Source organism: Helianthus annuus, chromosome 12, assembly GCF_002127325.2.
Source record: "Helianthus annuus cultivar XRQ/B chromosome 12, HanXRQr2.0-SUNRISE, whole genome shotgun sequence".
In the NCBI taxonomy this organism is placed as follows: domain Eukaryota; kingdom Viridiplantae; phylum Streptophyta; class Magnoliopsida; order Asterales; family Asteraceae; genus Helianthus; species Helianthus annuus.
In genome coordinates, this window is record NC_035444.2 from 136,812,731 (window position 1) to 136,884,819 (window position 72,089).

Here is a 72,089-nt window from a genome sequence, read left to right on the forward strand (position 1 = left end):
AAGAAGATAGTCAGGCTATAAACAAAGGTGTGCCAATCTGACCACCATCACTGCTGCTGCTGCTGCAGCAAGCATATATGAGTGTACAAATTATTTCCTCCATTTTTATTTCGTTTGGAAGTAATTGTTCTTGTTTATACTGGTAGTTTTCTTGTAAAGCAACTGGATACATACATTATTTCACAATGTTACCGTGAATCAATGTTTTAAATACCGGCCGGTTATACCGGATACTGGACACAGGCCCGGTATGATAAAGGCTCGTAAAACCCAAATACGGCATGTCTTATCTACCGGTGGTAAATCCGGTTTTACCAGTTTATAAACCGTTGAACCAGCTTGCATTATCTTAAAATTTGATTTTATAATTTTAATAAAATACGATATTAAGATAATATTGACTTTACATAATTCTGATAATTCACCTAGTGCTTCTATTCCAATATTTTATCACTGTTGAAATTGTTACGCACCTCGTCCAATGTAATATTGTTTATAAGTAATCGAAATGCTCTTAAAATGCTTAATATTTTACACGAAAATAGTTTTTAGATAAAACCATGATTAGTTACGTAAATCCTAATTGACATTGTATTATTTTTTTAGATAAATTCGTATTTTATGGAATTGTAGGGTTAACTAGTAACCTGGTTGAACAGCTCGGTACAACCTGATTCAATTGAACTGTTTCAGATCTCAACACGATATGATTTGAAAACCGATTTTAAAACATTACGGGGAATAGATACTTGTTTGGTTTGCGTAACATCATATACGCTAATCATAAGGTAACTAACTTTTGCCAAGGCTTTTAATACTGGATCTGACTGGCCAGCGGGACCGGAACCGGGCACATAAGACTATCACCATTGGTGACTTTCTCCCAACCTTGGTTGCCAAAATAAATTAAAGTAAAAGAAAAAATCTATTTTTCTCCACAACTTGGTTAACAAAGCAACCCAAGGTTGCAAGGTTGCAAGAGGTTGCGCATGCTTTTTTTGCCACTTGTCAAAATTAGATTGGTTCCATCTTCTAATTTTCTTTTTTTTATTTTATTTTCTAACTATCAATTCCCCCAATAATTTAATTACTCAAATAGCTTTTAATATTTAAACTTAATAACAAAACTAAATACACCGTATTTCCTAAAATAAATTTGTGAACATTACGATATAAATTTTATAAAAAACGGAGTTCATTTGAAAAAATATATTTTCCAGTATATATTGATTGTTTAACTTTTTAACTTTTTAGTATTTTCCAGATCATTTGAAAAAATATATTTTCCAGTATATCACACTTCTTTTTTTTTTTTTTTTTTTTGTGAACATGCAGATATAAAATTTATTAAAATTGATAAATTATTTTGATTGTTTTTTATCTAACACTATCTTATTTGCCGTATGTCAACATTCTATTGTTTTGTTAGATTTTTTTGGTAAAATTTCTTTTTTATTTTTAATAATTTTTTATATTTAAAATAATAAAGTTTAAATATATAAACATTTATTAGTTATAATAAATTTTATAGAATAAGTTATAAACTAAGTCATATTTATTTAACAAAAAAATGGTTTAGGTTGGGTTGTTAATGAGTGTGAAAGGTTGGATTGGGTTGGGGTGTGTAGGTGTAAGAGAGAGAAATTAATTTTTTATTAAAAGTTGGGTTGGATTGGGTTGTGAATGGGGATAGTCTAACAACTCCAATTGAGTCTATTTGAACCGGTATAACCAATGTTTTAAAAACCGGTAAATACCGGCCGGTTTTACTGGTATTACCGTTTGCAGGTGTAAATCCGGTACGAAACACCCCGGTAATTAAGTGAAACGGAATAAGGTTTGTACCAACGGTGAAATCCGGTATACCGGTTTGAAACGTAATACCGGTACCGGCCCAGGGTTATTTTAGTTTGGGTTGTTACTTATTTTTATTATATATGTTACTTATCTTACGTAATTTTTATATATTATGATTATTCGTAACTAAAAGTTCTTATTTAATATTCTATGAAACTGTCACACCCCCAAAATCCACCTGCGGAGTATCACCGCTTGGGAGCGTGACTGACCAGGATCAAGCCACCAATCATATTGAACATGTAATTAATATTAAGTAAAATAAATGTTTTCCATCCATCCAATACGATAGGTGTTCATAACATAACCATAGTTTCAAAGTGTAGCGGAAGCATAGTAAATAATCCAACAATAGTTAATAGTTTTAAATGTCATAATAGTCCAACGTAGAAACCACGATCCTTGTCCACAACGACCCGCTTCTCCAGTGCAAGCTCCAAGTACCTAACGATCTGCAAGGCATGTAACAGAATGATCAACAAACTAGTTGAGCGAGTTCACAGAAAGTAAATGCGTAATAGTAAGTTTCGTTTGTAACAGGTGGCTCTACTGGGCCGTTAGTACGTTCTATTGGTGGGGGCTTCCCATGTTGTATAACCACTAGACTATTCGTATCTATAAGTATCCTTCACAACCGAGGATAGTGATCAGTATAAGTATCCTTCACAACCGAGGATAGTGATCAGTATAAGTATCCTTCACATCCGAGGATAGTGATCAGTATAAGTATCCTTCACAACCGAGGATAGTGATCAGTATAAGTATCCTTCACATCCGAGGATAGTAATATGGTAGTCTAGTCATAGTGTCAGTAGTGTATCTATTCAACCTTATCCTTTCAATCCCATTCCCAACACCCCGGGAATCCCATGCCTTGGTAAGAGTGTGAACTCACCTTGGTTTGCTCGGTATGCTAGGTTATGCACTCACAAGTAATTAATCACGTCCTATTGTATGCACGTATAACAAATCAGTTCATGTTCGCAATGATACGCATGCAATCTAATGTCACATAGTGCTTGATAGCCAATATCATGCATCAATCATGTATCACATAACAGTCAGTTTGCATATCGGCACAACACGTATCATTTCACATTTAATCATCAGCTAGTGTACACGAATACCAATGTTAACATTCATCACCAAGCATGGCATGCCAAATAAATCAAGCATACATTCAAAGTATGTTTATAACCATATATCTTTCGATCCACCCTTAACTTTCGGACCACAGTTATCACAGTTATCTTTCGGACCAAATGTTATGCTTCGAACCTAATGTCATCTTTCGACCAACTGTCAACTTTCGGTCAACCTAATTATGTTTCGGTCAATGCTATCCTTCGGTCAACACTACTATGGCTCGAAGGACAAGTATCTTTCGGTCTCAACAACTATGTTTCGACTAACAAGTATCTTTCGGTCACAACAGCTATGTTTCGAGTAGCAAGTATCTTTCGGTCACAACAGTTTTCATTCATAGACAGTTACCACAAAACCCTAATCCATCTTATCATGTTATCGATTAACAAGCACATTTCATCAGTTACGTTACACAGAAGGCACAAGACCATCTACGACAGTTACTATCATTCCCAGAAATCGTTTAACGGTTACAGAATCAATCATCAACCAATCCGAATCATCATCTATGTGTCATGTAAACATAATCATCATTCGGTTCAACTATCTAACATATATACGTATATCATCCCGTCGATTAGCATAACGTATCACATAATCGAACACTATTGACATGTTAATCTGTTTTCGAATCCTGATCAAATTAATATCATTCAACCCATTCAATACTATGCATTCGATCCTATCAATCCAGATCAACATGTATTTCGCATGCAGTTACATAATAGATTAACCAAGTATGTCGAAATCAAGAACAAAACACGTAAATCACAAATCAATATAGACACTAACCGAAAATCTGGATTACGGAATGAAATCCTTCGAACAGAAAATGGGTCTGCTATGCCGTCACACACACACAAGGGAACTAGGGTTTTTGGAAGTAACTATCGGTTTACATGTATTCACGTATATAAACGTATCACAGGAATGGGCCAAGCCCATTAGAAAGACTGGGCCGAAAGATGTCGAAGGATATGTTTCGTGATCCTTCGGGCCGAAAGATGTCGAAGGATCCTATCTTTGCTCGAAGGGTATGTTTCGAGATCCTTCGAACCTAAGGTTATCTTTCGTGATCCTTCGATCTGTATGTCATGTTTCGTGATCTGGACTAAGTGTTTTAATAATAATTCTAATATTATTTTCTACCACAGCGTTTAATCACATATAGGCAAAACGACAATACGTTTCATTAAAACACAACGCGTACAATTTCAAGTCCACAATCCAAACAACTAAACAGTCAAAGTCAACGCGCATCTAATGCGAAAGTGAAAGTCAGAAACTCGAGTTGTCACATTATCCCCAACTTAAAAGAAATTTCGTCCCGAAATTTGGTACGCACTCACTGAGGAAGCTAGGTAAGTTACATCGTTCACTGGTTTTCCTGGCGAAAACAGTTATTCTCTAGTTGATGAGGATGGTGATAATAGTGAATTTCATCCTTTATACGATCGTGAACTTGATGTATTCAACACTCAAATGCCTTAAACATATCGTACACTTTCATTTAAAAGAGCTTGTTGAAAAATTGAATGATTTTCGATTGTCTTTTGGATTATTTTTTACTAGGTTAGTTACCCGTGTGATACACGGGCTGAACTAATATATTATATGAAAATAGATGTTTTAAATAAATCTACATAAATCATTGATTAAATAATATAAAATTGTAATTAGAATTGATAAAAACTGTAATAGTAATTTATAACTATCTAAATACATCTTTGTAATATTCAAGTCAAACAATGTAAATTATATATAAAAAACTCTATAAATAATAAAAATATAAATGAATAAGTGAACGAAATTTCACACAATGCCAAGGCATCATACAAAAATAATGTCTGCAAAATAGATAATTCAAATGTAGCTTATCATAAATTGAAAGTAATGCCCGAAAATGGAATATCATGCGATGTATAAAACTATTAACTAAGAAACCCTTGACTTTAGTAGCATATGTACATCATAGAGGTGTTGTCACTGTCTCCTTGGTTTCTTAATAAAAAAAAATGGTATCCTACAACTATACTAACACATACATAGGTAAGGTTTTGTGGTGCATCGATCAGGCAAATGATTCAAGATGTCTTGCGATAGAATCAACCGCCCCACGGTCTTGGTGACATCTACAAATGGAAAAGAAAAAAATAGAATTAATAAAACACAAAATAAGAAAATAATAGAATGCATTTAAAGTAGTTATCATCAGCCATAATATCAGTATCATGGTGATAAAATTATAATTAGAATAGAGATAAATACAATAAAAAGTACTTGATGAGGTCTTTGAAGACTGCATAGGGCGACAACGACGAAATGTAACAAACCTTTGAGCTTTACGATCTTTCATAACATCAAGAAACTCTTCATATTTCTCCTTCTTGTCACTAAAAGTGCTTTCACAGGTTGGAGTCTCCTCGAGCTTTGTTATAAAAAAGACGATATGCATAAGTTAAACAATTCGACTTATAAAAATAAAACCACAAATATATCTTAAAAACTAAATCAAGGTGGTTATATATCTCATCAAGTTCCATATATCCAAATATCTCGTACTTATATTCAAGTGTAACCAAGATATTGTTAATAATTTTTTTTTAATTTAACATGTAAAATACAAATATAATCAATGACACTTAGGGGCCATTTGGCAACATCTGAATGGTTAAGTGCTGAACCAGTAAGAGGTCTGAACCATTAAAAGCCTATATAATGCTTAACCGTTTAGAGGCAAATGTCTGACCAATTCAGATTAGAGGTCTTAACCATTCAGGTGTTGTTTGTTTTTGCAGACATAAATTGTCTGCAAGCTGATGTCATCTGTTTTTATATCTACAACTGAAGATATGGTTTGAAGATCTGCAAGCTGAAAATATAAGACTGTTTGTTTTATAACCTGATAATGTCTACACATTCAACATCCAGCATATCCATGATCCAACTCACATCAACTCAACCCCTGCTTCTTCCTCTCGATGACTGATCGGAGCCGGTTAATCGGCCGGCCACACCCTCACAACTCTCCTTCTCACGAACACCCTCCCACACTCCGACACCCTGAAGAACAAGGAGAGAGAGAGACTGATGAGAGAGAAATCGGGAAAGGAGGAGAGAAATCGGCAGAGCCGGAGCCGTCTCCGACGGTGGCGTAAGGACCAGAGAAAGAGAAAGAACCGGCAGAGCCGGAGCCGTCTCCGACGGCGGCGGTCTGTATTTCTTCCGACGAGGTTTCCGGAGCCGTCTCCGACGGCGGCGGTCTGATGATGATGATGATTTTCTGTGGTGGATGATGAGGACATTGGAGGTGGTCCGGGAACTGAGAAGAAGAAGAGGGGGGTGGAAGGAGAGGGAGCTGGAGATGTGTTGAAGGAGTTGTGTGAAGACAATTGAAGCAAGGGTTCATAGCTTTTATTTTAAGATAAAATAAGCCATTTTCATATTTTTTAAAAAAAAAAAAAACAAACAGTCTTCAAGCCCTTATGTCTGCCCGCCTGCAGACATATAAACAAAAACAAACACCCCCTCAGACTCTGTATAAATCTTAACCATTCAGAGGCAAATGTCTGAACCATTCAGACATCTGCTCGTGAAACAAACAGTATGAACCATTAAGTGCTGAACCAGTAAGAGGTCTGAACCATTAAGAGCCTCATTAAGAGGTAAACAAACAACCCCTTAGTCAGATTCAAAACCTAAAAAAGTAAAACACAATTCAATTTAATTGCTTAACAGTAGCAGCCAACAACAGTTATCATTTTGCATCCTAAAACATCCCCTAACAGCAACAACACGATTCAAACAACACAACTTTAGAACCCCAAGTATTCAATTCATAAGTTCAATAGATGGGAAATCGTACGCAACACACAATTTAACTACCTTCAGATATGAATATTTTGAGCACAACTACAAATTATAATTGATAAGTAAAAAAGGAGTACAATGTTCTATTTAAATTTTAATAACTTGTAGGTCAATGACATACCCAGGTTATAGAAACACGATTAAAAAGAAACCACATTAAGGAAGTCAACAACTTAAGAATAAAATTTTAAAAGCTAGGAATCAAGAAACAAAACATATATGATAAGCCTTGGATGTAAGACAATAAAGTATACCCAAATCAATTTGTTCAAAAATAAGCAAAACTCATATCAAAAACCCTAAAACCCCAAAACTTGCTCAATTCATCATCGTCACGAACAAAGTAGTTTGATATCATCCTCAGTTCATCATCCCCATTCAATCCTCATCTGCTCCACCGTGTGTCAAAGAAAAAACCCTAATTTCTTCATCTGCAACATGCCAATCGTGAAGAAGTCATTGATTCACATCTCATAATCATCACACAAAAACATATACCAAATATGGTGATTTATAGCAAAATCCTAACAATACCTTGATAGCATCCACCGAGCACAGCATTCTCCAAGCACAACATTCTCCGCCAACATTGAAGGGGTATGGTCCCAGATCTCGCGTCAGCATCGACTGCGAGTGACCATTACCCTTATCAAAACCCCCACTAGCTAACAACCTACCTGTGTCCATGCGGGGACGCACCGACACAGTGGTTGAATCCAATCTACCCAATGATGGAGGAGAACTTACCAGTAATATGAGAACGGTATAGTGATGCGGCATGGCACCGCATCTGGTGTATGAAAACGGAAGCGTCCACAGCGATGCGGCCTAGCACCGCATCCAGTGAACACTTCTATCAATACAAGGGAGCTGGATAACAGTAACAGTCACCACGGACGACGATGCGGCTTGGCACCGCATCTCGCGTATTTCTTGATCAAAGACTGAGAAGCCGGAACGTCTACAGTTACCGCAAACAGCGATGCGGCCCGCACCGCATCCTGTACACTCAGCAAGTGGGACTGACACCACAGAGCAAGTAGCACCAATGGCAGCCGCCTGTCAGGTCTACGTAAGCGACAGACTGACGTGGCATCACCTCCACAACCGACATGCCTGACACACCTGCAAAGGTGTAGCATGCCGTCAGTCTATCCATCCACCTCCTCTTTCACTCCTCGGCTATAAATACCAACCCCAAACCAGGTTTGAGATATCTCTTCACAACTCTCTCACTACTACTACTATTATACTTTGCTTCCCAAGCAGACTACTGATTCTCACGCCGGAGAGTGGTAACAAGGAGCACCCCCCACCCCATCCTCCTTGTTACGAGTGACGGTTTGTTTCCTTGTGCAGGAGATCAACCCACCGGTGATCCAGCCAGCAATCCTCGGGAGGAAGGGATTAACCCTTCTTGACGAGACCAGTGAGTTAACCCAACCCGGTTAACCATTATTTCATCATTGGCGCCCACCGCCACTCTTAGCACCTTTTCAACCATCCTTCTCCCTCTCAAAAGATCATGACTAATCACCAAAACAACACTACCGGGGATAATCTACTCCCCACCAACCCAGGGAATGCGGGGACTGCTCCCCCAGACCTAAATCCGGGCCACATTGGCACATCAACGCAAAGGGGTCCATCCCTAACGTTCGGGCACGACCTATCACAGTACGCATCTGTGATCCCTCCGGACATGGACCCTCACACCTGGTATGACCAGCAGGCCGCCCTGCTGGCCGCAACATATAACCGAGCTTGCGCTGAAGCGCAAATACAAGTCGGGCCTACCCCGGTACCACACACACCTGCGGGTCGTATTATACAATATGACGGCAGGGCACCCTCACGTACAGCATCCAGAAGCAGGCGTGAGGATCGCGGATCCTCTTACTGTGAGGTCCGTACAATAAATGAGGACGATTCCTCATATGGGTCCCGCACCAGAGGCCCAATACAAAGCCGCCTGGGCCCCGAAAGCGATAACAGGCGGCAATCCACAGGTCACCGCAGTTCCGGCATCCAAAGCCAGCTGGGACCGCTGCCCCAGTATGAAGGTTATGGCCGTACCGACCCGGACGACCATACATATTGCGGGGATTCGCATGACACCAGCAGCAGACCGGGAGGACGCAACTATATTCCTCCCACTCATCTCCGCAACACATACCTCAGGGCTGCAAAGCGCCCTGAGAACCAACCCTACAGGCCGAAAGCTGCGCCGAAAACTCAAAATTCGCTCCGCGAATTGCCCACGCCCATGTCACCACAACAAAATTCCCATTTAATGTTGGGAAATATAACGGTTCATCCGACCCGGACGACCACATGAACGTTTTCATGGGTGCGGGATGCAACGGCCAGTGGGATGAACCCACTTGGTGTAAGTTTTTCCCCCAGACCCTCACAGGCCTGTTCAGGGCTTGGTTCGATTCTTTGCCAGTGGGATCACTGGGCTCATTCGAGGACTTGCATGCAAAGTTCCTCGCTCATTTCAGCCAGCAACGACGTCACGAACGTTATTCGATGGACGTTATGAATATCTGGCGCAGGGAGGACGAATCTCTCGAAGCATTCGTCGTCCGATACAATAAAGAGTGCCTGGAGATAGGTGACGTGGCAGACAAATGGCACGGAACCACTTCATCAAGGCCGTCAAGGACAAGCAGATGGTTATGACCATCTCTGGCAAGGAGGGCTTGCCTAAAAAATGGGAAGATGTCATGGTCGCAGTCAAGACATACGCCCAGACGCAGCGGTCCCTTGAGCCGCATATGGCAAAGGCACAGCCCCAAGCCGAAACCTCCCACCAGGGGTCCAAGCGTAACAATAAACGCAATCGAGACGTTGGAAATCGCGACAGCATTTCCAAACCATACTTCCCGTGGACCAACCCGTTTGACCCAAGGAACCATAACGCCCAACAGGACAAACGGGCGTCAAAGAAAGATTCTCGAGACCGCAACTGGACCGAGATCACTGTGTCGCCAAGCGAAGTCCTTCTTACGGACGCACATCTACCGGCCCAACCAATGAAGTTTAAGAAAAATCAAGATCTCATTCTCTATTGTGAGTATCACAAGGACTCGGGCCACACAACAAACAACTGCATCAGTCTCCGGCTGGAGATTGAGCGAGCCTTAAAAGAGGGCAAACTGCAACATCTTTTGCCAGGTGGGCAGAAACCCACCAAGCGCATCACCCCTTATGGCGAAGGCACCTCCTCAGGGAAGAGGACCATGTATGTGGCCTCGACCCACATGATTAACGTAGGTAAAGGAAGGCCGCACAAAGCGGCGAGAAGGCCGGACAATAACTGGAAAGACGAGCAAGTCGTCTTTCCAAAAGTCTGAGGCGGACGGCGCGACAGGCGCGCTATCGTTATTACAGGCCAACTGCCTCATTACTGCACCGAGCGTCTATTCATCGACCCGGGCAGTACTTCTGATATAATCTATGAGCAATGCTTCAACCAGTTCGATCAGGAGGAAAAGAATCGGTTGCAAGCAGTGGAATTACCCGTTGGCCGGGTTCGCAGGGGAAACTGTCTTTCCCCTAAGGCAGATCACTTTTCCTGTGCGTCTCACCAGCGGAAGGCACACAAGAACAAAAGAGGTAAACTTTATGGTTTTACCTCATACCTCCAGATATGACGTGCTCCTTGGGAGAGAATCCCAAGGTGATTTCAATATGATTACGTCCGTACCCCACTCTGCTGTCGGTTTCCCAACCGAAACAGGGGTCGCGATAATCTACGCACGCAGAGACGTCATGATGTCGGACGAAATACGTCCGACCAAGATAGCAAGGCCTACCCCCAACAACCAACCAGAAAAATGGGTTCTCAACGCGAGATACGCAGAACAAAAAGTTACGTTGGGCCACACCTTGTCCCCTAACACCAAAGCGCACCTGAAGCAGCTTCTCTTCAGGAACCAAAACATTTTCGCGTGGACACCCGCAGACATGACAGGGGTCCCGCGTGAAATCGCGGAATATTGCTTAAATACCATGCCAGGTATTAAGCCGGTGATCCAAGGCCAACGCCACCTTGGATCCGCTAAAAACTAGGCGATGCATGAGCAGGTGGAAGAACTGCTCTCCGCAGGCATCCTGCGGGAAGTTAAATACCAGACTTGGTTATCCAACTCAGTTATGGTAGAGAAACCATCCAGGGGCTGGCGCATGTGCGTCGATTACAAAGACCTCAACAAAGCCTGTCCCAAGGATTGTTACGCACTTTCGGAAATCGACGAAAAAGTCGATAACCTCGCACCTTTCAGATGGAAGTGTTTCCTCGATTGTTATAAAGGCTACCACCAAGTACAGATGGCAATCGAGGATGAAGACAAAACGGCATTCCGCACTCCCACCGGGAAATACTGTTATACAAAAATGCCGTTTGAGTTGCGCAACGCGGGCGCAACCTATCAAAAACTGATGAACGACACTTTCCGCGGGCAAATAAGCAAAAGTGTCGAAATCTACATGGACGATCTAGTCGTCATGAGCATGGAGGAAGATACCATGCTCACTGATATTTAACGAACATTCCAAACTCTGCGAAGCGTTAACATAAAGCTCAATCCAGGGAAATGCTCGTTTGAAACGGAAGAAGGCAAATTCCTTGGATTCATCGTAACCAAAGATGGATTCAAGGTAAACCCGGAAAAGGTTCAGGCGATCGAGCGCATGCCATCGCCTTCAACGATGAAAGAAATGCAACGGCTGGCCGGCAGGCTAGCCACACTAAATAGATTCTTAGCCAACCATGTAGCTAAGTCATATCCTTTCATCAACACCCTGCAGAACTATTTAAAGAAAGAACAATTCCAGTGGACCGTAGAGGCCGAAAATGCTTTCCGGGAAATTAAGGAGTGTTTGATACAACTCACAACTCTAACCGCACCACGCAAGGATGAACCACTCATATTATACCTATCTGCCGCAGACAACGCGGTAGGTGCGGTACTGATAGTGGAGCGGGAGGGGATTCAAACACCCATCTATTACATCAGCAAGATGCTCAACAACCCAGAGACAAGATATTCAATAATGAAGAAATTGGTATTAGCACTATTACACGCTTCAAGACGGTTGCGACGCTACTTCGCAAACCATGTCATCACGATGCTAACCAATTACAGGATCGACCCGATCCTATCCAAACCTGACATTCTGGGAGATTAGCGAAATGGGCAATCGAGCTGGGCGCGCACACGCTGAACTATAAATCGCGCCCCGCGATTAAAGGCCAAGTCTTAGCTGATTTCGTCGCCGAAGTACCGGCCAATCGCATCCAAGAATGCGAAGAAGCACAAAATCCTACACCAGCACCATCTTCCTCGGAAACTTGGGCACTTTTTACTGATGGTGCCTCCAACGAGGAAGGTGCAGGCGCAGGTCTGCGACTCGTCAGCCCTAATGGCCAAGAACTTACATATGCAATCCGCCTCGATTTCAAAAGCACAAATAACGAGGCAGAATATGAGGCTCTGCTGGCAGGACTACGTTTAGTAGTCAAACTCGGCGTACAACATTTGGAAGCACACGTCGACTCTTTGTTAGTTGCAGGGCAGATACGCGGCGACTATGCCGCAATGGGGGATATCATGATCCTCTACCTTGAGCAAGCCCTGCAACTAAAATCAAAATTCACTTCATTCAATATCCGACATATCAACAGAAGTGAAAACAAGTCCGTAGATGCACTATCAAAACTTGCATCCACCAGCTTCCAACACCTGGCAAAGGAGATACGCATCGAAATTCTGCAGAACCCTTCGGTACCCCTACGCCAGGTCAATGTCATCCAGTACGGTACAACCTCCTGGATGACACCAATTATTGCATACTTACAATCAGGTGTGACTCCCGAAAGGAAGACAGAGGCACGCAAGCTACAATACAAAGCGTGCCATTACCAAATGAGAGACGGTATCTTATACCGTAAATCATACCTAGGGCCACTCCTACGATGCGTCAACCCCCAAGACGCCACATACCTAATCAGAAAAATACACGAGGGAATGTGTGGCATACACGCAGGACCACGCATGGTAGTGGCCAAAATCATGAATGCCGGGTACTACTGGCCCGGCATGCACCTGGACGCCGTCAAAGAGTTGCGCAAATGTATTAACTGTCAACGACATGCTCCAAAAACTTTGCGCCCCAAGAACAACTTGGTCCCGATCACCACCGCATAGCCCTTTCAGAAATGGGCAATCGACGTGGTCGGACCCTTCCCAGACGCACCAGGGGCGGTCAAATTTATCATAGTAGTGGTTGATTACTTCACAAAATGGGTAGAGGCGAAACCGCTCGCCTCAACCACTGCTATGATAACAAGGAAATTCATTTGGGAACACATCATCTGCCGTTTCGGTCTACTAATGTGCATCGTTACCGATAACGGCACCAACTTTGCTGCCGACGAATTTCAAAAATGGCTAGAAGAACTACACATTGAACACATATTCTTATATGTGGCGCATCCGCAAGGGAATGGCCAGGTTGAAAGTATCAACAAAAGTCTAGTCGAAGGCATCAAAGCAAGGTTGGGAACAGCCAGGCGTGGCTGGGTCGATGAACTCCCAAGCATCTTATGGGCTCATCGCACAAGCCCAAAAACGAGCAATGGGGAGACACCTTTCAGCCTAGTCTATGGCTCAGAAGCGGTGATCCCCGTGGAAGTAGGCCTCCCTTCACCCAGAATGTTGGCTATTGAAAAAATAGACAATAGTATGGAACGCAGGATTGACTTAGACCTCTTGGAAGAAAGACGTGAAAACGCTGCCATCAACGAGGCTAAGTACAAATCCAAACTTGAAAAGTACTACAACTCACGCGTCCGCGTTTGTACTTTCAACCCGGGAGACTACGTCCTCCGCGACAACGAAGCATCTAACGCTGAACGCCCAGGAAAACTTGCCCCCAAGTGGGAAGGACCCTACCTCATCAATGAGGTCTTGGGCAAAGGCGCGTATAAGTTACAAATGTTAGAAGGTGAACCTATCGCATGTACATGGAATGCACAACAGCTTCGACGCTGTTACATGTAAGCCATGTTTTTACATTTTCAGGTAACCTATCGGGCCGCAGGCCATTTGCAAATAAATAAATGAGCAATTTAATGCAACATTGTTTGTTACTACTATTACAAATGCATGTTCCACTTTGTGGTATCCGCAAAAACAGATTGGCAAAATCTTCATTCGCGATACCCACACAAAGTGCTAACCACACACAAATATTGCAATAGGCCAGCAAAGGCAAGACATTAAGTGTCTATCCGGCTAAATGCACAAGTTTTTACAAAACTTACGCAATTCCTAAAAACCTAACGAGGCACGTAATGGAATTGACACACTCATACGACAACAGTATAGAGTATACTCAACCCCATTCACAATGGGTAGAGTCCCGCATACACACATTCAAACATGCAAGAAGTAAAGACACTTGTACAAATTGAACAACAAACTTTATATTCAAAAAATTCAGGCACCCACACGGTGCACAATGGATTTACATAAAGTTCCAACATATACGAGGAAAACAAAAGGGGGCACACAGGCCAACCTAAGTCCTATTTTGTACCACTGGTACCCGCGCCATCTTGGCCGCCACCAGCAGTATTTTCCTCTTCCGCATCGGCATATAGCATCCGCAACCGGTCTAGATAATCCGCGGCCTCCAAGCATTCATCAAGCTTCTCCACACAAGAGAGAGACGTATCATAAAAAGATGCAACGGCCGCCTCAAGAAGCGCTTCGGTGTCCACGTCACGAAACCCGGACCGTTCTTCAGTATAACCGCCTTTAGACATGACGTTTATATGACCGATACAACGGCTATAACCAGCTTTAAAACCAGCATCGCGGGCACGCTGCTTGACCAAGTCTAAACCAGTTGCGGTTTCAGGGGCATCCATGATAGACTGAACAATCTGCAACACAAGAATAATAAGGTCATCACGTGCTAAACATTTGATACAAAGGCACGAAATACTTACATGTGCAATACCGCGACTCCGCATCCACTTGCGGTCAGCCTCAAGCTGGTTAAACGAAGAGGTCAGAGCATCTCTGCCTCGACAGCCTCATTAGCCCGCTTTTCAGCAACAGTCACGCGGGCCGTGAGGTCTGCAACCTTGACCTCGCGAGTCTGAACCTCAGCCTTTCAAAAGCAAGAAACACTTTGCACGAAATTGGTAAACATTCTCAAAAGGCAGAAGGAAAGATATAATAAGAAAGATAAATCATACCTGGAGGCTCACAACAGTCTGGTTTAAGCGAGTGCAGTCAGCATTCACTTCATCAAGGGCATTAGCAAAATGAGCCCCCGCTTTCTTGTCCTCTTCAAGAGCCTTAGCGGTCCGGGCCTCATCCTCCTTAGCCCTGCCTACAGCTGCCTCAGCCACAGCCTTCTCTTTGGCCAAAGCAGCGTTTGCCGCCCTGAGATTGGCCAACTCCTGGCGCGCACGAAACAGATTTTCATTCTGTTTAGCCCAAGATTCTTTCCATGTCTTGCGCTCATTGGAAAGTTTTTCATTCCAACTCTTGCATTCATCAGAAAGTAACTTAGCAAGAGTACGAACCTGTTTAAGCTCAGCAGTTGCAGCCCACTCTGCGGTCTGTTTCTGCTTCTCAAAAGCAGCCCTACCTTTCAAGCTGCTTCGCACCCGCACGAGCAGCCTTCACCAACTCTTCTGCTTCGGCCCGCAAGCGAGCAGCTTCCTCCTCCCTGCGGCCTAGCACCTTGTAATCTTCCAGAATAGCATTCGCCACTATGGAACTTCCCACTAACATGGTGGAAAGTTGGTTGATGCGCAGTTCACGGGGTGCGGAACGGGCACGGTCAGTTTCAAATGGGGTGCCCAAACCACCCAGAATCTCCTTGCAGGCAGAAGGATCATTAGAAATATCATCCCCCTGCATAACAGTCCAGGGGGTAGATGATAACTCGTGCTCCGATCCGGGGTGTAAGTGCGGTAATAATACTCCAATTCAGATTCCCCAGGCTGAATAGGAGGCCCATCATAACCCGCACCACCGGAAGAAGAACCAGTAACCTTCTCACCAGCAGGAGATTTCTGCGACTCAGCATCCGATTTCTGCTTTCCAGCATCCGAAAACCGTAGATCCAAATTATCACCATCATTTGGAGAGATCAGATTGTTGGAAGAATCAACGGTATCGAAAATCTGGGTCGCGACCTTCTCCACGGTCCTCTCCGCCTGCACGGTTGGATCAGGAACCACCTTAACAAAAGGTGTCGCAGGTTCCTTTGGTACCCCCGCACCCGCAGCTGTGGTATGCGAGGGAGACAAGGGAGCATCAAAGAAGCGGCAGAGAATTAGGGTTTCTTGAAATAGGAGAATGGAAGATCAAATGGGGTTGATTGTTGACGATCGTTGGCTGGAGAAGGGTTTTACGGCTGAAGGTAGAAGAAGGGTTGGGAGGATTATTTTATTAGAGATTAGAGATTTTCTTTAGATATATGTACACCGAGAAGAAAAAAAACGAATATATATATATATATATATATAAATTACACGTGTACAAAAGTCTGATGTGGCATCATATGAATCCATCAAATAGGAAAAAATAAAAGAAGGAAGGTTAAAATCAAGCCAAGTGTATAGGGATTTTCATTTATAAGTATAGAGATTATGAATTTAGTTTTGGATCATCTTTTAATATGCAATCGTGCATTTTTGGATTAACTTTTGAGTTGATGTTGTAATTTATGAAATTATAGAGTTAGCTAGTCAACCCGGTTGAACCGCTCGGTACAACCTGGTTCAACCGATTGAACCATTTTTTAGCCTAATCCGGTTTAATTTAAAAACCGGTTTTTAAAACATTGGGTATAACCATTTGAACAGCGAACCAGACTTGGTGTTTGAACCGGATTTCAAGTTTGTTTTATTTTTTTCTTTCTGAAATCTCATTTGGTGATCTGTTTAATACTTCATCATCCATATTTTCTTTATTTAGGTGTTCACAATTTATTAACATCATAAATCCACAACAAGAAATGAAGTGCTTCCATATTTTGTTTCAAATTATATACATACACACACTAGTGTGAGATCCGCACAATGTAGCGGCAACGACAATTTGCAAAGCTGTATTCGTCTTCTGTTAATTTATCAATTATATCGTGATATATAATATAATAGTTATGTTAGTGGAATTACATGCGCATTTAGTTGGTATTGGGATTGTTCTGGTTAATCACATGTGTTTTTACAAATTCTTACAACGGGTAATGTACTTTTTGAAAGTGATACGGACATCTAGTTTATATTTCATTTTAAGATTTTAATAATGTAGCTAATAATGTACTTATCTATCCTATTGGTATTCCAATCAAGTTATGTTATTGATAACTAAAAAAGTTATTTAGTTATAAAATTAACAATAACATTTAAACTGCAAGAATCAATTAAATTATTTATTCATTATTTCTAAAATAAGATCTAACTCTAAATTATACCTAGAAATATAAAGTCGGATTAGCATATAAGGGTGTCTGTGCGATGCAGCGAGAAACAAAACACCTTAAGTCTGTTAACGAGCTGAGCCAAGCCAAGGCTAACTCGAGCTCGACTCGAACTCCATACCAAGCTAGCTAGGGTCAGCTAGAAATTAAAGTTGAGCTAAGATCTTAAACTTTAGCCTGACTTGATTCAAAATCAAGTTGGCTCGCTCGACTAAGCTTGTAGATCCCTATGAACCTACACTGATTGAAATCTTTAAGTCATCTCGAAAATCCACACGTGAGACAGATCTGGTCTGAATCACCAAGACACGGCGGTGGCGGACGAGGTGGTGAGCGTGGGCGGATGCGATGGAGGCGATGTGGTGTGTGGCGGTGCGCCAGAGGCGGCGAGTGTCGCAGTGATGGTGGACGGCGACGGTGGTCACAGGTGGTGGCGGCCGGCTAGTGCGGTTGCGACTGTCACAACCCGCATCTTTGAAGTCAAAGTCAAAGGAAGAAAAGGTTGCTAATTCGATCTGTCATTCCTTGCTATTACTTGTACTTTCGAACCTCGCTAATCGATAGTTTAATTATGTTTACTTTAGTTGTATTATGTGGAGTAAATGCATTAATCGTAGTTTAATCGCTAGTCTATTTAACGCTAATCTCATCGCAATCGCATCGCAACTTGAATCGCATGTTCTGGATATTGTTTTACGTGTGTGTGCTATTATGTGTTACTTGTGCATGTTTATTATATGTTTAAGGTGATTAATCGCAAACGCAATCGCAACTCTATCGCAACGTGATCTCATCGCAAACTAGAAATGCAAGGTTACTTATGTCGGTGTATGTTAGTTATGTTAATTGTGTAACTATTATTTAATCTATCGCATCACTTAATCGACACTCGCTTAAACGCATCGCAACGCTCAACGCACGAAATGAAACGTCGAGAACTAACTCACTCGAGCTATCCGATCGAAAGACCATTCGATCGAATGGTCATCCGTCCGGATGACCATCCGATCGGTTGGTTATCCGATCGAACCACTCATACCGCCTCACTCTCCTCTTCACCTATAAATACTCACCTGTCACATCACTGTTCATGTGATGTGACTGCTCTCCTCCGACCAGCATGCTCTTGGCCTATTTTCTCTCGATTTCTTGCGATTCTTGTAAGTTTTCTCCTCAAATCTTGTACTTCTTTGATCTTTATGCACTTTTCCATCAATTTCACCATCAAACCCCAACTTTTCACCATGAAATCTGTGGATTTGGGCTGTTCTAGGATGATGTCATCATGGTGTTCATGAACTTCAAAGTGTGACCTCATTCCACCAAGAACAACTCAGATCTAAGGGATTTCGACACGTTTAAACACTGATTTCGTCCTAATGTAAACATTTTCCAACTGATTTTCACTTTTCTTCAATGTCCTTAACTTTTCATTCAAAAAATCGATAGAATCTGACCTCGTTCAGGCCTTCTACTCATTCTCTAGTGAAGTGCCGGTCTGAGAACAGGTTTCTATCCAAGAGACAAACGATCACGGGTTGAACATGAACAACCGTCAAGAACAATTAAGTGATCGGATGGGGTGATTCCCATCTGATCTGTTGGTGCATATGTCTGTTGACTTCGTCTTGTATCGAGTCTTGTAATAGAAATGGTAGATCTAGGACACGTAGTATGAGGAAACTGGGAAATAGGATGAAAAAGTCATTTCACACGAAATAGCAGTTTCGTGCGAAATAGTAGTTTCGTGCGAAATATCAAATGCCTATTTCGTGCGAAATACCCTCTCCTATAAATAGGTGTTGTGCCATTTCATTTGTAACTTTGTGATTTTGGAGCCGAGGTGCTGCCAAATTGTCTCCAGCCATTGTAACGTCGTTTAATCAATACAAGAGACTGTTTAAGTGTATAACAAGCTGAACGAAGATCAAATCTTTGAATTCCGCCTCTGATTTGATCCGAGAACTCTTCTGAACGACTCGTTTGGTCGTGCAAACGATCCTAAAAGTGGTATCAGAGCTCAGGAGGAAGAGTTCTTACCGATTTAGCTTGTTTTCACTGAAAATTCTGACTTCTACTCATTCTTTCATGTTTTTTACTGAATTTTTCAAAATTGAACGGGTTTTTACGGTCCAAATTACATGATTTTTTGATATGTTATGCAAAAACACCTGATCTACAACCCTACAAAGTTTTAGATCCTAATTCCAAGCCGTTTGAGAGAAATCTGAGTTTTTCGGTCCGAAATCGCGTGACGTCAGATCTATTTCGCACGAAATACAACCTGGTCGTGTTATTTCGCACGAAATAAACATAATTTCGTTTGAATGTGCCTATTTCATTTGAGAAATCCTTAATTTCGTGCGAAATACACCTATTTCGCTTGAAAAGTCTTTAATTTCGTGCGAAATACACATATTTCGTTTGAAAAATCCTCTATTTCGCACGAAATACACCAATTTCGTTTGAAAAGTCCTCTATTTCGTATGAAGGTGGTTTATTTCTTGTGAAAGTCATTATTTCGCTTGAAAAGATCGTCATTTCATTTGAAACAGTCTGTCAACATGTTCACGTGAATTAAGATGTGTTAGGCCCATTGATTTCTCTGGTATACAAGTCTCGGTTCAATAAGGTTTCATAAATTTTGAATAAAGGTTGTGAGTCTATCAAAGTCCAATTAAAGTTGTCATGTGCTTCGACTGAATACAAACTGAACGACCCAATCGATATTAAGATCAAAGTTTATCGGTCCTAACAATAATTAATTGTCTGTCCACTAATTGTTTGGCCCAATCACAGTTTTTATATCACAATCGAATTGTCGGCCTCATAAATTGATGACCCATGTGAACATATTAAAGATCATTTTAGCGGTCCAATTAAAATCCAAATTTCAAAACAGTTGTCGGCCATTGTTTGAATGTAAGAGAAAAGCATTAATTGATTGCATGTTCAGTCCATCGGTCCAATCATCAATTGATATTCATGTGATCAGATTTCTTGTGATGCAATTGATTACCCAATCATATCATCTTGATACTTGAAGTTGTTGGCCAGTTTTATTGTTATTAATTACATATTGGTAGCCTTATCAATTCACATAAAACATGTCATCGGCCCAAGAGTCAAAGATATCGGCCCAATCATATTCATTTAACAATTGAAACAGGTTTGGTTAGTGGGTCGCTAAATTTGTGGATCAAGATTGGATTTTGTGAGTTTGTCACATTTGGGCCACAAGTTATAACATCTATATTTGGGTCTCTAGTGTGAAATTGGTATAATTTTTGGGCTACAAACGTTTCGTGGGATTCGTGGAGGTTAAAATTTGTGGACTTTGAACTAAAAACCTTGAAAGTGTGGTTAAAATTTGTGGACTTTGAACTAAAAACCTTGAAAGTGTGGTTAAAATGTTTGACGAAGTGGAAAACGATAACCTTGAAAGTTTAAATAATTGGTTTGATGGGATTTGGTATATCAGGAAACAAAATGAAAATAAAATTTTTGGATTAAAAAAGTTGAATGTTTCCTGTGTAAGAAAGATGAAACAGTGAATGAGTTGGAAAATCGGTATGAAAGCTTGCTTGATGGATCTCGGATAAAAATGATGAACGTGTTTTGGATCATAATTGTTGACAGAAGATGATGATGATGTCCAATGATGTCCAATGATGTAACAACAATGATGTAACAATTGATGTTGACTGATGATGATAAAGTAATTAGATGATAAGAGTTTGGTATTTCTGATGATGTATGAATTTTTGTGCAGATCCCAAAACCTTTAACAACTTTCAGAAAGATCAAAATATAGAGAATCTTTAAACAAACAAAGAACACGATGAAGAATGCGAAGAACGCGATGAAGATCTGCAACAAAAATTCAGAATTTCTTGAATGTTTGATATCAAATTGAGCCTAGAAACGGGTTCTAATGGCTCTGATACCAATTGTAAGTCCCGAAAACAGATCAAACAATATATCAAACGATCACCAAGGATGGGCGGAATCCAAACTTGATGATATTCAAGAAATCAAAAGAACACCGAATCACTTTCAAACTTTGCACACGATTCTATTACTATGAAAATAGCAAAAACGTCTGGTACAAAGTTCTTTCACCTCTCTCTAGCTCTCTCTCTCTCTCTCTAGCAATTCTAACAATGGAGGCTTATGGAGGCTTCAAGGTGTTCAAGAGCTTAACCCTAGAAATGATTTAAGGTTTCTTAAATACCCTAGGGTAAGCCCATTCCCCACATGGGCTCCCCTTGGGCTTGCCTGGCCCTAATGGCCTTAGGCATGCCCAAATGACCTATTAAAGGTCCTAAACCTAATATAAACTAACCCAATTAATCAGAGTTCGCTACCGTAGCCCGTTGCGTATATTTGATGCGTCAGTCTTACACTTCTAGGGCCTAACAAGAACTCATATCATCAACTAGTTATTCAGTGTAATTGTAGCCTTCTCTTGGGTCTTCCTCCTCTTGGTCAGAACATGGGACATACTCTGGATCTTTTTTTTTCTTCCTCTTCCTTCATAGTTGTAGCATCCATATCGATTACCTCTCTCATTTTGCTGAAAGCTCCAACCCACATGAGAGGGTTCACATGTGACTCTAGCTTCTTTGACAGCTCTCCCACTTCATAGATTGAAGTAGCCTTCATGTAAATCGGCGAATTCTGATAGGGCTTAGAGAACCTATCATTAAGTGGTGTAACTGGCTTAGAAGGCACAAATGGTGTGGCGTAGGAGGGTGAGGCTTATACGACGAATACCCATATCCCATAGGCATAAAATTCGGCTCTAGAGCCTTAGGATTTAGTGGATCGATAGGCTCTAGAGGTGGTATGACAAATAACATCTCTTAGATGTCATTCCTCAGGTCTTAAGACTTCTCTCAAGATCTATTATCCTCCTTATCACATGCATGTGATAATCACCAAGTTATCTTTGCATATTTTTAGTTCATTTCTCATGTAGGTTAGATCATGACCATACACTTGCACTTTAGGATTAGGAGGGTACGGTTCATCAAGGTTCTTCCTAGGCCTTCTCCTACCATGTTTATGTGGCACATCATAGAGTTCCTGAGCTTTCTACTGTAACCAGGAAACAAAACAGAATATTCTAATAAAAAACTGCTTGTAAGCCTTAAACCAGACTAGGGTTTACGGTTCATATGCAATAGTCAATTTCCATGTTAAACTACTTCTTGAAGAAAATACGTCAACTACCAATCAACTGACTGGTTTACGAGTTGTAAACCAGAACAACGTCATGGACCGTATATGCTCAGTTTTAGATATAATGATTTAGGGCTTTCAGTTTCTGCTAAAAACAGTGTTGTTATGAAGTAAAACTTTTTTTTCTGAAAATCTACAGATCACAATTGACAGAAAGAAGATAATAAAGTACGAACAGAAGATAAAGTATACCTTCAAGTCTTCAATACTCACCATCTTTTGTGAATGTCTGAACTCTCGAATACAAGTGTGTAGAATGATAGAATTAGGGTTTCAAACTTTCAATATATAGACTACAGTATGAATGAGGCGGTTTCATGACTTACAGGCTGTGAACTAAGGTTAGCACACGTGCCATATTTGACTCAGTTTTCGAAGCGGGATCAATTTCCCTAGTTAGGATCCGTAAGGGATTGCTTACGGGTCGTAAGCCCTGAAATGCAGTATGCTTTCAAATTTGATGATCAGAATACGAATTCTTAGAGTTCAATGATTGTCGAACCCTCGGGTTGCCTCCCAGAAGCACTAAGTTTACGCATCTTCAGCTTAACGTAAACCTGCAATTTCAATCGTCGAGTATAGGAAGGAGCTCAAACTTCTCATCCTCGTTTAAGTTAATAGGGCTTCAATAGAGCACTTTAACATATGCCCATTGAATTCAAGTGTTTCTCCTTCTTCATTTATCAGATAGACGCCTCCGTAACTTCAGTAATCTCTAATTTTGGCTCGGAAATCCTCCATTTCACTCAGGAACTTGTAAAACACCAGAAACAAACATTTAATCCATTCCACGCAATGATTACAACAAACAACTATCAAAATGTGGGTTTTAACACTATAATAACATGTAGTCTTTAGACACATCAGTTAACAATGAATGCATGATATAATGGAGACTTTTCAATGAGGTCAATGATATTATGGATCCTTCTCCTTTATAAGATAAGTGTCACACCCCAATCGATGGCGGAATCATCGGGGCGCGACACTGAGCGAAACAGATTGTCCAGAAGTTTCCATAACAACTATTCATAAAATCCAGTTAAAGATACGTCCCATACCGTATCCTGAATAAACAAATATATTATTACAGATAACAACCAAACAAGTAGTTCTGTTCCGACAACTCAGATTCAAATATTATTACAGCAATTGTTTATCTGCTTCTAGACCCCTATTCTGTTGGCTTTCTGGCTGTAATGCCAGAGGACAACATCTACAGACAACTATGCCCCAGACGCTTGTTCTTGGCAGACAACCATTTGTTGGGGGCTTCTAGGAACTTATTCCTGCCTCACTTTCCTAGCACATAAGCATCCTAAATACCTGTCACATACGTTAAAATAAAGTCAATACATATAATGTAAAGGTGAGCATACAAGTTTGATAATAGCATATAGAGTTTGGATAGTTTACGCATAACCAGCACGTACACAGAGGGAAACGAAGCATGTTAATTATCGACATGGACCTATCGATACCAATGACTGCGGGGTGACCGTCCAAGACGGTTCGCAATACATGATTACCACCGTAATCCATGCAAGTAATTGTCCTTAACAACCCCCGTGTGAACGGGTGCTGAGTCCAAACTATAGTACTACGTCGTTAAGGCAGGTAGACATCATTCCACGTGTAAACACAATCAACAGGCATTCATTAAGTCACGTAATACATGCATATTGGTTAGCGTTCAAATAGTTTGAGTAGTGTGATCGTTTGTGTTTTGATATAAGCAACGTATGTAACACCCAAAAGTGCTAAAAGCAAAAAGGGATCGGGTATACTCACATTGATTGGTTGTGGATTGAAGGGAGCGCTGGGAGTAGGGTTAGCCTGAATAGTTCGATAGCATAACAATGAGTAACGTGGAAACGTAAACAAGTGCGGATGGATCGAATAGGCTGGTCGATCGAACGGCAGGTTCGATCGAACGGGCTGTTCGATCGGCTGGTATGTCTGTTGAACAGTCCTGTTCGATCGGCCGGTAGGCTCAATCGGCTGGGCCATTCGAGTGGATTGTTTATTCCTCTGGTGTGTTTGTGTATGATGGTTTGAACTTTTGAAGTTTTCGTTGTAGTATATGAGAACACTAAAATGTCCTTACCTTTCAGGTCGATCGATCGAACGGTCCGTTCGATCGGCCGGCTTAACCGATCGGCTGGGAACTTTAGAAGTGATTCTCAACAGGATGTCACTCGATCGAACAGACTGTTCGATCGGCTGGCATTCCCTACTACGAACGAGTTGTAAAATCAATTGAGTGTTGAAGCATAGTATCTCATGATCCGAAGAGTAATGTTTACCAATCGAGTAGCATACTCGATCGAACATCACTTCGTCAATAACATACTTCGTAAAGTTTGAAAAGTGTGAGACCATGTGCTAGCCGATCGGCTGGCCCGGTCGATCGGCTGGTAAGTCCGATCGGCTGGGCTGTTTGAACAGCCTAGCCGTTCGGCCAGCATTTCTGACCTGGTCGGCCTTTCGTCTAACACTTGGCTGTTTGATTATTCGTCATGCTTTTAAGGTAACTTAACGGCGAGTTAAACTGTAGAACGTGGGTTCTTACGTGTTGCACCGGTTCGGACAGGAATCACCCAAATCCGGCCGGTGAACTACTCGGAACGGTAAGTCGACGTTTAACCCGAAATCGGCGAACCTTGTATATAGAATCCGAATCTTGAACCTCTTAACTGTTAGGATGATTGGTTAGCCAGTTCAAGCTCCGTTTCTACCGGTTGTAAGGTTTTGAGTGTAAAAGGTTGAAGAAAGTTGGAAATCATTCATAAAAATGTTAAGATTCTTACAAATCTTAGTTCGTTTATGTGGAAACCGGTCAGATCTAAGCTATTCATGGTTGAATGAGGCCAAAGTTTGGTGTTCTTCAAGAACACCATGATGACATCACCCAAGAACACTTAGATCTTGGTGATTTCATGGTTAGAAATCAAGTTTTGAAAGATAGAAAGGTGTAGAATCATGCAATGATAAAAAACGTACAAGAATTAGAGTGAAAACTTACCGGAGTTGAGAGAAATCTGAGAAAAGGTGAAGAAAAAGGCTGGTTCGGTCAGAGCTTTCCAAAAATAGAAAGTGTGACAATGACAGCCCTATTTATAGGCTCCAAAAGAGGAAAGTGGCAGCCGATCGGCCAGGAGCTCCGATCGAATGGTCTGCTCGATCGGCTAGGAAGATGCTAGTCGGTCGGCTGGCCTGTTCGATCAGGATGCCTCTTGTTTGATCCGCGACCCACTTTGAGTATTTCGCGATGATTTTCGATGTTTCGACTTCGATGGACGACGATATGAATACGATAGAGTTCCTAGCCAAATTACTTTCAGTCCCAACTACTATATCTAACATACAATCTTCTATAAATCACGTTTCGATGTCGGTTTCGATTGAGTTTGATTGCTTTTCGAGTTTCGATTCGATTTTCGATTGATTCGCTTGAACACCACACCATACATACAAGTAAACACGCACAAGTAATACATAAGGCACACACACACGTATAACAATTCCAGAGTTCGCATAATTCGAGTCTCGAGTTTGATTGGTGAATCGATTAACTTGATTATTGATTGATTAGCTTTATCGCATTGTTACTTCCTACTATTCATAGTCGTAAATCGGTCGCATTGATTAATCATTCGATCATTTCATTTAGACAACACTTACTCCACATAATACAAAAAAAGTAAAAAAGAAACATTAACAGTCAAAGAAGTCAAAGTTGACTTGGACTTTGACTTTGACATTCGAAAACACGGGGTGTTACAGCCTCCCCTTGTTTAGGGAATTTCGTCCCGAAATTAGGCTCGAAACTGCACATCACCGTGAGTCGTTTGACCAATTTGACGCTTCAGATCTATTTAAACAACTGCGGGTACTTGGCCTTCATGTCGCTTTCGAGTTCCCAAGTGAACTCCGCGCCTCGTTTGCCCTCCCATCGGACCTTCACGATAGGGATGCGTGAGCGCCTGAGTTGCTTGGTTTGGCGATCCATGATTTCGACAGGCTTTTCCACGAAGTGCAAGGTTTCGTTGACCTGAAGATCATCGAGTGGTACGATTAGATCATGATCAGCAAGGTATTTTCGGAGGTTAGACACATGGAAAGTCGGGTGGACGTTACTGAGCTCCTCCGGTAGTTCGAGTCTGTAGGCGACCTTTCCGATCCTTTCCAGAATCTTAAAAGGTCCAACATATCGAGGCGCCAGTTTCCCCTTCTTGCCGAATCTGACTACACCCTTCCAAGGGGACACCTTTAGGAGTACGTAGTCGCCAACGTCAAATTCAAGGGGCTTGCGTCTTCTATCGGCGTAACTTTTCTATCTGTTCCGAGCTTTCACCAAGTTGTCTCGAATCTGGTGGATTCTGTCAGTCGTTTCTTGTAGAATCTGGGGACCGGTTAGTCGAGTGACCGATCTCGTGCCATATAATAGGCGATCGACATCTTCTACCATACAAAGCCTCGAAAGGTGCCAGTTGGATGCTGGCATGATAGCTATTATTGTACGAGAATTCCACCAATGGCAGGTGTTTGTTCCAACTATTTGTTGGGGGCTTCTAGGAACTTATTCTAGCCCCAGACGCTTGTTCTTGGCAGACAACCATTTGTTGGGGGCTTCTAGGAACTTATTCTAGCCTCGCTTTCCTAGCACATAAGCATCCTAAATACCTGTCACATACGTTAAAATAAAGTCAATACATATAATGTAAAGGTGAGCATACAAGTTTGATAATAGCATATAGAGTTTGGATAGTTTACGCATAACTAGCACGTACACAGAGGGAAATGAAGCATGTTAATTATCGACATGGACCTATCGATACCAATGACTGCGGGTTGACCGTCCGAGATGGTTTGCAATACATGATTACCACCGTAATCCATGCAAGTAATTGTCCTTAACAACCCCCGTGTGAACGGGTGCTGAGTCCAAACTATAGTACTACGTCGTTAAGGCAGGTAGACAGCATTCCACGTGTAAACACAATCAACAGGCATTCATTAAGTCACGTAATACATGCATATTGGTTAGCGTTCAAATAGTTTGAGTAGTGTGATCGTTTGTGTTTTGATATAAGCAACGTATGTAACACCCAAAAGTGCTAAAAGCAAAAAGGGATCGGGTATACTCACAGTGATTGGTTGTGGATTGAAGGGAGCGCTGGGAGTAGGGTTAGCCTGAATAGTTCGATAGCATAACAATGAGTAACGTGGAAACGTAAACAAGTGCGGATGGATCGAATAGGCTGGTCGATCGAACGGCAGGTTCGATCGAACGGGCTGTTCGATCGGCTGGTATGTCTGTTGAACAGATCGGCTGGGCCATTCGAGTGGATTGTTTCTTCCTCTGGTGTGTTTGTGTATGATGGTTTGAACTTTTGAAGTTTTCGTTGTAGTATATGAGAACACTAAAATGTCCTTACCTTTCAGGTGGATCGATTGAACGGTCCGTTCGATCGGCCGGCTTAACCGATCGGCTGGGAACTTTAGAAGTGATTCTCAACAGAATGTCGCTCGATCGAACAGACTGTTCGATCGGCTGGCATTCCCTACTATGAACGAGTTGTAAAATCAATTGAGTGTTGAAGCATAGTATCTCATGATCCGAAGAGTAATGTTTACCAATCGAGTAGCATACTCGATCGAACATCACTTCGTCAATAGCATACTTCGTAAAGTTTGAAAAGTGTGAGACCATGTGCTAGCCGATCGGCTAGCCCGGTCGATCGGCTGGTATGTCCGATCGGCTGGACTGTTTGAACAGCCTAGCCGTTCGGCCAGCATTTCTGACCTGGTCGGCCTTTCGTCTAACACTTGGCTGTTTGATTATTCGTCATGCTTTTAAGGTAACTTGATGGCGAGTTAAACTGTATAACGTGGGTTCTTACTTGTTGCACCGGTTCGGACAGGAATCACCCAAATCCGGCCGGTGAACTGCTCGGAACGATAAGTCGACGTTTAACCCGAAATCGGCGAACCTTGTATATAGAATCCGAATCTTGAACCTCTTAACTGTTAGGATGATTGGTTAGCCGGTTCAAGCTCCGTTTCTACCGGTTGTAAGGTTTTGAGTGTAAAAGGTTGAAGAAAGTTGGAAATCATTCATAAAAATGTTAAGATTCTTACAAATCTTAGTTCGTTTATGTGGAAACCGGTCAGATCTAAGCTATTCATGGTTGAATGAGGCCAAAGTTTGGTGTTCTTCAAGAACACCATGATGACATCACCCAAGAACACTTAGATCTTGGTGATTTCATGGTTAGAAATCAAGTTTTGAAAGATAGAAAGGTGTAGAATCATGCAATGATCAAAAACGTCCAAGAATTAGAGTGAAAACTTACCGGAGTTGAGAGAAATCTGAGAAAAGGTGAAGAAGAAGGCTGGTTCGGTCAGAGCTTTCCAAAAATATAAAGTGTGACAATGACAGCCCTATTTATAGGCTCCAAAAGAGGAAAGTAGCAGCCGATCGGCCAGGAGCTCCGATCGAATGGTCTGCTCGATCGGCTAGGAAGATGCTAGTCGGTCGGCTGGCCTGTTCAATCAGGATGCCTCCTGTTCGATCCGCGACCCACTTTGAGTATTTCGCGACGATTTTCGATGTTTCGATTTCGATGGACGAAGATATGAATACGATAGAGTTCCTAGCCAAATTACTTTCAGTCCCAACTACTATATCTAACATACAATCTTCTATAAATCACTTTTCGATGTCGGTTTCGATTGAGTTCGATTGCTTTTCGAGTTTCGATTCGATTTTCGATTGATTCGCTTGAACACCACACCATACATACAAGTAAACACGCACAAGTAATACATAAGGCACACACGCACGTATAACAATTCCAGAGTTCGCATAATTCGAGTCTCGAGTTTGATTGGTGAATCGATTAACTTGATTATTGATTGATTAGCTTTATCGCATTGTTACTTCCTACTATTCATAGTCGTAAATCGATCGCATTGCTTAATCATTCGATCATTTCATTTAGACAACACTTACTCCACGTGTAATACACTACTTTTTACGTTAACAATATTAGAAATGCACATGTGCATCTATATGTATCAACATGAAATAAGGTGTTTTGTTACAGTAATTTCTCTTTCATCTATCGTTCTATCCATAATACACAAACATGCACATGTGCATCTTTGTCATTTCTTTGAGAAATTCTGTAATTCATTACAACTATTAGACAATTGAACTTTCATTTACACTACCATGTGTAATACAATACTTTTTACATTACCAATATTAGAAATGCACATGTGCATCTATATGTATCAATATGAAATAAGGTGTTTTGGTACACTACTTTGAATACACTTTCCCTTTCATCTATCATACCATCCATAATACACTACCATTACCTACTACCATCCATAATACAATACCATTACCAATATTTTCACTTTATTACATGTATGTAAACACCATTTATACCATCCAATCAACATATTACATCATAAATTGACAACTATAACCAAACCATCAACCACTAGATATAACTAACCAAAAAACATGTATATGGGCCTACTTCTCCATTCAAAATCACAAACTTTTTTTGTACCAAAACACGTTATATCATGGTTATACCTAATGATGCACATGTGCATTTTGAATATTGGTAATGTAAAAAGTAGTGTATTACGAATGTTATTGTAAATTAAAGTGCAATTGTCTATTCCTGATAACGTATTACTGAATTTGTCGAAGTAATGATACATATGCACATGTGCATGGATAACTGTTACTCGAAAAAAAACATTTTTTTATGGTAACGAAATATAGCGATTTTTTGAAGAAAAATATTTAAAAAAAAATAAAAAATTTTTGAGTGCTTTTTTGATTTTTTTTAGATTTTATTTCGTTTTCACATTGGTTCTCGCGGTTCTCGCAATAAGGGTGGTTCTCGCATGAACCTCACACTATATATATATATATATATATATATATATGTATAGGGTAGGGATCCTAAGAGAAGTCCACCCTATATGAGAAACTTGAGAAGCATTCTGGACCACACATTTTTCTAAGCCTTTCGTAATATACACATATGTATAGTTTAAAATTGACTATATACATATATGTATATTGAGTTATACACATATGTATATAGTCAATTTTAAACTATACATATGTGTATATTACGAAAGGCTTAGAAAAATGTGTGGTCCAGAATGCTTCTCAAGTTTCTCAACTAGCCTATCACTTCTCACATGATCCTTATCCTATATATATATATATATATATATATATATATATCTTTTCAGTGATATTCCTTTGGAACCCAGGCTTGTGAACTTGCAGGCCTGCATCCATCTAGACCTGAACAATCACTTTGACCATTGTTTTGACTCATTGATAAATTTTGTACCATGCTCATCAGTTCTTTTTGGTTCTGTACCAATGCTTTTATTTCAGCACTTTGATCAGACTCCTTGGTTTGTACTGATGAGGGGTAGAGTTGTAATCTTTCTGTTTGGCCATTTGTTGGTAGGAGGTGCATCCTCACTTGGACAGACCTAGTGAATTTCCAGTGATTCAAGGCTCTAGTGATTTTTGTTTCACCTGTGTTGAATACCTCAAAGGATCCTGTTGATTCAGAATTCTTGCAAATTCCCTTATGACACGGATAAGACCTGATATTAACGATTTCATGGTAAAAGACGCACTATATAAGGATTATTTAACATGTATAAAGCACATCAAAAAACAATCCCACCATCAAAAAAATTAACAACGAAGTGTTTCATAATACGTTTCCATATGACGAATTTGCCCATATAACCAACTTGGGTGATTTGTTTGTAGATCCATTATGTTATCCGACTAATCCTTCTCTATGGATTTGATTTGCAAAAATTTGGTAAATTTTCAAGATCAATTGATTTGAAAACCAACTCTGACACCACGTTTGAGAATCAGTTTCTCATAAACACATGTCTAATTGGTAATATGTATGATACGTGGTGAAAGAACAAAAACAATTAAATTAGGGTTTATAAATTCTATTTAATCGAAGAACGTTGAAAATCAAAAATCGTACTTGTAATCTCTCAATCCGTTTTTTTTATCTCTACAAACAAAAACTTCCTTTATATGTTTACTGGTGTTAGATACAAATTACCCTAGAAGTGACTTGCAACACACTTGAAACCGTTTCGCCGGTAGGAACTTTGTAGTTAGTAGCTACTCTCAGTGGTAACTTGATATTTGGTAGCAAGTTGCTATCAGAAATAACTTGTCTTGAGCATTGACAGTAAGTAATACTTGTAATATGAGAATTATGTCTTGTCGATGGGAATATTTCTAGCTATACACCTTGGTAACAACTCTTTTTAACGGTCCGTAACTTACACAAACTCATAACACATCAGCAACAACTTTAGAGCAGTAGCAAGTAAGATCCGTAACAAACATTTAAGAGTTTACTTATATACACATCCAAATCACAAACCATCTCACTCATGATTTCACATTTTCATCTTTTTTTTAACAGCAAATTTGGATCACTGACGGACCACTGCAGTATGATCGTGCCACCAGTGGAACCACCCGATCATATCCATCTCCACTAGACATAATGCCTATACACCAATTTAGGAGGAAACTCAATAAATATGGGAAAACCCCCCTTATGGGAATTGAACCCAGGACCTATTGATTCTAAAGTCTTATCCCACCCCTAAAATGCCACTAGAAACCCGCACGGAGAAATCATCTCTGCTTTCTAACTTTGTTCAAGATCGACCTGAATGGGTGGTTAATTATTTAAACAAATATCAGGTAACTTTTCTATAGTTTAAATAAGCAAAATTATTTATTTGCAGGTCACAATCCCTTTCTTGTATTAAAAGTTCAAACTTTTCTGCATGATGAGGAAACGTACTTTGAAATCCTTGTCCAAATTGAACTTTTTAACAGAAAAAACTAATCAAGTACATACTTATAATCTTTTAATTAAATAATAATATTCCATGAAAACAGTTTTCTCTCTCTACGTTATTTTATTAGTAAAAGTGGGACTAAAATACTCACCGTAATTGACTATTAGCATATTATTAAAAGAAATATATATATAAAAACAACTCTCAATATTATCACTTTGCATAACTTGTTTTAAACATTTCTGTAACTACAACTGATATGTATGATCTCGACCAAAACAAAAGTTATATTACATGCTTAAAAACATATTTCACGAGTATTTTCGGGATCTGTTCTTGATGCCTTGTGTCAAGTCATTCGGTTGCTCAGCTTTGTCCTTGGAGAACGCGCGTTGAACGTCTTCTTTAAGCTCCACGAAGCGTGTCCGTTTGATTACTTGCTCTTCTGGAGTCCCCTTCTCCAGATAAAACACATCGGGCAAATCGTCCAACATGAACTTGTCGAGTACTTCTGAACAATTTGGGAAGAAACGCCGACCCATCTCGACTGTGCATCCAAAAAGTTATAAATGTTAGGTTGGTTTAACCATAGTTCGTTTTAACCATAGTTAGCATAATGAAGTAAGCGTACCCGTTTTCGAGAGGGATTCTATACGCAAAACTAGCCTTTTATGCTGCACCGATGGTGTCTCGTTCAAATCCATTTTCAAATTCCCGTTCAAACCGTTGGTTGCTGACATTATCTGAGCATGGGCGCTCTCGATCGCTAGTTTTGCTTCAGTAGGAAACAGCAATCGCGCAAATGCAACTACGAAAAACCCAAATCAGTACAATTCAATAAAGGGTAAAAACGAAATTCACATGAACACATCGACAAAAGATCGTTACCTCGGTTTTCTAAATGAAGTAACTTCATGTGCAAGTCATCGGCCATAGCTGTAGACGACATCGGTACATCTCCCCCCATTGAGTTCCTAATAATCTCTCGTTCCAACACATCGATGCATAGTCTATCCTTGTTTGCTTCTTCCCCGTGTTCGGTTTTTGCATTATAATCCTTTGGCCTCGTTAACTGCTTGCATATCCCAACCGCACTTCGCCCATCTTGAGTTACCTCCAAAACCGATACCTGTTTGCTCAAAAGAGAAACAAGAATCGATGGTTCCTTACGCATTGCAGCAACATGAAGCACGGTATACCCTCTAGCATTTCTACGATTTACATCCGCCATATTTAAACTCAGCACTTCCTTCACAACTTTCGGGTCACAATATGCAACCGTATAGTGTAATGCATTGGCTTCATCTAACGTTATGTTTGACTCACTTAACAGAAGTTTGACCAACTCTACATCATCCGAGTCCAACGCTTTATGTATTTGCCTAATTCGTTTTTCCCGTAATGCAGCCTCCTCCGATTTACCCACGGGATCTTTACCGTCCAAAGACTTGCTACGAAGCAACTTTACGTCTTTCGAAACTTCTGGAGGGAGCTCTTTCTCGAGAGAGACATCATCCAGGTCTGACCGAGCAATTCGGTGAACACACTGAGTCAAGATCTGAGTTAACTCACAATGAAATGCCACCAAAAGTATTGGAATCACATCTTCAACAAGAGCCTTTTCGATAAAGTTGAGAAGGCGTCGCTGCATTTTTATCATACAAATTAACTTGGAACTTTTTGACAGTTGTGAGTAAACTAAAAAATACATTAAACTACACACAACAAACAGAAAATTCTTGGGTTAAAACCTAAAACCTGCCAATTAACGATTCAACTATAATCAGTCATGGATTACTAACTGTCTTACTATGTTCTCCCGAGTTAACTAGGACAGACAGAGTCAACAGACTTAATCAGACTTCTAACCATGACCTGAATCGCCAACAAAGTTAAAAAAAAAATTGACAATACAGATCGAAAGTGGTTGCACCCTTTTGACCCAAAAAACATATTCAATCGGTCACAAGTCGGCTAACATACAAACACCCCCCAATATGTGACATGGCGTTGATGTTGCTAGTGCAAGAAACATGAAACATATTCCTATTTCTTGTAGTTTTTCATAAAAAGTAAAATTCCCTCCAAAACATTGTAAAATCAGTACAAAACATCCAAAGGATGAAATGCCAATACCTGAAACAGGGGAACCAACTCAGGAACCTGAAAAACAACCGCGGCGTACATCAGTTCAACAGCAAATGCAATAGCTGGCCTGCAGGCATCATGCGGGCATCCGCCATGAACACAAGTCGAAACCTCCGGTGGTGATGACTTCAGTTTCCCAGCATACAAAAAACTCAAGAACACCGTAAAAGCATCATACCCAACATGCCCAAACGGCAAAATATCAGTCATAATGTACTTGACTTTACCATTTTCTTCAACACAGTCTTTACTTTCCTTAAACAGATTGCAGAAAAAGGTACTTCTAGCAGCTAAAATACACCTATGAACACACACATCATTGCCTTCAACCACTACTATTGCATCACTATAACTGGAATCAGTTTCAGTCAAGAGCTTTCCCAGGCTGCTACTAAGCTTGTTTAAGCTAATAATTTCAAGATTTGAGCGCGTATCAGCGATCGAAGAGCATTGGAAACTGTTGTGTCCATTAGAGCCATTGGAGATATGAGAAGGTGAAGTAAAGCTTATGGATGATGATGGCTCAGAGTAATTTGCCATTAATCAAACAAAATTTGACAAACACAAGGAAGGATCTCACAAATTGGGGATTTTCTCTTGTGAGATGCACATTTTGTGCTCTAGTAACTTGTACCTTAAGCTTTAAAACTAGTACTGTACCAAATAACAATTAAAAATCAAGAAACCCTAAATCAAATCAATTGAGAAGCGACACCCAATTAAAATTAAAACTCCAAATGAGAACTGAATCAGATTCCGATTACAACTTCAAATAACCAACATCAACAAGCAGAAACCGATGAAAAACACGAAACAAACGCGAAAACAGGAGAATAACTGATGAATCGAAGCAGGGGGGTAGGGTAGGGTGCGGAAAGCAGGAAATTTCGCGGAGGTTTCTCGTAAACGGTTGTCGGATTGTAGAGAGAGAAAGAGAGATGGATGATGAAGTAGTTGAGGTGACGCAGATGGTGATGTCATTGTGGCTTGCTGGGTTATGCATACGCAGTCAACGTCGTCACGCTTGCCGTGTAAGGATCCATCAGGTCAAGTTTTATTATTATTTTTTTATTTATTTTCCATTTTATATCACCTTCATTGCTAATCAACCATACTTTCTTTTGGTTCGTCAATGTTATACCAACTACGAATTCATCTTGTGGTTCTTCAAATAGAAGCCCTAGGTTGTGTTTATTCAGTAACAAATAGGGATGAGCAAATGGTATCAGGTACTGGTTTGAAACCGGTATCGAATTTAGAGAACCAAAATATTTTTGGTACCAATTTTTGGCGTTTTCAGTACTAGTTTGGTATTTACCCGTTTGTACCTTCAAATACCGGTACCGAAATATGTCGTGTATTTTCGTATCGGTATCGGTTGGTGCCGAGCTCATCCTTTTAAGGAATGAACATGTTCATGAACAGTTCACGAACGCTTACCGAACGAGATTTCTTGCTCGTGTCCATTCATTAAGGAAATGAACATGTTTATGAATACTTACTGAAGGTTTGACTAATGCATGTGAACCCAAACAAATGTTCATGAACATAGGCAAATGAAAACAAATGAAGATTATATATTCATTTAAAAATACAATCTGCATTTTTTTTTATCATAATCTAAGATTATGAAGAATCCACCAAAATATATAGATACATAACATGAGTTTTTTTTTTTTTCTAAAAGAGTGTTGGTGGAAAAAGTATTTAACAAAATGGTGTTGTTTTAAAAATATTTACCAAAATAGTATGCATACGTGCTAATTTTTAATCATTTAAGTATTGCACACATGGAATTGTTGATAGATCTATCGGGTTGACAACCCCGTCGTCACCGGTAGCTTTGGTCCACGCAGCGGCGAATTGTATTCTATAATTGTCTAGTATTGATTAGAACCTCAATCGTAATATATAACTCGTAACGTCTTGCAAACTTACGAAACTGAAAGAATGACTGAATTTAATAACAAAAACTGTGGGTACAAGTTTTCATCAGAGACTTGTTTATTAAACTACTCCGGATGAATTAACCATGGACTTTACAAAGGAAATAATATTAACTTTCTTAAACCTATGTGGATGTTTTAAATCACTAAAAATTTATAATAAAAAAGTTTTTCCTTATACAACTTGTTATAAATTTGGATATGTGAACTCACCCTCCATTGTGTTGACACTTGATTTTTACGTGTTCTTCAGGTACATGAGTTCTGCTTCGGGAATTTTGGCTTGTGTTGCCTTGTGGTTGTGTGATGCTATTGTAATTAAATAATGTTTGGACACTTTTAAACTACTTTTTGGACCGTGTGTAATAAGACCCCTAAGGGTCAAACAACTATGACGTAGTTGTGATGAACGTGGAAACTTAAAACTATGTTTTAAAATAGACCAAATGTCCAACATAAATATTGCATCGATCACTAAGATGTTTATGGGTACCAACCTCCATCACCGCCACGTTTGTATTTTCGCTACGACATTTTTGGGGTGTGACAGAAGTTGGTATCAGAGCCAATGGTTGTTAGTGAACTACGTGTTTTCTTAAAAAACTCTAGACTTCAACCAAAGAGTTTTGAGATTTAAGATCCCAAAAATCGCGAAGCCAAAGATTCAAAATGAAAATGAATCTTAACCATGTATAAAAACTATAAAGAACTTCTGTGTATACGTGTTAACTTGTTTGTCTATGCCTTATGTGTTATATATATATATATATATATATATATATATATATATATATATATATATTCATCCTAAACACACACTTACTTAGTACAGTTACATTGTGTCACCGATGTCGCACGTGCACGAGACTATCGAGATTCACGACTCCGAGAGCGAGCCGGAATTCAAGACCTCTCCGACCTCAGTATTTCCAGAGCTACCACACTCAGTCTCTCAGTCTGCTGATATGACCAGTTTTACCTCGTCATATTACACTGATTCCACAGCCTTTGCCAGTCAGATAGACACAGGTTACGCTCACACTAGTAATGGGTGGATTGATGACGATGATTCCGTTGTTCCTTCCTCAGTCTCTGAGATGGGACAACCATCTGGCACGGCACCGGTAGTCGATGAGTTGGGCATGGGTACATCGATGATTGGAGGATCATATGGAGTAGCGCCAGTAGTGGACACCACTGTTATCACGACTCGACCATTAGAGCCACTAGTAGTTCCACACACTGATACTGTTGAGATTATGACCGAGATCCCTCCACCACTCATATTAGAGCCATTTATTCCTCAGTCTGGATCTTTAGCTTCCATTGTACCTGTCACGACCCCCGACCCACCCTGGACGGAATCGGGTGTCGTGAGCAGTCCCGTGGTACCGGTGATTATTTTTATTTAAAAAAAAAACATTGCAGCGGAAATTTCATCAGGACCGTGAGTTAGGAAAAATATCAGAGTTTAAAAACACCGGATTTTATTTATTAAATAGATGGGATAAACCCATGTTTTACAAAGGTAGCTTTTAATATAAAAACGATATTTCTTAATTTTGATTTAATTAATGAAATAAGCCACTTCTTGAAGTTCTTCAGTGCTGGATCTAATCCTTACTCCAATCTACTGTAATTACCTGAAACGCGTTTTAAAAAGGTTTTGTCAGCGGGAAATACTGAGTGAATCATTCTGTTTTCTAAAACGACCCGTTAGTTATAATTTACAGTATTAAGAGCGATTACAATGTTTCTATCAACCAATTATCAAGAATGGGTATTTGTCACTCGATTCATTTCTGTGACTGTGGTCATACCACTATTGGGTCCCGTTGCCCTAATAGTGACGGTGTACTCACACAGAGTAATAATAACTCACATAGAGTAATATTCACTCACATAGAGTGATAATAACAGTAATGTGCACAATACCCCACATACCAGCTGTAATTTGGTGATTACAATGACTTAATCCCTGTAATTATAACCTTTGAAAATAATTTGAGGTATTGTAATACTTACTCACAAACTGTGAGAAAACAATTTAAAAAGAAGAATGACTCACAAACTGTGAGAAAAGAGTTTATAAAAGGGGAATGACTCACATTATAATCATGCAGATTCATACGGCCAAAGTTTAGTCTACAGATAAGCCTTGATATATTGCAGATTTATACAGGTAGAGCTTAGCCTATTGAGTTAGCTTTGTAATCTAGTGCACACAACTAGGTAGGTAACTTATTACAGCAGTTACGTCAATTCACGAGATTAAACCTTCACAACAATTAATCAGTGCAATACTCGATAATTCAATCGGATTCACAACGAATAACAGAGCATAGTCCGAATTCGAACAGCACTCTAATATTCAAGTCGAAATCACGATGAATAATCAAAGTACAAGCTCAATTGAGCAGCACCTGGACTATCGTTGGATAGTTATAATCGATCGGACGTTGAATCGTAATAGCGATCGAGTTATTACCCTGATTGCGGCAGCGTTTCGATAATTGTGTGTGTGTGTTGGACTGTTTTGCTTATAACTCGACGTATATTATGAATTTTAACGTCGCAGTAACACCTGAATTCAAGTCCCAACCCCCTCTATATATACTGAAAATTTGACACCGTCGCGTAGCGCGAGGGGTACCCCCTATAGGTGTCGCGCTACGCGAGTGGTCACCTATTTTCATAGGGTAGCTACGTGTGTAACTAGGCTGGATGAGTCGACCGTTTTATAAAATTCGATTTTGATAAAGAGTTATGAAGATAATCGTTGGCTAGGGTTTATCCCCCCCTGAGTTTTAGGGGCCCTGATCCTGATTCTGATTGTTCTGGAACTTTTAGGGTTAGTGCAGAATTACTTGGGTTTCTCAATTAGGGTTTTCTTAATAGCTAATTACCATCCTAATTATGGATTTTAGTGACAGTTGTTACATTCTCCCCACCTTAAGAAAAATCTCGTCCTCGAGATTTACTGGAAGAGATGTGGATATTTTTGCTTTATTTCGGATTCCAGCTCCCAATTGTATTGTGGCCCTCTCTTTGAATTCCACTTGACTTTGACCAACCCAGTCGTTTATGCTTTGAGGAATTTGACTTTTCGATCTTCGATAGCCAATGGTTTCTCTATGAATTTTAATTTTTTTCATTTATCTCTATATTTTGAAGAGGTACTACCAGGGATTTGTCTGATAGACATTTCTTGAGATTGGATACATGAAATATATCATGTACTCCAGCCAATTCTTCTGGTAGTTGTAACTGATAAGCTACTGGTCCTATTCGTTGAATCACAGGGAATGGTCCAACGTATCTCGGACTTAGCTTTCCTTTCTTACCGAATCGTACTATACCTTTCCAAGGAGAAACTTTTAAAAGTACCTTATCTCCTACATGAAATTCTAAAGGTTTACGACGATTATCTGCATAGTTCTTCTGACGATCTCGAGCTGTTTTCAGTCTTTCTTTGATTTGAGTTATTTTGTCTGGGGTTTCTTGTACAATTTTAGGATCTGATAATTAACTTTCTCCTATTTCTGCTTAACAAACTGGGGTTTTGCACTTGCGTCTGTACAGTGCTTCGAATGGGACAGTTTTGATACTTGAATGATAATTATTGCTATAGGAGAATTTAATTAAGGGTAAGTGGTTATCCTACTTGAATGGTTATCACACATGCTCGCAGCATGTCTTCCAAGGTTTTGAATGGTTCTTTTACTTTGTCCGTCTGTTTGGGGATGATAAGCTGTACTTAAATTTAGTCGTGTTTTCATTGCTATTTGGAAACTTGTTCCAGAAATGAAAAGTGAAACGACTATCTCTGTCCGATACAACGGAGAGTGGAACTCTATGTAAGGATACTGTTTCATCTATGTACAACTTGGTTAACCTTTCTATGCTAAAGGTTTCTTTCATAGTTTAGAAGATGAGCTGATTTGGGTAAATCGATCCATGATTACTCAAATCGCTTTATTACCTTTTCTGGTTTTGGGTAACTTAGTAACAAAATCTATTGTTAAGAGTTCCTATTTCCATATAAGCATTTCTAATTGTTGGAGTAATCCTGAAGGTTTCTAGTGCTCTGCCTTAACTTGTGAACAGGTGAGACACTTAGATACATGACTGGCTATGTCCATTTTTTTATTCCTATTCACCAAAAGTTATTTCTTAAATCTTGGTATATCTGGTTGTTACCTGGGTACATGGTATACCTAGATCTATCTAGAATCTTATTTCTTAATTTTCCCTGCTTAGGTACCCAATTGTTTTCTTAGGGAATCTCCAAATTCTATCACTTCCTTGTTTTAATTCTTTGGCTTGTCCTTTCATTCCTTCAGCATCGTCTTCGATTGCTGTTTCTTGAACTTTCTTTAGTTGCTTCATTAAATCTAACCGTAGATCTTAATCTAAGAGCATGGACTCACTCTTGCTTTTCATGATACTTATGACTTAAAGCATCTGCAACTACATTTGCTTTTCTTCGTGATACTGGATTTCACAGTTGTACTCATTTAGGATTTCCATTCATCTTCTTTGCCTCATGTTTAGTTTGTTTTGCCCAAATACGTACCTTTATCTTTTGTGATCTGTATCTACAGATAATGTCTCCAAATCTTAAGGGCAAAATTATAGTTCCTAATTCTCAATCATGAGTTGTAAAATTTTCCTCGTGCTTTTTGCAAGTGCTTGAAGGCATACGCAATTACCTTTTTGCGTTGCATCAACACACATTCTATTCCTAATTTTGAAGTATCACCATATACTTCAAAATCTTCAGTTTCTTTTGGCAATGCTAAAATTGAAGCACTTGTTAACCTTTGATTTAATATCTTAAGAACTTCTTCTTGTCTAGGTCCTCACTCAAACTTAACTATTTTACAGGTTTAGCTTAGTTAAGGGTTTAGTTATCTTGGAACAATCTTTAATAAATTGTCTATAGTATCCAGTTAAACCTAGAAAACTTCGAACTTTTATGGCTGTTTGTGGAACCCTTTATTTTTAGTAATTGTTTCTAGTTTAGAAGGATTCACATGGATACCTTCGTGATTTCCCACATGACCTAAGAATTTGCACTTCCTGTAGCCAGAATTCATACTTCGAGAATTTGGCATACAATTTCTCTTTTCTTAACAAAGTTAAGAGTGCATGCAAATGCTTACAATGTTCTTTTTGACTGTCGGAATAAATAAGTATGATAACTTAATTTATATACATTAAATGGTTATTATTATGGTTGGATATTGGTTAGTGCTGCCTTGTTTAAGCATAGGTGATCAGTCCATGCCTAACTAAGGCTAGGCTACTCAATATCTGCTCCTGACAATAACCAGGGTATTTAAAATACTGATATATTATCATAAACTTAAATCGGAATAGGAGGTGAATTTGTGTATCATTATCTGAGTATATGATTGTTTTAAGATTGCTTATATTGAATAAATTAATAAGGCAAATTTAATATAAAAATTTTAAATCCGAGATTAGCGTAATCTTCAGATTTTGTGGAGATGTCACCAGAAGGTGATCGTGATCAAAGAAATATTTTAGTGAAATCGAAGGCCAAAAACATGTTATAGTTTCAAGAGAATCAAAGTGCTTATTGGGATTATTTTGAATTTGAATATGATGGCTTAAAATATCATATGGGACCTGGAATTGAATACGAATTGTGAGCAATTTAACTGGGTTTGAACAAAACGAGTGGTAATAAGGAAGTTCGAACATCATTATAACAGAAACCATGGAAAATCGAGTTTTTCAAGAAATTCATTGATTTGATATTAAAGAGTCATTGCTTTGTAAAACGAGGTTTTACTATGCAAAGATCAACTATAGCGAAATGATATTTGAACTTTTGATTAAACAACAATTGGTATAATGTCCTCCTATGGTCTTCCTAATTTGAATGAACCATACGTACAATGAACGTGTGGTTTTACCAAGAAATGTAAAAATTTGCTACTAGGAAAGAAATCCTCATGGTATGATGCCTATTAGAAGGAGTAGAAACACGAGAGTTTAACTTATTATAGGCAGAAGTCAGAATTTTAATAATATAAAAACTTTACTTGGATTTCCGTATGATACTAGTGTGATGTTATTATGGAATGTCGAAATAAAATAAAATAGAGAATTTACAAAGGTAGGTGATTCCTTTTTGCAGTGTGATTATGGAACGTACCTTAGCGAGATTTGTGTCGTTTGTAGAATCGTGTGGCAAGAGTGTTTCTTTCTAATTAGTAGTTTTCTATTGACAGAATTAGTATTGGTGTCATCGTGTCCAATTTATACTTTTCAAAGGTCTTGCCTTGGAAAGTCGTGTGTGATATATTTCAACGTCTGTATATTTTAAGTTTCATGTGTTTTCTTGTGCATTATCACAACTTTATATGTTTCTTACTTGTGCATTGTAAATTTTTTTTTATACTTTCGATGATATCCTATCTTTAAAGGGTTCTCTTTGTATGAGTTACGAGGTAAATAATCAAACAAAATAATGTTTGATATTGGAAAAGAGATTCCTGATAAAGAATTCTAGACATGGATGCTTGTGCTTTACTTCAATTTGTCAATCCTTATGGGTTTTTGGAATTTCCTTATAGATATACCTATCTATATAATCTCATTTTTCATATGCTGAAATAAACATATCATTTATCAGGTCAATGTATTTAACAGATTTAAATTTACAAGAACCACTCAGGTATTTGGTCATGATACTATTTAGGGAAATCTTGTCACTGATTTGACATATCATTTACCCCGTCTTATCCGGTTCACGCCGGAGCGGTAATCTCAATATGTCCGGTCAAGCTGGAGAGTCTGCTACTCTATACCCAGTTTTGCCGGAGAAAATTTTCTATTTCCCATAAATAGTATCTTTTCAAAAAGTGCCTCTTTTATTAGGGCTTTTATCAAGGAAATTTGTATCCCCATAACATATCTTATTCTGGACCAAATAATATCAATAAGCAGGAATAAATAGCAATTAAGTGCTATTGCCTGCTAACCGTCATACCAGTATCCATTACCTTATATAAGTAATTTACCTTAAAATTTATTTTAAGGCAAAATTCTTAAATTCAAGTCTAAATACCATCCAGAGTGCCATCAGATAATATTAAGTTTCTAATTCTCCGTTTCACTTTAGGTATTATTATAATACCTAATTGTGTAAACCAGTGGCTTAGCTTATACTAAGGCATCTTTTCTTATGTTCAAGTCTAACTGCTATCAGCTGTGCTACCATTTAATAGAAATCTCCTAACTCTTTTTATTTAGGCTTAAGTATTATTATCACAACACTTATAGGCTTAAAGCAGTGGCTTAGCTCTGATACCACCTTCTGTCACGACCCCCGACCCACCCTGGACGGAATCGGGTGTCGTGAGCAGTCCCGTGGTACCGGTGATTATTTTTATTTTAAAAAAAAAACATTGCAGCGGAAATTTCATCAGGACCGTGAGTTAGGAAAAATATCAGAGTTTAAAAACACCGGATTTTATTTATTAAATAGATGGGATAAACCCATGTTTTACAAAGGTAGCTTTTAATATAAAAACGATATTTCTTAATTTTGATTTAATTAATGAAATAAGCCACTTCTTGAAGTTCTTCAGTGCTGGATCTAATCCTTACTCCAATCTACTGTAATTACCTGAAACGTGTTTTAAAAAGGTTTTGTCAGCGGGAATACTGAGTGAATCATTCTGTTTTCTAAAACGACCCGTTAGTTATAATTTACAGTATTAAGAGCGATTACAATGTTTCTATCAACCAATTATCAAGAATGGGTATTTGTCACTCGATTCATTTCTGTGACTGTGGTCATACCACTATTGGGTCCCGTTGCTCTAATAGTGACGGTGTACTCACACAGAGTAATAATAACTCACATAGAGTAATATTCACTCACATAGAGTGATAATAACAGTAATGTGCACAATACCCCACATACCAGCTGTAATTTGGTGATTACAAAGACTTAATCCCTGTAATTATAACCTTTTGAAAATAATTTGAGGTATTGTAATACTTACTCACAAACTGTGAGAAAACAATTTAAAAAGAAGAATGACTCACAAACTGTGAGAAAAGAGTTTATAAAAGGGGAATGACTCACATTATAATCATGCAGATTCATACGGCCAAAGTTTAGTCTACAGATAAGCCTTGACATATTGCAGATTTATACAGGTAGAGCTTAGCCTATTGAGTTAGCTTTGTAATCTAGTGCACACAACTAGGTAGGTAACTTATTACAGCAGTTACGTCAATTCACGAGATTAAACCTTCACAACAATTAATCAGTGCAATACTCGATAATTCAATCGGATTCACAACGAATAACAGAGCATAGTCCGAATTCGAACAGCACTCTAATATTCAAGTCGAAATCACGATGAATAATCAAAGTACAAGCTCAATTGAGCAGCACCTGGACTATCGTTGGATAGTTATAATCGATCGGACGTTGAATCGTAATAGCGATCGAGTTATTACCCTGATTGCGGCAGCATTTCGATAATTGTGTGTGTGTGTTGGACTGTTTTGCTTATAACTCGACGTATATTATGAATTTTAACGTTGCAGTAACACCTGAATTTAAGTCCCAACCCCCTCTATATATACTGAAAATTTGACACCGTCGCGTAGCGCGAGGGGTACCCCTATAGGTGTCGCGCTACGCGAGTGGTCACCTATTTTCATAGGGTAGCTACGTGTGTAACTAGGCTGGATGAGTCGACCGTTTTATAAAATTCGATTTTGATAAAGAGTTATGAAGATAATCGTTGGCTAGGGTTTATCCCCCCCTGAGTTTTAGGGGCCCTGATCCTGATTCTGATTGTTCTGGAACTTTTAGGGTTAGTGCAGAATTACTTGGGTTTCTCATTAGGGTTTTCTTAATAGCTAATTACCATCCTAATTATGGATTTTAGTGACAGTTGTTACAGTACCTTTACCAGTTCTTGCAAGCCAAGGGAAGAGACTCCGTATTTCAGAAGACATATCATCTACCTCTAGGACTATTACAAAGTCTGCATCGAAGAAACTGAAAGGAGTTTGGGTAGATCGATGCTTCATTGTGATCGTCAGATTGCTACTCTATGAGGGGATTTAGAGACGACTAAGGGAAAGATGCAGGATCTTGGGGGGGTCAAATGGTGCATACGAGGATATCTGGGAGTTGGACGAGATTGTGAGAGACCAGATGTGTCAGTGGATGGCAGAGCTTGAGGAGATTGTTGGAAAGTTGTTGGAGTATTTAGGATTTAAGTGATTATGTTGATGGTTTTAACATTCTATTTCTTTTGGTAACCCCTTTTATTAGGCTTGCATGCCACATAGGTATTTTAGGAGGAAATTCGGTTAAACTTGTCTATGGTGTCGATTTCATTCCCACCAAAATTTGCGAGTTCCTAAAACTACAAACAAGTAATGTAATTTCCACTATGAAATATCAACAATGGGTTTTTGGGATAAATTCTTCAAATTGTTGTGTGATTGTGATTACATGTGTCACACCCGCTCAGAGGTAAAAGCGTGAGGTGTGATCGTGATTGATTCTCATTGCACACGAATAAGTAAACATTCTACATGAATAAAACAAACTCCAAATGCCATTCATTGTTTCAAGTTCCAAACATAGTTTAAGTAAAGTGTTTACATCACTTCAAAAGAAAATAGTTTAAAAGTTTACAACATAGTTCCAAGGAGGCGGGATACAACGAACAAATCCTTCAAAAGGTGGCATGGAGTGTAGACACATGACTTCTTGAAACGTAACCCACAAAGCTTCCACTAATTTCCTGAAATACATGTAAGTTTGAAAATCGTCAACAAAGCTGGTGTGAATTCATGCAGTTATTTTGTATAAAATGTATGAGTTGTATTTGTATGAAATATGGTATGTAATTGTAAAAGAAAATGTATTAAGATGTGATACGTAAGTGTAAATGTAAATGTAAGGAAATCGAGATCGCTAATGTTTCGCGAGGACATTAACATGTGTGGTGACATAGGAAGCATCCAAACCTAGGCGATTTATACATCGATTAACCTTTGACTGTGACCCAAAAGCACTCTTCTGTGTGGGCAAACGTGGACCAATAGTGAGGCTGCCAATACTTGCTAGAACTAACCTTTGTTATTTGGTCTAAACTTAGATTAATGGTGCTTACGTATACCCTATTCGTGACAAGATCTATTGTATCATGCCTTAGTTTTTAACATACCATTGTACATGCATTTTCCCCAAAGTTTTTAAAACAAGAAAATGTTTAAAGTGGGGACATGAAGTCACAGTTTTGCGTCTTCAAGCGTCTTAAACTTCACCAATATCTTCTTCGTTTGCGACGTAACCTATAAGTGTTCTACGTATGTTAATCACCTAACTTATGATTGATTATGTACAAGTTTATCCATTTTGTCTTATGTATATGTTTTGTTTTAAATGTCTATGTTTATGAATTGTTAATAAATATTTTACAAATATATATAGTTTTGTATTTGTTATTTGTAATTATATATATATTTTTCCCAATATATATATATATATATATAGAATTTAAAAATGATATGTGTGAAAAATAATTTATTTTTAACTTGTCCTCATGTATGTATACTTATATTATTTCCCAGAATATACATATAAATAAATTGTTAAATAATATTTTCAATATTATTTTTAGCATAAGTATACTTAGGCAAGTATACATGTATTTAAGTATAAATACTTAGTTATTTTGTTATTCATTGTCAAAAATCAATCCTTATGATTTTTATACTTTTTGTAATTATATTTCTTAAAAATAATATATTTTAAGGTTTTTTTGTAATATATATATATATATATATATATATTGTCATGCTTGTTAAATATATATATTTATATTATCACTTATCCGATTTTTGTATAATTTCCATTAATTGTAGTAATTATATATATATATATATATATTGGTATTTTTGTCCATGCATGGGTGTATATTATTTATAAATATTTCCTTGTGTATTTTTATATGTATTTGGTGTTTATGCTCCTTGGGAGTATTTAGTGTATTTTTAAGTTTCTACATATACACTAATATATACTTACACATAATATACACATAGCACATAATTTGGTGACCATTAAATATATATATTTTTCCCTAAAAATATACATATTTATACTTGTTTTAATTTTTGAAAAAGTTTATTTCCTACCTTGTATTTTTGTATAAAAATTAGGGAAAACCCCTGTTAAACATTCTTGAACATTTTTGTAGAAAAAGTCACACAAAACTTTATATTTTTCTAAGTGTCACAATTTTATAAAAATTTAACATAGTTTCTCCTAAAATGGAGGTTTTCACATGTTTTAAAACATGTGTTTATATTCTTTTTATCATCAAAACTCAAGAATCAATAATTTTTGCAACTAATATTCACTAAACTCATCATACTTTTCCATGTAGTAAACTTGAAGTTATATGAAAATTTGCAGTATTTTGGATCTATACATTAGACATGTAGATCTACTTAAATCAAAGCTTATTTGTTAATTTTGTAAACTTTGATGATGCATCTTCTTTGGTTTTACAAAACTTGGTTCATTTTGCTATACATTTGTGTGTGTTTTGTACTGAGACTTCAATTGAGGATGGTATTAAGAAAACTTGGTTTAATTGCTTTTACGTGGATAGCAATCTTACTACACCAAGGAAGGTACACCTTTATTTTAATCACTATGGTCCAATATTCTCCTTTAAATATCACTTTCTTTATGAAAGTATGGTAGAACATTATGATTCTTTTATTAAAACAATCTACTACAATATAATCGAATTTTGATGTGAAAATTGTCGACAGTTCGACACCATCTTCTCGAAACAAAAAGAAATTAAAAGGAATCCTTGGAAATGGTTTAAAGAACGATAATTTTTCATCTAAAAATAGAACATATATGTGTCGAAATTAGAAGATCTTAAAACAGTAATGGAAATGTGAGAGAGACGTATAAAGTTTTCTTTAGATAACTTGATGCTGAACTTGAAGTTGGAGATAACATGGCGTTTAAGGAGAATCCTTTGGTGACAAACCAAAGGTCTACAGAGTTATTGAAAAAAGCATAGTTATTAAATGCTAGGCGCACTCTAGGCGAATAGGGCTTGCCTGTCGCCTAGGCAAGAAGTGCAAAAAAAGTGAGGCCTGAGAAAAAAGCAAACAAATAAAAACATTAAAAACAAAGTTATGAACTGAAAAAAATCAAACTTTTTTCTGGGTCAAAATGGGTAGTTTTTTTGGTGCAAGTTAAAACGAAGGAGTTGACCAGTCAAGAGTCCGGATTTTTTTCTTTATCTCTTGAGTTTAATAAGTATATATATGTTAATGTATTAAATATGATGACATAGAAAATATTATTAAAGTAGTTATTTGTTTTGTTATTTGGATGATTTAGGAGGTTTAAGTATTAAAGTACATTATGCCTGACATTTAAATTGTTTGTGTAACAACCCGACTTTTCGTCGTTACCCGTTTGCTTTTGCTTCGATTTGTAACCGTCTTGTATTCCGAGATTCGATATAAATAAAGGTTATGTTATACTAAATACTTTTTCATCACACCGCACCACTACATGTTAAAACACTTTATATTCGCAAACGCTTACGCAACACGAATTACAGAGAATTATGCTATTTACATTACCGAGTGTGTTTGTTTGTTCGATAACCACTCACGCCTTCGCAGTCATTTATCACGACTAATATGCTAAATCGCAAATGCTGTTATTAGTAGTAGTAATTTTATGTTGTGTGTTCTTATGTGCTCTACTTGTGTGTGCTTATTATGTGTATTGTTACTCGCAAATGCTATCGCAACGCAAACTCAACGCTACTCGCACAACTCGATTTATCACACTAAAACGCAACGCGACCCGAAACTCATTGCTACGCTAAGATACTTAAAGTATCAATGCTAACTAACGCAACAATACGCAAAAACGAGGAATTCCCGCACAAAACAGCACCTTCAAACGAAGCCAAGCCACCTCGTACGAAGGTACTGCCTTCATACGAAGGCGGCTGGTTCGAACCAAGGTCCCTGTGCGAACCCACCATCTCTATAAATAGCCAAGCCCCTCCTCATTCATTCTCACTTGCTGATTTCATACCAAAACTCTGCCGAATTGCTGTCCGACCATTTTCAAGTAAGATTTAACAGTTTTATTCAATTACGCAACGTTTTCCACTTTGATTTTCCACAAGAATCACTTCATTTTCATCTAAAACTCTTACGTTCTCACTTAAAACTTCATCTTTTCACTTAAACTTCTTCTTTTCTTCATAAATTCCTGTTTTTACAAAAATCTTCATCTTTTTCATCAAACCTTCTTCTTTTACAAAGGATTTACACTTAACCGAGTGTATTGGGACTAGCTACGGCTTCCCAAGTTAGAAATCTGTTGGTTTCACACTCACCAAGTGCTAGATCTAAGTAAAAACCTTTCAAAAACTTTCTTAAACTTGATTTTTACACCAAACAGGACCAAAAACGACATGTATCTCGTTCACTGAATAGTGGAACGAGGTAATGCCGAAACCAGCTGGAAAAGGACTCGGAAATACATCTGATTCAGGCGAAAACACAGCACCGAATGCCAAAAACAGCCACATTTTCGAACCGGACTGTTTTGTGCGAAGCCAGCTTTGTACGAAGGCACATGGCCTCGTACGAAGGCGCTACCTTCGTATGAAGGCACTGGTTTTACACCTAACAGCCCGATTCCCACTCGTGACATAATCAAAAACCTCTCCGACTTTAAGTTTAATCAGTAGCTTAAGGTTGGAGGGATGAACACTCGATTTTTCGAAGACAGATGCGAAGACACTCGATTTTCCAAAGATAGACGCCAAGACACTGGATTTTGGACAAAAGAAGCCCCACGAGTATGAAGACCCACCTTCGTACGAAGGCACCGGCTTCGTACGAAGCTTCTGTTTCCCACCAACACAGTTTCAGCACTTTGGAGGACTCACTTCTGTTCACGTACGCAGGCTGATCCGGCGCTCCCTTCAATCCATTGAGAATCGCGTTTCTTGATTAGTACTCGCTCTGTGAGTATACTCGAACCCATTTTCATTTAACACACTTTTGGGTGTTACATACGTTCTCTATCAAAACACAACACACAACGCAAACATTTTATAAACGCTAACTGCTCCTACATGCTATACGTGATTTGTTGAATGCTTATTACTATGCTTACACAATATTATGCCAGATCGCCTTTAGCAACGATAGTACTATAGTTTGGACTCAGCACCTGTGTGACAGGGGTTGCAAAGGATCACATTACCTTACTTCACGTGTTCGCTTCGGTGAACATGTGTCGCACAAACTCTACAACGCAGTCACGTGGTTAGGTTATCTCATTGTCGGTAGTTACATGCTTCGCCCGTTACGTGATACATGCTGGTAATGCGAAAACGCTTTTATTCTATATCTATGCAAGCTTGTGTACTCACCTTTACTTTATGTATTGACTTTTAATTTAATGTATGTGTCAGGTTGATGGTCTGTTTGCTGCAATGGATTAGGAAGTCTAGAAACTCGCAAATAAAATCTAGGTTGTCAGGTTGGTTTTGTTTAAGAGATTTGAACTCTGTGATGACTGTTTGTGAAATATTTGTTTATTGGATGGGACAATGAACCTTTAAATATTGTCATTTAATAGTTGTTATGGATTCTCTTGAGCAATCCGGTTCGCCTAGTGCCGCGCCCCGATGATTCCGCCATCGGTTGGGGTGTGACAGATTAGTTTCAGAGCCATAACTATAGGGAATTAGGTCGAGTCGTGTAGAATTGACCTAGTCTATAGTCTAAGTACCAACAAACCAGCTTCGTACGAACCCAAAAGGGGCTTCGTACGAACCCACATTTTGCTAAACCCTCGTTCAAACCTACTATGTTGCACCTTCGTACGAACCCACATACTACAGCTTCATACGAAGGAGCCTTTCCTAAGGCGAAATGCTACATACCTTTCCTAAGGCTAACACAATACACACGTTTTGTAAAACTCTCGCATAACACAAACGAGTGATTGTGTCGAGATAAGGTGTGAAAACCAAGAACAATCGATAAGATCACTCATTCCGCGTATTTTACTCTCAGCACAAGGATCTCCGTTGGGTTAGGAGTGATATCCACATCTCAACGTAAAGCTCCATCTCTATTTCGTGGTTGTCTAACCACACTCAGGAACGAAGTTGTTAAGTTAGGGGTGAAACCCGCATCTTAATGACCTGTTCCACTCCCTACTTTGATTTTAAAAAAAGAATCACTAAAGTCTCGGCTATTCCAATGACTTGAGTCACGTAGTAACTGGAAGGATGAATGCCGTTCGCCGTGTTTCGGTGAGAGCACAGTCTATTAGGCCAAAGCGTGTACTCAAACTCGTTAGGGATAGTCGAATCACTTTGGGTAGTCGACGTCTAACACCCAAGACACTCTATTTCGATTTTAAGCCTGTAATCGCCGATTTTTACGCGTTATTGATTTCATTTTACTATGTTGATGTGTTTTAGATTACAGAAGTTAAACTCTACGCTTTAAGGTTTCGATTTATTGCTCTCCGCTATACCAAACTCATACAACTCGCACAGCTATCGCAATCTAAAATGCTAACCAATCGCGAATAAACTAAGAACTCTCACTACACTCCTCACTATGCTACTCGCTATCGCTCGTAACTCTCGAACGCGCTACGCGGCCTTGAGAGATATGTGAAAATGTGCAAAATATGCAGGTGAATACGTGCAAAATATGTGTTTACATGAATTATGTGCTCATACGTGCTTATGTGTATACGTGCTTATGTGAATTATGTGAATATGTGCCTACATATTCCTGAGCTTTACGTGAATAATAATAACAATAATAAAAGGATTGTGAAACGCTAAACTTTTCAAAACGAAACCCTATAAAATCGAATCTCGTCTAATCCCTCGGGATGATGTCTGCTGCAGAACTCACACTCGGCAATGTCTTCCTTTGGCTCCCATACCCACCAAAATGTCCAAAGGAACAAAGCTGACAAACGAATCGCCTCTCTTGTGGCCAAGGAAATGGCCAAGCTCATACCTCAAATTGTCAGTGAAATCAATGAGGTTAGAAGTAAATCTTCTGTTGAATCAAAGAATGAAGCGCCTAGAACTCCGTTCAGCTTTAAACAATTCAAAGCCTGCGGTCCTACAAACTTTACTGGCGAAGATGGAGCCAGTGTAATGTTTCAGTGGTTTGACTCGATCGAAGTCACCTTTCGTCAAAGCGGATGTCCTGAAAATCTCCGCATTATGAATGCTACTGGAGTCTTCTAGTCAAGGGCACTTGATTGGTGGACCGCCGAGCGCAACAGGCGCGATAATGATGCAGCTTATGGTCTCACATGGGAGGAGCTCAGGAAGCTCATGATGAAGGAATTTTTCCTCCTCACGAAGTCTAGAAACTGGAGAATGAATTCTGGCACATCAAGCAAGAAGGAGGTGACAACGCTGGTATCACCGCTCATTTCAAACAGTTGAGCATTATCTATTGTCACACCCCCAAAATCCACCTACGGAATACCACCGCTTGGGAGCGTGACTGACCAGGATCAAGCCACCAATCATATCGAACACAACATTTAATAATAATAGTAGATAATGTAATTCATCACGACATGATTGATGTTCAAAACCAAACTTTGTTTAAGTAGCGGAAGCATGTAAATAAACCCAACATAAATAATAATGTATGAAATGTCATAAGTGTTTAATTAAGCATTCATGATCCATGCCCACAACGTCCTGCTCCTCCCTGTGCAAGCTCCATGTATCTAACGACCTGCAAGGCATGCAGCAGAGAGTCAACAACTAGTTGAGCGAGTTCACAGTGTATAGTTCAGTAATGGTAATAGTATGAATAGCATTATGTTCGTTCGTTAAGTCATGTATCGTATTAGTTTCCATCGCGGGCCTCTCGGCATGTATGCAAAGATTTGGGGTAATACTCCCAAATATCCTAGACTATGTATATTTGTATCGCGGCCACCCTGGCATTACTTGCGAAGTTTTAGTGTCTATAGTTCGCGGCCTTCCCAAGGCATGTGTGCGAATGATTAGTCATAATATCGCAGCCAACCCCTGGCGTGTGTGCGAAGATCAGTTCAAATGGGTATACTAGTCTAGCCGTATCTTATCTTTACTCTTCCTCTCCCGAGGACCATATCATTAGGTTCGATTAACCAAGTATGTACGAATAAATCATTCAATCCCATTCCCACCCTGGGAACCCCATGCCTTGGCTGTGTGAACTCACCTTGGTTTGCTCGGTATGCTATGTTATGCACTCGCAAGTAATCAGTCAAGTCCTATTGTGTGCACGTGTAATAAATCAGTTCATGTTCGTATTAATACGCAGGTAATCTATATCATAAAGCGTGTGACAGTTAACATCACGTATCACATATGATAGAGTTCTTGGTTGATACGAACAAGGTTATTCAGTAACACAATTAGCAGAGCCGTCGTGTTTAACAGGATCAACATGCTTAACAAGATAGCATGTTTTCGCAGAACTATAACACTTATCATGGTTATCACTTAACACCATAAACATATGTAACAGGAATAATGACTTAACAGTACTAGTTAACTAATAAAGTTAACAAACAATTAGAGTTCATAACTTAGCAACTTATCAATGGTTTACATGTGTAACTACGTTACATACTTAACAAGATTTCATGCATAAGATAACAGAATTAACTATTTACAGAGCTGCTATTTAACGGTGTTTGCTGATGAACAGAGTTAAGTTTGGCATGTATACATTAAACATCAGACTATAAGGCTCCCCCTTTAAAATTCGGACACTCAATCCCTTTTTTAAAACTCGGACACTAAGGAGGGGGTTAAAAGTCGGACTAGCACATGGGGGGTTCAAAACTCGGACAAAACATGGGGGGTTTAAAACTCGGACCTGTTTCAAACTAGGCCAAAAGGTCGGACCCTTTACAAGGGTTAAAAGTCGGACAGTGGTCACAAAACTCGGACCACCTGCACTTAATAAAGGTCGGACCTGATCACTATAGCAAAGCTCGGACATCCATGTGTGTTAAAGAATTCGGACAACACTTGTTTTAAAGCCAAAAGTCGGACTACATGTCCTATGATTAAAGGTCGGACAATCACTACAATGAAATAAAATTCGGAGTAAGTGTCATAAACAAAACTCAGACAAGTGTTTAGGTTTACAAAAACTCTGACATTCCTTACAACATCAAAGGTCGGATCGTGCATCAATCATACAACCCTAAACTCAATTAACAGTTACGTTCTTTTATTCATACGATCTGGAAACCTTAATTTCATTGCATTGCAAACATCAAATCAATATCCAACCATTCTATCATCACAGGCAATCGATTAAACGACTATTCATTATCATTATCATCAAAATCAGAATCCAATCAATAATCACAGAGAGTATCATATGAAGAACTAGGGTTTTACTAAGAATCCCAAGAATCAAGAATTGATAATAATCAAGCAATCAATTAGGGTTTACAAGTATTACAATAATCAATAAACAATTACCTTGAATGATTCTAGAGAAAGAGAGGAATCAAGAGTGAGGAATATCTTGTGCCAATGATGATGGTGGTGATGATTGCCAGAGAAAGTGAAAGTATGTGCTTGGATTTTTGTGAAATGATTAGTGAAAAAGGGATTAGGGTTAAGTATCACTAGGATTACACTAATTGCACTCTACAACCTCAAGTATTTACTTTTACATAAGTACACCATTACACAACAATTTCACAGTTTCACCACCAAGTTTATGCATTTAACAATTTATCACAATTAACACATAACCATGCATAATCACACAATACACTTCATTGTATCCAAAACGTTACAGTTTCACAGCAGACTAATTGTGCAAATAAACAACTAAACAATACATGAACATGCAGTAAATGCGAAATAGGAATCTTGGAAATTCGAGTTGTCACATTATCCCCAACTTGAAAGAAATTTTGTCCCGAAATTTAGCATGCGGTTACTGAGGAAGCTAGGTAAGTTGTATCGTTTACTGGTTTTCCTGGGGTGTCACATCATCCCCCCGTTGATTTGGAATTTCGTCCTGAAATTCCGCAGTAGTAGCTTCAGTCTCAGTAGTGGTTGCATTGGTTCCGAATAACTGGGGGTACTTTTCTGTCATCTGGTCTTCGCGTTCCCAGGTGTACTCTGGGCCACGTTTGGAGTTCCAACGAACTCGGACAAGAGGGATTATCTTGTGTTTGAGGACCTTAACATCCCGGTCCGTGATTTCTACAGGTTCCTCGACAAAGTGCAACTGCTCGTCGATAGTGAGCTCTTTCAATGGAATTATGAGGGTCTCATCTGACAGGCACTTCTTCAGATTCGACACGTGAAATACGTTGTGAACTGCACCGAGTTCAGCTGGTAGGTTTAGTCTGTAGGCTACCTTGCCTATTCTTTCAGTGATTTCGAACGGTCCAACATACCGTGGATTGAGCTTGCCTCGTTTACCAAATCGAACCACACCCTTCCAGGGTGAAACTTTGAGTAAAACCCGGTCCCCGACCTGAAATTCCAATGGCTTCCTACGCTTATCCGCGTAGCTTTTCTGGCGATCACGAGCTGCCGCCATGCGTTGTCGTATTTGTGCAATTCGTTCAGTAGCATCAACTACCATTTCTGGACCTGTAATCTGGCTATCCCCCACCTCTGCCCAACAGAGAGGTGACCGGCATTTACGTCCGTACAATGCCTCGAATGGAGCGGCTTGTATGCTGGTGTGGTAACTGTTATTGTACGAAAACTCCACTAACGGGAGGTGCTTTTCCCAGCTGTTGCCGAAATCGATAACACATGCCCGAAGCATGTCTTCTAGAGTTTGAATAGTGCGTTCAGACTGCCCATCCGTCTGAGGGTGATAAGCTGTGCTCATGTCTAATCGAGAGCCAAAAGCTTTGTGCATTGCTTGCCATAGTTCTGAAGTGAATCGTGCATCGCGATCCGAAATAATAGAGGTTGGCACCCCGTGCCTCGAAACAACTTCTTTCAAGTAGATGTCTGCTAAGGTAGAAAACTTATCCGTTTCTTTGATAGCCAAGAAATGAGCAGACTTTGTGAGTCGATCAACGATCACCCAAATAGTATCATTCCCACGCTGGGATCTAGGCAGGCCAGTAACAAAATCCATGGAAATTTCTTCCCATTTCCACTGTGGTATCCTGGGTTGTTGCAGTAGGCCTGAAGGTTTCTGGTACTCCGTCTTGACTCTCGCACAAGTCAGACATTTGCCAACGTAAGTTGCAATGTGGGCCTTCATGCTAGGCCACCAGTATGTAGTTCTGATATCGTGGTACATTTTATCCGAACCTGGATGTACCGAGTAGCGAGACTTATGAGCTTCATCCATCATAAGTTCTCGCAAACCGCCATATAGTGGTACCCAAATACGCCCTGTTACATAGTAGGCACCGTCTTCATTTTGTTCTAATCGTTGCCTTGATCCGCATAAGGCTTCAGCCCTGACGTTTTCTGGTTTCAATGCTTCAACCTGAGCATTTCGTATCTGTACAGGAAGATCAGACTGGATAGTGAGCTGCAAAGCTCGTACACGCCTAGGTAAAGTATCCTTTCGACTGAGAGCGTCTTCCACAACACTGGCTTTGCCTGGGTGGTACTTGATGGCGCATTCGTAATCATTAAGTAACTCGACCCATCGTCGTTGACGCATGTTTAATTCCTTCTGCTTGAAGATATGCTCGAGACTCCTGTGATCGGTGTAGATAGTGCACTTGGTACCGTACAGGTAGTGTCGCCATATCTTGAGCGCGAAAAAAACAGCTCCCAGCTCTAAATCGTGCGTCGTATAATTTCGTTCATGAATTTTGAGTTGCCGCGAAGCGTATGCAATAACTTTATCACGCTGCATCAACACACAACCAAGCCCCTGTATCGATGCGTCACAATAGACCACAAAATCATCCGTGCCCTCTGGCAATGAGAGAATAGGTGCGCTGCATAGCCTATCCTTTAAGTACTGAAAAGCGGTTTCTTGCGTATTACCCCAACGGTAGGTAACACCTTTCTGTGTCAACATAGTAAGCGGCTGTGCGATCTTGGAGAAGTCTTTAATGAATCGTCTGTAGTACCCTGCCAAACCCAAGAATTGGCGTATTTCCGTTGGTGTACGCGGTGCAGGCCAGTTCTTGATCGAGTCTACCTTGGATGGATCGACATGAATCCCATCCCTGTTCACCACATGGCCTAAGAAGTGAACTTCACGAAGCCAGAAGTCGCATTTTGAAAACTTGGCGTACAGTTGTTCCTTTCGAAGAAGTTCCAAGATAAGACGTAAGTGCTGCTCGTGTTCCTCCTGACTCTTGGAGTAGATCAGGATGTCATCGATGAAAACAATGACGAACTTGTCTAGATAGGGTTTGCACACCCTGTTCATAAGATCCATGAAAACTGTCGGCGCGTTCGTAAGCCCAAATGGCATGACTAGAAACTCGTAATGACCGTAGCAAGTTCTGAATGCTGTCTTGGAGACGTCCTCATCCCGGACTCTCAGCTGATGATACCCTGACCTTAGATCAATCTTGGAATAGTAACTCGACCCTTGCAACTGGTCGAATAAATCATCGATGCGTGGAAGAGGATAGCGGTTCTTCACTGTGACCTTGTTCAGTTCGCGGTAATCGATGCACATCCTGAAAGTGCCATCCTTCTTTTTCACGAATAGTACTGGAGCTCCCCAAGGCGAAGAGCTTGGACGAATAAAGCCCTTATCCAAAAGCTCTTGTAGTTACTTTGAAATCCTCCAGTTCAGTTGGAGCTAAACGATACGGTGCGCGAGCTATAGGTGCTGCTCCTGGAGCTAGCTCGATTTGAAACTCGACCTGGCGATGAGGCGGTAGACCAGGTAAATCTTCAGGAAACACTTGAGGAAATTCGCGTACGACTGGAATATCCTCTATTCTTTTCTCTTTCGTCGATGCATCCGTAACAAGTGCCAAAATGGCAGCGCGCCCCTTTCGTAAACATTTCTGAGCCTTCAAGAAAGAGATGATGCCAACCACAACACCACTCTTGTCGCCTTGAACTTCGAGAGGTTCTTTACCCGAACGAGGAATACGAATGATCTTCTCCTTACAAAGGATCTCTGCCTGCTGCTTGGATAACCAATCTGTGCCAATAACGATATCGAAACTACCCAAAACTATGGGAATGAGATCAATCAAGAAGGTCTGACCAGCTAAGACGATGTTACAACCCTTGACTACATGAACGGCTTCTACACTCTTGCCATTTGCTAACTCTACGACATGTTTGGTGTTTAGAGGTGTTGGTGTACGTTTTAACATTTTACTTGCTTTTAACGATATATAACTTGTATCCGCACCCGAATCGAGCAAAACAGTAACATAAATATCATCAAGAAGAAACTTACCCATAACCACATTGGGATCATTCATTGCGTCACCTCGACCCAGCACAAAAGCACGACCCCGAGCTTCGTTGCCATTGTTGTTCCCACCATTGTTGTTGTTGTTGCCATTTCCCTGATTGTTGTTGTTGTTGCGATTCTGGTTCTGGTTTAACTGGGGGCAATCACGCTTGAAATGACCTTCAGCCCCACACTGAAAACATCCCCTGTTGCCCCGCTGTTACTGCTGCTGATGCTGGTTCTGTGGAGCTGGTGGTGGGTGTTGCTGATTCTGATTTGCAGGTCGCGAACTCCTGCAGTCTTTAGCTTCATGCCCTATCTTGAGGCATCTCTGACAACGCTCCTTACGACACCGTCCACTGTGGTGCCTGTTGCACCTATTACACAATGGGTGAATTCCCCGATATCCACCCTGCCCCTGATTGCCTGAGGAGTGCTGACTGGGACTTTGATAACTGTCAGTCTTTCGCTGCTGAACCTGTGACTGAACTGAAGCTGAACCTTTACTGGAATCCCCATCCCATTTCCTTTTGTTGTCACTGGGAGTAGCAGAAGTAGTAACAGCAGTAGTGGTAGCACTGATGCGTTTTGGCAGCTTGTTCTGTTCCACTGCCTGGTCCGTGATACGATGAGCAAGGCGCTGAATAGCTTGGATATTATCAAGATTAGCCGATGTCACATGGCTATGAATTTCTGGCGCTAACCCCTTGAGATACAACTCAATGCACTTAATTGGAGGGTCCACCATAGTGGGACACAGCACGGCCAGCTCGTTCGACCGTTTAGTATAGGCTTCAATTTCTGACCCAGTCATTTTCAAATGGTAAAACTCATCTTGCAACTTGTGAATATCTTCCCGTGTGCAGTATTCCCTTTTGATCAGTTCCTTGAAATCATTCCAAGGGGTGGCGTTAGCAGCTGCCAACCCTAGGATCTGTACTTGCGCGTTCCACCAAGTTAACGCGATTCCTTCCAAAGTACCAGTGGCGTACTTGACCCTGCGAGCCTCAGGGCATTCACACATTTCGAATACTGACTCTAGCTTCTCAAACCAATGGAGGAGTCCCACTGCCCCCTCGGTGCCACTGAATGAGCTTGGACGACAGTCCATGAAGTTCTTGAAAGTACACACAGGCTGCTGAACGTGTTGACCTAATGTGTAAGAACAGAATGAGGTTAAATATAAGAGTTGTTTAGGAACGTAGGATCTAAAGATCCTAGGATGAGTTACGACTGCAGGGTATACCTCCTGCGTTTGCAGCTGCAAGTGCCGCAGCAACTTGTTCATTGATAAGAGCCGTCAACTGGGCTTGAGTCATGTTAATGCGTCCAGCCATTGTTCTTCATAGTAAAAGTAGTGTAAGTGAGAATGGTTCGCGAGTAGTGCGATGACAGAAGAGTGTAAGCACATAGGTGTTCTCATGTAATAACGAATAGCAAGTAATGTAATCTAAGCATACCACGAGCAAAGTTCTATATATTTCTAGCAAGCAGGTAATAAACATAAACCTTATTACCTAGGATGTTGAGTCTTGCACGTGGAGCGAAGCGTCGTTGTGGATCGTTGAGAGCACTGTTCTGGTTATAGTCTGGTTTTAATAAAAACGTTTTCCCATATTAAAACCAAGTTCTCTATAACCAATGGCTCTGATACCTATCTGTCACACCCCCAAAATCCACCTGCGGAATACCACGCTTGGGAGCGTGACTGACCAGGATCAAGCCACCAATCATATCGAACACAGCATTTAATAATAATAGTAGATAATGTAATTCATCACGACATGATTGATGTTCAAAACCAAACTTTGTTTAAGTAGCGGAAGCATGTAAATAAACCCAGCATAAATAATAATGTATGAAATGTCATAAGTGTTTAATTAAGCATTCATGATCCATGCCCACAACGTCCTGCTCCTCCCTGTGCAAGCTCCATGTATCTAACGACCTGCAAGGCATGCAGCAGAGAGTCAACAACTAGTTGAGCGAGTTCACAGTGTATAGTTCAGTAATGGTAATAGTATGAGTAGCATTATGTTCGTTCGTTAAGTCATGTATCGTATTAGTTTCCATCGCGGGCCTCTCGGCATGTATGCGAAGATTTGGGGTAATACTCCCAAATATCCTAGACTATGTATATTTGTATCGCGGCCACCCTGGCATTACTTGCGAAGTTTTAGTGTCTATAGTTCGCGGCCTTCCCAAGGCATGTGTGCGAATGATTAGTCATAATATCGCAGCCAACCCCTGGCGTGTGTGCGAAGATCAGTTCAAATGGGTATACTAGTCTAGCCGTATCTTATCTTTACTCTTCCTCTCCTGAGGACCATATCATTAGGTTCGATTAACTAAGTATGTACGAATAAATCATTCAATCCCATTCCCACCCTGGGAACCCCATGCCTTGGCTGTGTGAACTCACCTTGGTTTGCTCGGTATGCTATATTATGCACTCGCAAGTAATCAGTCAAGTCCTATTGTGTGCACATGTAATAAATCAGTTCATGTTCGTATTAATACGCAGGTAATCTATATCATAAAGCGTTTGACAGTTAATGTGACAACTCGAACTTTAGGCTTACTTTGATGTAACGTTTGTGCACGATATGTGATTTTATAAACCTGAATGATTAATTGATTTCATGATAGATGTTATGTTATATGCATTATGTGCGTACGTATGTCGTATGTATGCGGACCGAGTACACGAGCCCTTTGGGTCACTCCTTGTTCTCGGGTCCATTAGGTAATCGAGTGGGCTCGGCCCACTCCCCACTCGCAACACACAAAACTGAGTTTAGGGGTTTTGTTTTACCACTTTTGCAAATCACAAACACACACACAAACCCTAGAAGCTTTGCTCTCTCTCTCTCGTTCGTTTGGAACCCGACGGCACCAAGGAACACCCTTGCTCGGATCACACTCTCCTTCTTGTAATCGGACGTGAGTGACCATTTACTTGCTACTTATATTCCTTGTGTATCTGCCGAGCAAACCAAGGTGAGTTCACACAGCCAAGGCATGGGATTCCCGGGTTGGGAATTGGGTTGGATATGTTGGATATGGAATGATTACTCGTACTTACGCATATACCAGACTATAGACCATCGTCCTCAGGTTAGTCAGGACACGTTACGTAAAGCCTACGTAACCCAGTATATTTGCCATATGTCTCCCGGGTCGGGAGGACACGTTACGTAAAGCCTACGTAACCCAATACCATCTACTGGCTTCCAGGTCGGAAGGCCACGCTGCGTAAAGCCTACGTAGCCCCCACGCGTACCACTGTCCTCGGGGAAGGGCACGTCACGTAAAGCCTACGTGACCCTGTACGTTTTCCTGTTCTCGGTAAAGAAGAACACATGGTCGGAAGTTAGTCTAGTAAGTACCGTTAATGAGACGCCCTCATTAGCCAAGATAAACATGGGAAGCCCCCACCTTTATTACACACTAGTATGGGAAGCCCCCACTAGCTATACTTATGCATTACATTATGAACTTACTTTCTGTGAACTCGCTCAACTAGTTTGTTGATTATTTGCTGCATGCCTTGCAGGACCTTAGGTAAATTATGGAGCTTGCACAAGGAAGGAGCAGGTCGTTGTGGCAGATGGATCATGAACATTATTGAACTTATAACTTTATTTGGGTTTACTTTACATTGCTTCCGCTACTTAAAACAGTATTTGGTTTTGAAACATCAATCATGTCATGGAGACTTACGTTAATTACTTTTATATTAAATGCTATGTTTGATATGATTGATGGCTTGATCCTGGTCAGTCACGCTCCCAAGCGGTGGTATTCCGCGGGTGGATTTTGGGGGTGTGACAGATTGGTATCAGAGCCATTGGTTATAGAGAACTTGGTTTTAATATGGGGAAAACGTTTTTATTAAAACCGGACTATAACCAGAACAGTGCTCTCAATGATCCACAACGACGCTTCGCTCCACGTGCAAGACTCGACATCTTAGGTAATAAGGTTTATGTTTATTGCCTGTATGCTAGAATTGTTTAGAACTTTGCTCGCATTACGCTTAGATACACATGCTTTGATTTCATGAGAACACCTATATGCCTACGCTTTTCTGTCATCGCCCTACCCGCGAACCATTCTTACGTATGCTACTTGTTACTATGAAGATCATGTCTGGACGAATCAACATGACACAAGCCCAGCTAGAGGCTCTTGTTCAAGCTCAAGTTGCTGCGGCAGTTGCAGCAGCTCAAGCAGGTAGTATATCCTGCAGTATAGGCACACACTAGGATCTTTAGATCCTACATTAACGCTCGTATTTAACTCTCGTCCTATTCGTACACATTAGGTCAACACGCGCAGCAGCCTGTCTGCACGTTCAAGAACTTCATGGACTGTCGTCCGAACTCTTTCAGCGGCACAGAAGGAGCAGTGGGACTCCTCCACTGGTTCGAGAAGCTAGAATCAGTATTCGAAATGTGCGAGTGCCCTGAGGCTCGCAAGGTCAAGTTTGCTACCGGTACTTTGGAAGGGATAGCATTGACTTGGTGGAACGCCCAAGTCCAGATCTTAGGGTTGGCAGCTGCTAACGCCACCCCATGGAACGATTTCAAGGAACTCATCAAGCGTGAGTATTGCACGCGGGAAGATATTCACAAGCTAGAAGACGAGCTGTATAACTTGAAAATGGTTGGATCGGAAATCGAGGCGTATACTAAACGGTCTAATGAGCTGGCCGTTCTGTGTCCAACTATGGTGGACCCTCCATACAAGCGCATTGAGTTGTACCTCAAGGGATTGGCGCCAGAAATTCAGAGCCACGTGACGTCGGCTAACCTCGAAAACATACAGGAAATTCAACGTCTCGCTCACCGTATCACCGATCAGGCAGTTGATCAGAATAAACTGCCCAAGCGTGTTAACGCTACTGCTAACGTCACCACCTCAGTTACTCCTGCTACATCTGGTGACAGTAAAAGAAAATGGGATGGAGATTCTAGTAAAGGTTCAGCGACCGTTCAGCCACAAGCTCAGCAACAGAAAATCGACCACTATCAGAGTCCCAGTCAGCAATCCTCTGGTGGTCACAGACAGAGGAGATATCAGGGTAGTCAACCCAGGTGCCACAACTGCAACAGGCATCACCACGGCCCATGTAACAAGGGTCGCTGTCAAAGGTGTCTTAAGATGGGGCACGAGGCCAAAGACTGCAGGAGCCCTCGTCCTGCGAATCAGAATCAGCAGCCTCAGCAACCAGCTCCACAAAACCAGCAGCAGCAGCAGCAGCCACAGCGTGGGAACCGAGGATGTTTCCAGTGTGGGGCTGAAGGTCACTTCAAACGCGATTGCCCTCAGTTGAACCAGAATCGCAACAACAATAACCAGGGCAATGGGAATAACAACGGCGGGAACAACAACAATAACGGCAATGAAGCTCGTGGTCGTGCATTCGTGCTAGGTCGAGGCGACGCAGTGAACGATCCCAACGTTGTTATGGGTAAGTTTCTCCTCGACAATATTTACGTTACTGTTTTATTTGATTCGGGTGCGGATACAAGCTATATGTCTGTGAAAATGTGTCAACTGCTAAAACGTGCACCAACACTTTTACCCACCAAACATGTAGTCGAGTTAGCTAACGGTAAAAGTCTAGAAGCCACGCACGTAGTTCAAGGTTGTAATCTTATCTTAGCTGGTCAAGCCTTCTCTATTGATCTCATTCCCATAGTTTTGGGTAGCTTCGACGTCGTGATTGGGATGGATTGGTTGTCCCAACACCAGGCAGAAATCTTATGCAGCGAAAAGGTTATTCGCATTCCTCGTTCGGGTCAGGAACCTCTAGAAGTTCAAGGCGACAAGAGTGGTGCTGTGGTTGGCGTCATCTCTTTCTTGAAGGCTCAGAAGTGCTTACGAAAAGGTCACGCAGCCATTCTGGCTCTCGTTACAGACGCATCAGCAAAGGAAAAGAAATTGGAGGATATTCCAATTGTACGCGATTACCCTCAGGTGTTTCCTGAAGACTTACCTGGCTTACCGCCTCATCGTCAGGTCGAATTTCAGATCGAGCTCGCTCCAGGAGCAGCACCCATAGCTCGCGCACCATATCGTCTGGCTCCATCAGAATTGGAGGAATTGTCAAAGCAACTGCAGGAACTCTTGGAAAAGGGTTTCATACGACCAAGCTCTTCGCCTTGGGGAGCTCCAGTGCTTTTCGTGAAGAAGAAAGACGGTACGTTCAGGATGTGCATCGACTACCGTGAACTCAACAAGGTGACGGTGAAGAACCGTTATCCTCTTCCACGCATAGACGACTTATTCGACCAATTGCAAGGGTCGTGTTACTACTCGAAGATAGACTTGAGGTCTGGGTACCATCAGTTGAGAGTCCGGGATGAGGACGTCTCCAAGACAGCCTTCAGAACTCGTTACGGTCACTACGAGTTTCTCGTCATGCCATTCGGGTTAACGAACGCGCCTGCGGTATTTATGGATCTTATGAACAGGGTGTGCAAACCCTATCTCGACAAGTTCGTCATTGTGTTCATCGACGACATCCTGATTTACTCCAAGAGTCAGGAGGAGCACGAGCAGCATCTTCGCCTTATTTTGGAACTCCTTCGGAAGGAACAGTTGTACGCCAAGCTTTCTAAATGCGACTTCTGGCTTCGTGAAGTCCACTTCTTAGGCCACGTGGTAAACAAGGATGGGATCCATGTCGATCCATCCAAGGTAGATTCGATCAGGAACTGGCCTGCACCGCGTACGCCAACGGAAATACGCCAATTCTTGGGTCTGGCAGGTTACTACAGACGGTTTATTAGAGACTTCTCGAAGATTGCTCAGCCGCTTACGCTACTGACACAGAAGGGTGTTACCTATCGCTGGGGAGAGCCCCAGGAGACTGCTTTTCAGCACCTAAAGGATAGACTTTGCAGTGCACCTATCCTCTCATTGCCAGAGGGCACAGATGACTTCGTGGTTTATTGTGATGCATCCATTCGGGGACTTGGATGTGTGTTAATGCAGCGCGACAAGGTTATCGCTTACGCCTCTCGTCAACTCAAGATTCATGAACGCAACTACACGACGCACGATTTAGAGCTGGGAGCTGTTGTTTTCGCGCTTAAGATATGGCGACACTACCTGTACGGTACCAGGTGCACGATTTACACCGATCACAGGAGTCTCGAGCATATCCTTAAGCAGAAGGATTTGAACATGCGTCAACGGCGATGGGTCGAATTACTAAACGATTATGAATGCGCTATCAAGTATCATCCAGGCAAAGCCAATGTGGTGGCTGATGCCCTTAGTCGAAAGGACACTTTACCGAAGCGCGTGCGAGCACTACAGCTTACGATTCAGTCTAGCCTTCCTGCTCAGGTACGAGCTGCTCAGATAGAAGCACTGAAGCCCGAAAACGTCAAGGCTGAAGCCTCACGCGGCTCACGGCAGCAAATGGAACAGAAGGCAGACGGCGCCTACTATGTAACGGGCCGGATTTGGGTCCCACTCTATGGCGGTCTACGCGAACTTGTGATGGATGAAGCACACAAGTCTCGCTATTCGGTACATCCAGGGTCGGATAAAATGTACCACGATATCAGCACTACCTATTGGTGGCCTAGTATGAAGGCCCACATTGCTACGTATGTTGGAAAATGCTTGACATGTGCAAGAGTCAAGGTCGAATATCAGAAACCAGCTGGTCTACTTCAGCAGCCTAAGATACCTCAGTGGAAATGGGAAGAAATTTCCATGGATTTCGTTACAGGCCTACCTAGATCCCAGCGTGGGAACGATACGATATGGGTCATAGTTGATCGACTCACTAAGTCTGCACACTTCCTGCCGATTAAGGAAACGGACAAGTTCTCCACACTTGCAGACGTCTATCTTAAAGAAGTTGTCTCGAGGCACGGGGTGCCCACGTCCATCATTTCGGATCGCGACGCACGATTCACGTCAGAACTTTGGCAAGCAATGCATAAATCCTTTGGCTCACGACTAGACATGAGCACAGCATACCACCCTCAGACGGATGGACAGTCTGAGCGTACGATTCAAACTCTTGAAGACATGCTTCGGGCATGCGTCATCGATTTCGGCAACGGCTGGGAAAAGCACCTCCCTTTGGTGGAGTTTTCTTACAATAACAGTTATCACACCAGCATTCAAGCCGCTCCATTCGAGGCATTGTACGGGCGTAAATGCCGGTCACCTCTCTGTTGGGCAGAGGTGGGAGATAGTCAGATTACGGGTCCAGAGATTGTAGTGGACGCCACAGAAAAGATTGCACAGATACGACAACGCATGGCGGCAGCACGAGACCGTCAGAAAGCCTACGCAGATAAGCGTAGAAAGCCATTGGAATTTGAGGTCGGGGACCGGGTTTTATTGAAAGTCTCACCCTGGAAGGGTGTAGTTCGTTTTGGCAAACGGGGTAAACTGAATCCGCGATACGTCGGACCATTCGAAATCATAGAAAAGATTGGCAAGGTAGCCTACAAGTTGAAATTACCAGCTGAACTCGGGGCAGTTCACAATGTCTTTCATGTATCGAACCTAAAGAAGTGCCTATCAGATGAAAATCTTATCATTCCTTTTAAGGAACTCACTATCGACGAGCGGTTGCAGTTCGTCGAGGAACCAGTCGAAATCACGGACCGGGATGTGAAGGTCCTCAAACACAAGAGAATCCCTCTTGTCCGAGTTCGTTGGAACTCCAAACGTGGCCCAGAGTACACCTGGGAACGCGAAAACAGGATGACAGAAAAGTACCCCCAGTTATTCGGGAACCAGGCAACCACTACTGAGGCTGAAGCTACTACTTCGGAATTTCGGGACGAAATTCCAGATCAACGGGGGGAGGATGTGACACCCCAGGAAAATCAGTGAACAGTACAGTTTACCTAGCTTCCTCAGTGAGTGCATACCAAATTTCGGGACGAAATTTCCAATTAGTTGGGGATAATGTGACAACTCGAACTTTAGGCTTACTTTGATGTAACGTTTGTGCACGATATGTGATTTTATAAACCTGAATGATTAATTGATTTCATGATAGATGTTATGTTATATGCATTATGTGCGTACGTATGTCGTATGTATGCGGACCGAGTACACGAGCCCTTTGGGTCACTCCTTGTTCTCGGGTCCATTAGGTAATCGAGTGGGCTCGGCCCACTCCCCACTCGCAACACACAAAACTGAGTTTAGGGGTTTTGTTTTACCACTTTTGCAAATCACAAACACACACACAAACCCTAGAAGCTTTGCTCTCTCTCTCTCGTTCGTTTGGAACCCGACGGCACCAAGGAACACCCTTGCTCGGATCACACTCTCCTTCTTGTAATCGGACGTGAGTGACCATTTACTTGCTACTTATATTCCTTGTGTATCTGCCGAGCAAACCAAGGTGAGTTCACACAGCCAAGGCATGGGATTCCCGGGTTGGGAATTGGGTTGGATATGTTGGATATGGAATGATTACTCGTACTTACGCATATACCAGACTATAGACCATCGTCCTCAGGTTAGTCAGGACACGTTACGTAAAGCCTACGTAACCCAGTATATTTGCCATATGTCTCCCGGGTCGGGAGGACACGTTACGTAAAGCCTACGTAACCCAATACCATCTACTGGCTTCCAGGTCGGAAGGCCACGCTGCGTAAAGCCTACGTAGCCCCCACGCGTACCACTGTCCTCGGGGAAGGGCACGTCACGTAAAGCCTACGTGACCCTGTACGTTTTCCTGTTCTCAGTAAAGAAGAACACATGGTCGGAAGTTAGTCTAGTAAGTACCGTTAATGAGACGCCCTCATTAGCCAAGATAAACATGGGAAGCCCCCACCTTTATTACACACTAGTATGGGAAGCCCCCACTAGCTATACTTATGCATTACATTATGAACTTACTTTCTGTGAACTCGCTCAACTAGTTTGTTGATTATTTGCTGCATGCCTTGCAGGACCTTAGGTAAATTATGGAGCTTGCACAAGGAAGGAGCAGGTCGTTGTGGCAGATGGATCATGAACATTATTGAACTTATAACTTTATTTGGGTTTACTTTACATTGCTTCCGCTACTTAAAACAGTATTTGGTTTTGAAACATCAATCATGTCATGGAGACTTACGTTAATTACTTTTATATTAAATGCTATGTTTGATATGATTGATGGCTTGATCCTGGTCAGTCACGCTCCCAAGCGGTGGTATTCCGCGGGTGGATTTTGGGGGTGTGACAGTTAACATCATGTATCACATACGATAGAGTTCTTGGTTGATACGAACAAGGTTATTCAGTAACACAATTAGCAGAGCCGTCGTGTTTAACAGGATCAACATGCTTAACATGATAGCATGTTTTCGCAGAACTATAACACTTATCATGGTTATCACTTAACACCATAAACATATGTAATAGGAATAATGACTTAACAGTACTAGTTAACTAATAAAGTTAACAAACAATTAGAGTTCATAACTTAGCAACTTATCAATGGTTTACATGTGTAACTACGTTACATACTTAACAAGATTTCATGCATAAGATAACAGAATTAACTATTTACAGGGCTGCTATTTAACGGTGTTTGCTGATGAACAGAGTTAAGTTTGGCATGTATACATTAAACATCAGACTATAAGGCTCCCCCTTTAAAATTCGGACACTCAATCCCTTGTTTAAAACTCGGACACTAAGGAGGGGGTTAAAAGTCGGACTAGCACATGGGGGGTTCAAAACTCGGACAAAACATGGGGGGGTTTAAAACTCGGACCTGTTTCAAACTAGGCCAAAAGGTCGGACCCTTTACAAGGGTTAAAAGTCGGACAGTGGTCACAAAACTCGGACCACCTGCACTTAATAAAGGTCGGACCTGATCACTATAGCAAAGCTCGGACATCCATGTGTGTTAAAGAATTCGGACAACACTTGTTTTAAAGCCAAAAGTCGGACTACATGTCCTATGATTAAAGGTCGGACAATCACTACAATGAAATAAAATTCGGACTAAGTGTCATAAACAAAACTCAGACAAGTGTTTAGGGTTACAAAAACTCTGACATTCCCTACAACATCAAAGGTCGGATCATGCATCAATCATACAACCCTAAACTCAATTAACAGTTACGTTCTTTTATTCATACGATCTGGAAACCTTAATTTCATTGCATTGCAAACATCAAATCAATATCCAACCATTCTATCATCACAGGCAATCGATTAAATGACTATTCATTATCATTATCATCAAAATCAGAATCCAATCAATAATCACAGAGAGTATCATATGAAGAACTAAGGTTTTACTAAGAATCCCAAGAATCAAGAATTGATAATAATCAAGCAATCAATTAGGGTTTACAAGTATTACAATAATCAATAAACAATTACCTTGAATGATTCTAGAGAAAGAGAGGAATCAAGAGTGAGGAATATCTTGTGCCAATGATGATGGTGGTGATGATTGCCAGAGAAAGTGAAAGTACGTGCTTGGATTTTTGTGAAATGATTAGTGAAAAAGGGATTAGGGTTAAGTATCACTAGGATTACACTAATTGCACTCTACAACCTCAAGTATTTACTTTTACATAAGTACACCATTACACAACAATTTCACAGTTTCACCACCAAGTTTATGCATTTAACAATTTATCACAATTAACACATAACCATGCATAATCACACAATACACTTCATTGTATCCAAAACGTTACAGTTTCACAGCAGACTAATTGTGCAAATAAACAACTAAACAATACATGAACGTGCAGTAAATGCGAAATAGGAATCTTGGAAATTCGAGTTGTCACATCTATCTCAGTCAGGTGGACACGCCTGATAAGACCATTAAGAAGTATATTCGCGCTCTTCCCGATTGTGTAGCTAATTTTGTTCAGGTAGCGATGTCACACCCCAGCCGATGGCGGAATCATCGGGGCGCGACACTGAGCGAAACAGATTGTCCAGAAGTTTACATAACAACTACGATTACCAATTATTTAAAGCATCACGTCCTATACCATGACATAAAAAGTAGCATAGTTTTTACAGACAAAATCACGACAAATAGTTCTGTTCTGACAACTCAGATTTCAAATAAAAATAAATTATCTTTGTTTCTAGACTCTTTACTAGCCTCGATTTCACAGCAATCCAAGCATGTTAACATCTTAAGCACCTGCCACATACGTTAAAGTAAAAGTCAATACACATAGTGTAAAGGCGAGTATACAAGTTTAATAGATATAATAGAGTTCGAAATCGTTTACGCATAACCAGCACGTACAGTGCGTGAAATGAAGCACGTAAGTTATCGACATGATCCTATCAATACCAATGACTGCGGGTTGACTGCGCAAGGCAGTTCATAATGCATGTTCACCACTGTGAATCATGTGATTAATTGTCCTTAACAACCCCTGAGTGAACAGGTGATGAGTCCAAACTATAGTACTATCGTTGCTAAGGCATGTAGACAGCTAGGAATGGCAATGGGCCGGGCTTGGGCCGGGTATTGGTAATCCCAGGCCCGTACCCGGTAGTAATTCTTTGTCCCAAACCCAGCCCGTTACCCGTCGGGTATTTTTTCGGGTAATTACCCGTCGGGTATCGGGCATACCCGCGGGTATTGGTTATACCCGATAGTTTCTTATAAATACCCGTTGGGACAAATGTGCAATTTTTTACTTTGATGTTAATATAATTTACTATTTTAATGACTATAACAAATGAAAATATGATTAATAACTTACATATCATATTCAGACAACATATACTAAACTAAATTAAAACGATTACTTAATTAAGTAATTGTATCAGGACCACCTAATTGCATAAAACATCCACATAATAAAGGGTGATAGCTTTCATATCCAATATACATGCTCAAAAATAAGTTATACATTCACTAAACACTTGTCAAATACATATACACATATG

The 72,089-nt window shown here is 40.4% G+C and overlaps 2 protein-coding genes and 2 long non-coding RNA genes across 4 annotated transcripts in view; 2 read left to right on the top strand and 2 right to left on the bottom strand.

The window, feature by feature from the left end:
- Positions 1 to 391, top strand: part of LOC110895576 (putative E3 ubiquitin-protein ligase LIN) — a 4,793-nt gene extending 4,402 nt beyond the window's left edge. Inside the window, exon 7 of the mRNA XM_022142898.2 lies at positions 1 to 391. This exon is cut by the window's left edge and continues 118 nt beyond it. Coding sequence (XP_021998590.1) covers positions 1 to 10 — 10 coding nt within the window. The 3' untranslated portion in view covers positions 11 to 391.
- A 6,655-nt stretch (positions 392 to 7,046) lies between these two features.
- On the bottom strand, positions 7,047 to 7,607 carry LOC110896978. The gene is made up of 2 exons (XR_002568337.2): positions 7,408 to 7,607; positions 7,047 to 7,304 (listed from the first exon to the last, which is right to left on the bottom strand). It is a non-coding gene; the product is annotated as an uncharacterized LOC110896978 (long non-coding RNA).
- A 25,125-nt stretch (positions 7,608 to 32,732) lies between these two features.
- Positions 32,733 to 35,851, bottom strand: LOC110895575 (BTB/POZ domain and ankyrin repeat-containing protein NPR1). Its single transcript, XM_022142897.2, has 4 exons — positions 34,681 to 35,851; positions 33,433 to 34,189; positions 33,176 to 33,352; positions 32,733 to 33,091 (listed from the first exon to the last, which is right to left on the bottom strand). The coding sequence occupies exons 1-4, from the start codon at positions 35,230 to 35,232 to the stop codon at positions 32,856 to 32,858; spliced, it is 1,722 nt and encodes a 573-aa protein (XP_021998589.1). The 5' UTR covers positions 35,233 to 35,851; the 3' UTR covers positions 32,733 to 32,855.
- On the top strand, positions 35,635 to 37,078 carry LOC118484974. The gene is made up of 2 exons (XR_004875342.1): positions 35,635 to 35,738; positions 36,892 to 37,078. It is a non-coding gene; the product is annotated as an uncharacterized LOC118484974 (long non-coding RNA).
- Positions 37,079 to 72,089: the final 35,011 nt, after the last annotated feature.

What these genes read in the sequence shown, in the direction of transcription:
- LOC110895575 (XM_022142897.2), bottom strand. Translation starts at nt 35,232, where the DNA reads ATGGCAAATTACTCTGAGCCATCATCATCCATAAGCTTTACTTCACCT. An exon ending in ACTTCATTTAGAAAACCGAG is followed by an intron (nt 33,353 to 33,432) that starts GTAACGATCTTT and finishes GGTTTTTCGTAG; the next exon opens with TTGCATTTGCGCGATTGCTG. An exon ending in AGAATCCCTCTCGAAAACGG is followed by an intron (nt 33,092 to 33,175) that starts GTACGCTTACTT and finishes TTGGATGCACAG; the next exon opens with TCGAGATGGGTCGGCGTTTC.